General features: G+C 38.3%; 1 protein-coding gene across 2 annotated transcripts; it reads left to right on the forward strand.

Moving 5' to 3' along the window:
- Positions 1–10,443: 10,443 nt before the first annotated feature.
- GPR63 (G protein-coupled receptor 63) lies at positions 10,444–59,223 on the forward strand. 2 transcript variants are annotated; one of them, XM_082405273.1, is made up of 2 exons: positions 10,444–11,290; positions 53,643–59,223. In XM_082405273.1, exon 2 carries the CDS (start codon positions 53,793–53,795, stop codon positions 55,050–55,052), a length of 1,260 nt encoding a protein of 419 aa, XP_082261399.1. In that variant the 5' UTR covers positions 10,444–11,290; positions 53,643–53,792; the 3' UTR covers positions 55,053–59,223. The 2 variants fall into 2 exon arrangements, with proteins under 2 accessions (XP_082261399.1, XP_082261400.1); XM_082405274.1 differs by lacking the exon at positions 10,444–11,290 and adding an exon at positions 42,202–49,126.
- The last annotated feature ends 12,866 nt before the right edge of the window (positions 59,224–72,089 follow it).

The raw sequence follows: 72,089 nt of genomic DNA on the forward strand, positions 1-72,089 counted from the left end.
CTCAAATTCTTGTCAGGATATGCATTTAAAGGAACTGAGGCTCTTTATATGCCTCAAGTTCCTTAACTGTAAAAAGGGTGTTTTCATGAGGTGAACTCAAGAATTCTATAATTCTATTGTATAATAGTAAGTAATTCAAATATCAAATGGAGCCTTCCAAATTCATGGCCATGGAAGTCTAAAACCTTCTCAAGAGTTTTGAAAATTCCTGAAGGACTTAAGCTCTTATGCTCACATCTACATCCCAGGCTTCTGCTTTTTTATTTTATTTATTTATTCATTTATTTATTTATTTATTGGCTGCGTTGGGTCTTCATTGCTGAGTGCAGGCTTTCTCTAGTTGCGGCGAGCGGGGGCTACTCTATGTTGTGGTGCGCGGGCTTCTCATTACAGTGGTTTCTCTTGTTGCGGAGCATGGGCTCTAGGCATGTGGGCTTCAGTAGTTGCAGCACGCGGGCTCAGTAGTTGCAGCATGCGGGCTTCAGTAGTTGCGGCGTGTGGGCTCAGTAGCTGTGGTGCATGGGCTTAACTGTTCCGCGGCATGTGGGATCTTCCTGGACCAGGGATCGAACCCGTGTTCCCTGCATTGGCAGGTGGATTCTTAACCACTGCACCACCAGGGAAGTCCTGCTTCTGCTTTTTTAGATACTCCAGTCTGTACCATGTAAACCTAAGTAGGGATTTCAGCTATGAATTATCTTTAAGTGAACAAACACCAACCAAAAACAATTGTCCTCAAAGCATTTTCAACTTAGTCAGACTGTAATGCATTTCTGGAGAGAAGGTGAAGGAGTGGTCTGGGTTCTAAAAGCACAAATAGCTACAAGCAGAATAGCTCTTATCACGAATCTTACAAGGTCCTTTGAGAACCCCACCGCTGGGGAATTTCATGGATCATTCCCTCATCTAGTTTCAGGCCTTCTCCCTCTCTTTCTTCCTCCTCTCTTTGGCTCTTCACTCTCTCTCTCCTTGTTCCTCTCAGGAGCAGTAACACCTCACCTCCTGTCCATGCAATCCAGCTTCTCCCTTCTGGAATATTCTGGCACGTTTGTCATCTAAGACTTAACAGCCTTGCTTATATCAACTGACCTCATCGATTTATTCTCCTGAACAGTGACACATTCCTACTTAGGGAGACTTCTGATTCAGTGATCCCTTCGCTTTCTCCCAACCCCTTCCCATAGGAGTTGGAAATAGTTCTTTTCTTTCTCTTCCTCTAGTTGGCACTGCTATTATTGCTTTGACTTACCAAAACAGTAATCCTACACTAGTTTTCACTTTTTCTGTTTCATATTCTTTTTTTTAATTGAAGTTATATTTGATTTACAATATTGTATTAGTTTCAGATGTACAGCATAGTGATTCAGTATTTTTACAGATTATGCACCATTAAAAGTTATTACAAGATAATGGCTATAATTCCCTGCGCTGTACAATATATCCTTGTTGCTTATCTATTTTATGAATAGTAGTTTGTGTCTGCTAATCCCATACTCCTAATTCATCCCTCCCCCCTCCATTTGCAACCACTAGTTTGTTTTCTGTGTCTGTGAGTCTGTTTCTGTTTAGCATGTACATTCATTTGTATTATTTTTTAGATTCCACCTATAAGAGATATCATCCAGTATTTGCCTTTCTCTGTCTGACTTATTTCACTAAACATAATATTTTCTAGGTCCATCCATGTTGCTGCAAATGGCAGAATTTCATTCTTTTTTATGGCTAAAACATATTCCATATATAGATATATGGAATCCACTAGTGTCTGTTGAATGACACTTGGGTTGCTTCTATATCTTGGCTATTATAAATAGTCCTGCTATGACTATTGGGGTGAATGTATCTTTTTGAATTAGTGTTTTCATTTTTTTCCAGATGTACACCCAGGAGTGGAATTGATGGATCATATGATAATTCTATTTTTAGCTTTTTCAGGAACCTCCTTGCTGTTTTCCATAGTGGCTGCACCTATTTACATTCCCATCAACAGTGTACAAGGGTCCCCTTTTCTCCACATCCTCTCTAACATTTGTTATTTGTAGACTTTTTGATGATAGCCATTCGGACAGGTGTTAGGTGATAGCTCACTGTGGTTTTGATTTGCACTTCTCTAATAATTCACGATGTTGAGCATCTTTTCGTATGCCTGTTAGCCATCTATAGGTCTTCTTTGGAAAAATGTCTGTTTAGATCTTCTGCCCATTCTTTGATTGGGTTCTTTTTGATATTGAGTTGTATGAGCTATTTATATATTTGGTATATTAATCTCTTGTCAGTCATATAATTTGCAAATGTTTTCTCCCATTCCGTAAGTTTTCTTTTCATTTTGTCGATGGTTTCCTTTACTGTGAAAAAGCTTTTAAGTTTAATTAGGTCCCATTGGTTTGTTTCTGCTTTTCTTTCTTTTGCTTTAGGAAATGGATCCAAAAAAAAAAATATTGCTCCAATTTATGTCAAAGAGTGCTCTATATATATTCTTTTCTAGGAGCTTTATGGTTTCAGGTCTTACATTTAGGTCTATAATCCATTTTGAGTTTATTTTTGTATAAGGTGTGGGAAAATATTCTACTTTTATTCTTTTACATGTAGCTGTCCAGTTTTCCCAGCACCACTTATTGAAGAGACTATCTTTTCTCCATTGTATATTCTTGCCTCCTTCATCTTAGATTAATTGGTCACAAGTGTGAAGGTTTATTTCTGGGCTCTCTATTCTGTTCCACTCATCTATGTGTCTATTTTGGTGCCAGTACCATGCTGTTTTGATTACTGTATCTTTGTAGTATAGTCTGAAGTCTGGGAGGGTTATGCCTCTAGCTTTGTTCTTTTTTCTCAAGGTTGATTTGGCAGCTTGGGGTCTTTTGTGGCTCCATATAAATTTTAGGATTATTTATTCTAGTTCTGCGAAAAATGTCATGGGTATTTTGATAAGGATCACATTAAATCTATAGATTGCTTTGGGTAGTATGGCCATTTTCACAGTATTAATTCTTCCAATCCAAGGCATGGGATGTCTTTCCATTTATTTGTATTCTGTTTCATATTCTTATCTTTCTCTCTCCTATGGCTAACATCTTTAGTTCTCTTTTCCAGGCAGTCCTTAATGCTGGTCTCTGCTTCATTGTAACTATGTCACACCTTTCTCAAAGTTGCAGATGGCTTCTCACTGTTTCACAGGTAATGTACATGATGGTCCTTCAAGGAAGTCTTCCTGTATTGAGAAAAAGAAGTATACACTATTTCCTCATGTCCCTAGGCTGGCTATGCTACAACTTCCCTACCCTTTCTAATTAAATCTCAATTATGCTCTTATTTTTGTTTCTTAACTGTCAAATTCATGTTACCTGAGTTTGTTTGTCTTTGCCCACCAAGAAGCAGGCACCAAGATGGGATAAGTTTTGCCACATATATTGGTGGAAATGTCAGTGAAAGGTAAAGAAGAGGAAAGAAGAAGGAGGGGGAGACTTCTGAGCATGATGCAGGTCTTACACCTGTGCCTGGAGAGAGGGAAGGAAGGAGGACTGGCTATAAAGAATCTCAGACTGCAGCACAATTCTGAGAAAGTTTGGCCAGGCTGATGATGAGTCCTGGAGCCAAAGTTACATGTTAGAGGAGTCCCAGGTGTGCAGGACTGGGCCCACACTATTTCCCCTGCCATTCTCTGTCATTGGCTGAGTGTAGGCCTAGGGAATTGTGTCCTCAATGAATGCAGTGGTGGATCTTTAGGCCAGCAGTGATGTGGATTCCAGCAGTAGGACAGTTGAGTGCATTTTAATAGCCACCACAGTGGCTATTCAACATTATTATTTCAACATTTTTATTTCTATTCATATATTAATTTATTACTTGCCCATTATCTATATAAGTTACATATTATTTATTCAACATTTTTATTTCTATTCGTATATTAATTTATTGCTTGCCCATTATCTATAAAAGTTACATATCTAACATCAGCAGAAAACCTTCAGAAGGTGAATATTATATGTCAAATAATTATGTAAAATAAGGAAACAATGATTTTATATACTAATTTTGAGAATAATTGTTTTCTTTTAGTGATTTTTGTTCTAAAATGGAGGATTTTTGCTTACTTCAAGAAAAGCAAAAAAGTTGAACAACATTCCTTTTAACTCAACCAAATGTTTATTATATTTTTTTAAAAACTAAAATACTGAGATTTTATAACTTCTAAATATTCTTTAAAAGTTCTTTGCAAGGGCCAAGTATAATTGTTTTTAAAAATATCAGTTGTATGAAAAACGAGTGATTGATTACAAAAGAGATAAAATGGGAATTCCCTGGCGGTTCAGTGGTTAGGACTCCATGTTTTCATTGCCAAGGGCCCAGGTTCAGTCCCTGGTTGGGGAACTTAGATTCCGCAAGCCTTGCAGCACAACCAAAAAAACCCACAAAAAACAAAAAAGAGAGAGAGAGAGATAAAAGGTGGTAAACTTAACTATCAGCAGGGTAAGAACCACTTCACTTGTTAAAAAATTCATGCTGAAAAAAACTCCTCACAGTCAGTGACACTGACATTGAATATTGTTAGTTATATTTCTGAATTGAAAATTTTCAAATCAGCTGCATATTATTCCACAACTTTCTAAAAGGGAATGAGATAAAAGAATACCTAGAAAACACAAACTCTGTGCCTTTAGTGATGGCTCTAACATGCATTGACATTAACTTTGTGTTGGAGACTGTTAAGTGTTTTAGATGAATGTCTTAATACTCGTAACACTTCATTCTTATTTTCAATTTACAGATGAAGAAAGTGAGGGTTGAAGAGGTTAAATAATTGCCTTGTGTCCCTTCATCATGGTGGCACTAGAAGTAGAACTTGTGATTATTAAATGCCAAAGGATTTACTTACCTACTACACTACCTTGCACTTTTAGTGAAGCTCCTGCTCAATTGGGCTAGCATTGTGTGAGCTGTGAAGCCTCTTTCTGCTTCTGTAGATAAAGATAGAATTTCAAAACTCTTAGTTGTTTATGAAACACCTTTGCAAATTTGGTCATATCCTCAAAGTAGCCATACTTTTGTTCATTTAGGTTTTTTTTTAACTGATATTTTTTAAAACTTAGCTTCATCTAGATAAGTAATACCCAGGAGACTGATGTGCTCATTATATTTTCTAATTCATAACAAATTAAATACACATAGTAAAGGTTACCCTCTTCTAAAGTGAAATCATATGCCAACAGAGATCCAGACACCAGTGTTGGAGAAACACTGGCCTAAGACATAGACTGAAAGCAGGCTGAATGGCTGCTCTCTGTCTCCTCTCACTGGTCTTGGCCAGCTGCATCTTACCACTGCAATGTTTACTTGGTATGTGTGTGTCCGTATGTTCATGTGTGAGTGTGCACCTGCTCTAGGCGGTGGGAAATAGTGTGATGGGGTAAAGTGGGGGCAGGGAAAAGGCTAAGAGATCATGTCTCCACTACAGCTTACAGAAAAATAGGAACATTCAGGCAGTTAGTCTCTATGGACTTACCTGTAGACTTTACCATGGACATTCCAAGGTGGAGGCAGCCAAAGCTAGTCATTGGAGATAGTTATTGGGGCACAGAGACACTTGTAGAGCAGGCACCTGTAATACAGAGGGCAAGCTGTGTTGGGTAGTTGAGTACTCTTCCCACAGAGGCCCTCTTTTTGTCCAACCCTATGCCCCTGAGGGATCCCTTAGCAAAAGGATTGGCTTTGGAGCTTTGTCTCCAGTGTGCACTGACTTGAACAATGCTTTGAATGTGACCAGTAAATACTGGCCAAAAATATTATAATAAAAGACTTCTGAGCCTAAATCCTTGTGTCTAAAGTTACTCAAGATGCACCAAGGCCCACATTGACATATATTTATCACTGCCCTATTGGCAAAACCAAGAGAAGGATTTTAATAAAAGGTCAACATCAAATACATCAAAGACAAGGTTTGTTTTTTTTAAAAATAACTTTATTAGGGGACTTTCCAAATATACACAATAATGAGAAGTATAAGATAATAAACCTCCATGTATCTGTCCCCCAGCTTCAAAAATTATCAATCATTTTTCATCTATTCCTCCTTCCATTTTTTTTTGCAGGATTACAAAATTCTTCAGTATGTACCTCTGATGACATTTCTGTTTTATACATAATTGTTATGCCATTATCACATCTAACAAAATTAAGAATAATTCATTTATAGTACCTAATACTGGGCTTAGTCTATAATCTGATTTTCCTGACTGTCCCAATGGTTCTTTTCATAGGTGCTTTGGTCAAAAGAGAACACAAAGTCCACACGTTGCATTTCATGATTATGATTCTTAAATCTCTTTCACTCTTTTGTAATTAGTCCCCTGCTTTTCCATGCAATTGATTTGATAGAGAAGCAAGGTCATTTTTCTTATTGACTGTTCAACATTCTAGATTTGACTGATTGCTTCCTTGAGGTGGTTTTTAAACTTGATCCTTTGTCCCTCTTATTTCTTATTAGGTCTAGAGGCTTGATTAGATTCAGATTCAGGCAAGAAGACCTTATAGTGGTTCTGGGTAGTGATTTTGTCATATCATGACACACATAATGTCTGGGTGTTGGATTTTGGGGTTTAGTTTTTTTTCTTTTTCTTTCTTACTTAGTTGCTCTCTCTCACTGGCAAGGTTCAAAATTATGCTACATTTATTTCCTTTGTCCAACCAGAAAAAAAAGTCAAGATCTACATAGACAAAATGACTAGGCAGAATACCAGTGGTTCTGAATCTCTTGGACAATCTGTATTTGAAGAAAGCTTCTCCTGCTTCGTACCCAAAGGAATTGACTGTACAAGGGAAAATGTATGAGATATGAACACTTAGGGATTACTGAATGTAAAATTACAAAAAGCACATCACTAATTACTATATTTAGAAGCTAAACTATTAAAAATCAGGTTGAAAATAGCTGAAATGTAATGAGTCATTTGCTAATTATTTAGCTTATGGATTTCCAATGCCATTTGCTTCTAGCCCTTTTCTTCTTCCTTAGGGAATTTTTGGTGGCACTGCTTTTTAACACCTCCAGAAACTATTGTATGCTGATAACTGACCATAAATTGTACATGTGGAGAGACACATAAGAGATTATGACTCAGGATCCATGCTGTGTTATTGACTGAGATAAGCCATGTGGATTGCACCACAGTTGAGGACTTTCAGAGCAGAAAGAATTAGAATTCTGCTGACTAAGTAGTACGCTATCTATTGCTTGGTAAAGAATTAGAAACATAAATCAAGAAGGTGAATATGCCCCTTGAAGAGAGACAGCATATCACCATGCTTCTCAGGTGCTAGATGTGTTCAGTTATGGGTCCAGCCCATGGATTTGCAGCCATGACTGTACCTGGGCAGCTTTTAAACTTACTGATGCCTGGACTCTACCCCAGAACTGAGTCTGGGTCTCTGAGGGTGGGTTCCAGGCATTGGTATTTTGAAAAATCTCTTTAGGTGATTCTAATATGCAGCCAGGGCTGAAAATCTTCAATCTAGCCAGCAAATAAGAGGTACAATTTATAGGTCTTGCTCTGTGCAAAAGACTGTGCTGGAAATCTCTTGCACATAAGGAAAATGATGCTTGGAGAGATGTTATTCACTCACTGTTTTGCTACAAAGAGTTTCACACTCATTCTATCTGGATTCAGAACTATGTGTTTTGAAATATTGTTGAAAGTGGCCATAAGTATGAAATGAAATTTACATCATAACTTAGAACACAGAAGATAATGAAACACAAGTTCAACAAATAATCTTATTAAGTGTGATACACTTTAATATTTTTTATTTTAATTAAAAAAATACTAGTCAAAACCTACTAAAATGATTTCATGACCTGCAGTTTGAAACACTCTTATAAACCATGACAGTGCAGATTTCCTTTCAGTTCCAAACACATGGCAAGATCTTTTCCCCCTCAATCCTGCTCATATTTTCTCTTCTTACCTAGAAAACCATTATTTTTTTTCTCTGCATTTTTAAAAGGCCATCAGGTTGGTTCCTGGCTGAAAAGCATTTCCCAGACTACTTCAGCTCATTGTGTCTCTTATATCAGTGCCTATAGCTAACACGCAGAGCTCATCACACTTTTTTTTTTTTTACCCTAAATCATGTGATATACTGTGATGCTCTGTAATTGTCCTATATCTTAGATGGTTATGTCTCCTTGACTAAATTTAACCTCTTTGAGGGCAGTGATCATGTTGCATGCTTTTGCTTCTATACTTTTCGAGGTGCCTAGCACAGAGCAGGGCAGATCACAAACGCTAAAAGCTGTCCTGTGACCCTAGGCAAGTCAATCTCTTACGTTTTATTTCTTCCTCCTTAAAACGAAGGGGGCTGTTTTAGGTTAATCCTAAAGTTTCCTCCAGGTTTTTAAGTCTATTTGTGTATAATATCTATGAACTTCTTCTATAAATACAGAAGTGAAGAATACATTAAACATTTTTATGAGCAACCAAAGAAAAGTTCTTGTGTGGGAAGAAAAAAGGCTGAAATTATTCGGCAGTTTTTGTAGGCAAAATATAAACTCCTCTGTGCTATCTCTGAAAAGATAAAGAAGAACTTACTGGAGTTTGGAAATGGAATTGGGCCCTGGGTCATTTGGATTCTGATATGTGATTATTCATAGGCCACATTTCTTTTTCAAGTTGAATGAATATATGGGTAGCAAGAAATATCCATGGACTCTTTATCTTATTATGAATTGATCACATCATAACACAAGCCTTAACAATGAATGTGGGGTTGGGGGGGGCGTGTGGAGGCAGAGGTAGCATGATTTAGGGAAAAAATTATTGAATACGATTACAGTTTGGGTATTGTTTGTTTGCAAGTGGTTTGTTAACATCACTGAGGCCCTTCCGAGTGGCTTCTGAGGTGAAAGGATGTGGCTGGCTGGGTCAGTTACTTGCATTCTTCTGAACCAGAGGCTATAGGCAGAGTAGCCAGAGAGGTAGGTGCTGCGTGCATGTGTGCGTGTTAGGGAATGGGAGGTGTGGGGAATAGGCTATCTATGGACTTTACCTGTTTATTATCATACCAATTATACCAATCCATGGTTATAATGGTTAGTTCAGAGATGGGCATAGGATCTAAGCAAGTCCAATGAGACTCATTGCTTGGCCTGCTTTCTTATTAATGGGACCAATTGCTAAGGAGGTGGGAGGAGGGGGAAAACCTGGGGCTGTAGGTCTAGGCCCTGATTAGAGAAAATAAAGCCAGTGCAGTGAAAGCACAACCACGATATGAAGAGAAACAGAGTCCTAACACTCTTTGAGCACCTGGAGAAAAGCAAGGATTTTTTTTTTAAACCTTTTTTTTTTTTTAAAGCAACATTTTATTTATTTATTTTAATATCTTTATTGGAATATAATTGCTTTACAATGTTGTGTTAGTTTCTGTTGTACAACAAAGTGAATCAGCTATAAGTATACATATATCCCCATATCCCCTCCCTCTTGAGCCTCCCTTCCATCCTCCCTATCCCACCCCTCTAGAAAATCAAGGATTTTAAAAAGCATTTTTTTTTTTTGCCAGTTCTACTCTTGGGATTTATAAGCATATGAGCCAATACATTTCAACCTCCTTTGCTGTAGGCTTTCAAAAGTCAGTTTGAGTTGGGTACCTATTACATCCAACTATCCTGACTATACAGGAGTTTATCATAAAACCAGCATAGCTTCACTCTTGCTCGCTGCTAACCTCCTCTCTCATCTTATCCTTTGCTTAGACAGGGCCATGTCTCCTGTTTTTACAGAGCCCAACGTTCGTTTCCTCTCCATCTGGTAAGAAAGGTTTCTCCAACCTTCTGTGCATGGTCTTCCAGGTGTCTTCCTCCAAAAGTTAACATGTGCTTGTTTCACAACAGCAAGCGGCAGGAGAGGAAAAAAATGAGGTCCAGTCTTAGGGAAGTGATGTGACTGCCTTTGTGTGTATTACAAAATACCTCTCCCTCAGAGTCCCCACCTGCCCAGCACTCCCATTCTTTGAGGCCCAGGCTGGATTTTAATCTTCAATTGCCTGTCCACCTCCACCTCAGCCAGAGGACACGGGGCAGGGTACAAATGACACAAAGACTGTGCTGAGGTCCCACAGTACTAAGAAGAAGCAAGAGCTGGAGTCAAGAGGTAGAAAAACAAGCCCACACCCACACCCACTGTTACTGTGGTCTCTTCCTAGGGTGTTGACAGCTGCTGATGCTGTGTCTCTGGGCATCGCCACACTGGGCATATCCCGCTGTGCAGTGATCACAAATGTTGATGATAGCTGGAAAAACAGTATCACTTGTCACTTGAAAGCAGTATTTCCCAGTATCATTTTGATCTTAAGGTTGGTATCTTTTCTGAAGGGCCTTCCTGAATTCAGTTTGGTGATCTTCACAGCCAGTCTTTGCTGATGAAAGTCAATAGTTCAAAACGTCCAGTTGGAGGCCACCTGGCCATTGGAAGAGAACAGAGCACATGGTAAAGCAGGGCATTTGGCAAGTCTCCCCTGACACACCAGTGACACCATCAGGGGTCAGTCTAGGGGCCCCAGCTGGTCTTTAGTTTTTTCGGTCTCCTGCACTCCTGGGGGTGGGGGGGGACTCTCAACACTGTGTTGGAGACAGGAAGAAAAAGCAGGAAACACGGGAGAAAACGCAATTCCACTGGGCAGTCTCCAGCGGCGCACACGGGCTTCGGGGGCGTAGGTGTGGGCGGTGCCTCTGTGGAGGCGGGAAGACAAGCCCCTAAGGGGGATGGGGGCGGTTAGGAGAAGGGGCGAAGTTCCAACACCGTCGTGGGCGCAAGCCAACGGCGAGGGCGGCCCGCCGGTGCCGGGTCCCAGCACTTGCCCTGTTTTGGCCCAGGCCGAGGGGCGACCTGACCCGGCGGAGAGCTGGGGCAGCCCGGGTTCTGGCCCCTGGAATCTCTCCTTGTCTGCAGGCTCCCTCCTTATTTTCTTGCTTCCTCCCCCCTCGCCGCCCGTCCTAAAACGCGGCGCCTTTAAGAGGGAGCTCGGTTACCCTGGGGGCGGGAACCCCTCGGCAGATCGCGAGGCGGCGGTGCTCGGCCGCGATGCTCCTCACTTTCTGCTCCAGCTCCCGTCGCCGCCGCCGCCGCCGCCTGGATCGCCACAGCCATCCCCGCCTCCTCTTCCTCCTCCTCTGCCTCGAAGCGTCGTTTTCTGCAGCAGAGGAGAGAAGTGCTATGTCAGGAAAGTTCCGGGAGGGACTGGCTGGGGCCATGATCCCCGGGCTCTCCAGCAGGCGCCCGCGCGCAGCCCTTTGTATGAGGTGAGACTTGGGGTCCCCGGCCCCAGGGACAGGTAGCCGCCCGCGGGGAGCGCTTTGATTCGTCGCGGTGGGAAGGGTGTGCGGTTGGGCGGAGTGTGTGGCGGGGGACGAGGCTGGTGAGACCGAAGTTGTGCCGGAGAAGCTCGGGGTTTTCGGGAAGGTTTTTGCAGCTGGACTAGAGGGATTTCGGCAGCCAGCGCCACACGGTGGGGCCCGGCCGGGACTCGGTGTCCCCGGGTCCCGCCTCGCCTCGCCTCCCGACGCCCCCTGCCCCGTCCCCTGCCCGCCCGAGCGGTGAGGCCTTCGAGGAAACCGCTCCGCTGCTGGCCGGCCCCCGGTGCCGGGTTTCTCTCTGCCGGGCTCTCCCCTCGAGATGCTAAGCGCTGGGAGTGAGAGGCAGGGGATGGAATCTTCCTGAACTTTTACACTGTGGGCTCCTCACTCTTCAGAGGTGAAATTCACCTCGTTTGCCCAAGTCCGAGGGCTCCTTCGAGCTCCACCGGTCCTGAGATGTTGCCTTTTACTTGTGGGTGAGCTTTCCGCGCTGTGGCTCTTTCAGCCTTGGTCGGTTTTCAGCGTTGCACTGATTTTCGTCCGCCCTCCTCCTCCCCTTTTGGGAAACATTTTTTTTTTTTTAAAGAAAAAAAATATCTTGGAGGATTCGGATGCTAAAGCAAACCAACCAACCACCACTACAACAAAACCCAACAATGCATTTTTGTGAAATTTACCCCCCGGGGCTGACCTAAGTATTCCAAGTGATTGTTTAGTCCCCATGAAATATTTAGTCTTGGTCTTAACACTTATGAAAGGCAGAGATCCCTGTAGTAGGCTGCAGGGTTTTTTTTTTTTTTTTTTCAGTGAAGTAAGATGAGGTTTCAGTCATGTTTTTAAAAAATTTCAATCATGTTTTTTAAAGATTTTTCTCTTTGTTTATTGGTTTTCATTATATCTTAGATTAAGAAGGCTCCCGTTAATTTTAGGAGTAGTATTTCTAAGAATCATAAATAAAACCTGATGTTTCTTGCATAATGCGACATTGCTTCACACAGTTTTACTCTTGGATGTGGTATGTAGTAGGTGTAATTATTTGATGAAACCTAATATATAAGTACATTTATTGCCCAAGTGGCTAAGTTTTCTTTTTTCATGTATCCTGTGGGTGAAGGAAGCCCATTTTCTCACACCCCCAGGTCTCTACCACAACTGACTGTTCTTGTTTCTGTCTTCTTCACTCACATTGTATACATCTGATGTCAGGGACAAATTAGAGGCGCTGATGGCAAGTCCCTATATTCTGTGAAGTGTTGCATAGCCAGAATTGTAGTGATGTAATTGATTATATCATCCAGATTATTTTGAAAAATAAAAATAGAATGTGGGGGCTTGTTTAAAGAAAAGAGTGTCATGAAGTATTTAAATTCTCAAGTATATGCTTTACATATAGTTTGTGTGTGGAAAGATATATTACCAAAATAGACGGGGAATATGGTAGGAGACAACTTATGTGCAGTGGGGAAGTTTTGAAAGAAAATCATTCCAGAATAAACATGAATATGATAACATTTTGTTTGGGATATAGGTTTTCATCTCTGAGCATGGTTTTGTCACTCTGTTGTCAAATATACCAGAATTGAAACTTTAAAAAAAGAACTCTCCATCTCAAACATTTTCTGAAAATTTGTAGCAAACTGAGCATTTTTGGAAAAAAATTTGCTTCGAAAAAGTCGCATACTTAAAACCCTGACTGCAGTTACTATTTTATCTTAAGTTTGCTGGACTCTAGGCCAGAAAGTACTGCATTCAGTAAGAATTTGGGGTTCTAAAGTGGATGTGACTTATTTCCTAAAACTGTGTGGATTAATATGAGTACCTTGAGATTTGGTATGTGATTTATTTGATTGAGATGATTGTTTTGTGAGTAATCCTTTTTGAAACTAAAGATATATATTCATATGTATATCACATATACATGTCACAAATATATATGTCACAAAATCCATATCTATTCATAGATACGGATATACGTATATTTATGCATCTCTATATATCTATAAAAGGGAAAACTGTTCAGGGACTCAGTAATACTCCTGCACTAAGAAGAGCACGTCTGAAAGATCAAAAGCTAAAAACATTTCTTGCTACAGCTTGTCATTTCTTCAGCAATTTCATCACTATCAGTTAAGTTAAAAAAAAACTGTGTTTTCCAGCATGTTCTTGTTCTCACACAAGGCTTGGACCAGGGAGCCATATGCCAATGATCCTAACTGCATATTTTTTAAATGGACTGAATTATCACACCAATGGATGATTGAATCAGGCATTTCTTAAGCTTCAGTAATTTACCTCCAGTAGAAGAATCCCTGGTAAAATTTAGCTTGTTAATATAGTGTTTTATTCTTTTAACACTTCAGTAATTACCTTCAGGGCATTCCCCGTAGGTCTGGGTCTTAGAAAGTAGACATCAAAGGCATGGGAGGCAAGCCTTGGGTAAGTTTTGGTACTCCAATTTGTGAAATGATGTCTTGAGTATTTGATTTGAGAGAGATACTCATTTATACTTGGGAAAATAATACCTATGATACAGTGCTCCAGTCACTATAGGCAAAGCTTTGGAATATTTCTTATCATGTTCCACAGCTGAAGCTGCTGCATTTTAGCATATGTATGAAAGTTAGAAATGAAATGATTTTTTAGACTTTTTTTCATTTGCTAGACATTTACCAGAAATGTGTTTATATTTGCTACAAATGCCCTTTACTTTATTGCATATGGCAATTTTTTCCTTTTCCTTTTTTTTTTTTTGCTACTATGATGTGTATATTTAGGGTGAGTTCTTAGTGTTTACTTGAAACAGACAGTACCATGTTTCACAGAGTTTATGTTGTGTCTCTTCAGCTTAAAAAAAATAACATTTGAAATGTTTGACTATGAACATGAGATCACAGACTTTCAGAACTGATGGGATCTTGGTCAATTGTAGTTTCAGTTTCCTGGGAATTTTCTGTTTAAGGTCAGATGTGGCCCTGATTTGAACTGGATGATCCACAAATAGGTACTTTTGCAACCACAAAACATGGAGAACATTCCAAATAATTTGCAGTGTGGGCATGCTTTAGTGTTTAGTTGGCTTGAGGCAGTGTGCCATGCTTGTAAAAAATGGTTTTTGAAGCTGACAGCAAGCTGTTTCACTCTTTGAGTTTGACACATAGGATGTAGTGCCTTTTAGCCTCTGTGCCAGTAAATGTGGACAGGATTGGAAAAAGTAATTTGTTCACATTTCTGTATGTCAGAAGATTCAGAAAACTCAAGCATGAAACTAGCTTAATATACTGGAAAGCTCATTCATATTCATTAAAAATGTAATGAAGAGTTGAGAATGTTGGATTTTAACACAGCTTTCAGGTCATGGGCAAAAGAGTGTATATTTGCAGTTAGTAGGGTAATCTAGTGGTCATCTCTTGAAATTAATAATAACACTATTATTAATAGTATTTCCTTTGAGTGATAATCCTCCCAGGCCCAACTTTGATTAAAAAACATCCCCAGCCAGACACTGTACCAATCACCTAGCAAATATGTTAACTGATTCTTAAATAATTTTAAGTTGAAACCCTTATGTGTCATTGTAGTCATAAGCTTTATGTACCTTTGGGGTTTTTGACCAAAGTTTCTTGGTTAACTTCTTTTCTATCAATTGACGAAGCCCAATCTATATCATTAAAGCATTTAAAAATATTTTAGGCAAATTTTTTTATGTGAAAATTTCTAAGGATTTGCCTTGGGAAGGGAGTGCAGAAGGGACATGATTCTTTATTGTAGCTCTTACCTTCCAAAGGAAGGTGCCTTCATCTCTTCCTGTCTTTTTTTAAACAAAAACAAATGCATAGGTAATTTTAGAGAAAGAACATTTGCAGGCATTTAAAGATGCTTGAAGTTTCAATCAAAATAAGGGTTTCAGCTCAAAGTTACCTAAGAATCAGTGAACGTTTGTGCCAGGTGTTGGTTATGGTTTCTGGCTGAGGGTGTCTGCTGCTGATGTAAGTTGGTCCTGGGAAGATACAGATTCAAAGGGAGTTGGAATGGAAAGGGGCTAATTCCAAGCATAGCATCTATTGCCTTCCAGAGGGAAAAATGTTTGCCTAAGTGTGTACTTCTATAAAATCCACTTTTCATCATTGTAGCTTATTTTTTCCGTTTCCTCCATGCTATATATGAAGTGTATAGTGTCTTCCTGCTCCATTTTTGATTAACCTTGCACTTCTAAAGTTTCACACTGTTCAGCACTAGCAGAAAGTCTGTTCTTTAAGCCTTTGAGCTTGTTCCCAGCAGTACTTTTCAAATGTGTTCCCCTTATTTTGAATTATTGAGTTATTTAATGATACATTATGAGTTTTGAATTTAAGATTCCTCCATCTTCCTTAATAGGCCTTGGTTGAATTTGCTTCTACTTAAAGGTGCAGTGATGTTGGTCACTTCTCATTTTTGTGCCTCTATTTCATGTACAGTTGCTATTGTGAGGTTTCAAATCTTTATTCTTTATTCATACGCATGGAAAATTTAGAAAATCCAGACAAGCTAAAAAACAAAAAAAAAAAAAAAAGGAAAAGGAGAGTTATGCCTATTAACATTTTGATATATATTTTTATATACATATAGAAAAATACTATATTTCATTTTCTAAAAGTGATACTTTACTTACTATATGTTTTTCTTTTAAATTTTCATACAAAGATGAACCACATTCCATATCATAGAGTGATCTTCTGTAACATATTTTGAATACTAAATAGTATTTTGTTCTGTGGATGTATCATATTTCATTGGGGAGATGCCATAATATCAGACAGGTTTTCTTTCTTTTTTTGTTTTTTTAATTAATTAATTATTTATTTATTTATGACTGTGCTGGGTCTTCGTTTCTGTGCGAGGGCTTTCTCCAGTTGCGGCGAGCGGGAGCCACCCTTCATCGCGGTGCGCGGGCCTCTCACTATCGAGTCCTCTCTTGTTGCGGAGCACAGGCTCCAGACGCGCAGGCTCAGTAATTGTGGCTCACGGGCCTAGTTGCTCCGCGGCATGTGGGATCTTCCCAGACCAGGGCTCGAACCCGTGTCCCCTGCATTGGCAGGCAGACTCCCAACCACTGCGCCACCAGGGTAGCCCGGTTTTCTTTTTTTAAAATTGCTACTATATAGCGTAAATATCTTAAAGCTCAGCTTTTGTACATATCTGTGGTTATTTCCTTTGAGTAAAACCCTGGAAGTAGAATTTTGGGGTAGGGATAAAAGGCAATGATGTTTTTTATTGACCTCAAGGCATTTTATTAGTCCCAATATAAATCTGCAGAGTTAATCATAGCTTTCCTTGGTTACCTTCTGCAGTTTTTTTTGTTCAGTGTAATATGAAAGACTCAAGTCAGATAGCATTTGAACCCTGACCTGAGTGACTAGGGCTTTATCCAAATGAAATAACCCTAGATATTTACAAAGACTTATCTATAAGGTCCAGCCTCAACACCAGAACATCCGTTAGGGCCCAGTTATAGCTGTAAATGCTGTTACCACCTAAACAGGAATAGCAGTTGATAGTGTGCCCTGAGAGTTCTCTCTTTTTCACTTCGGTCTCCTTACTATATTACCATCTGACCTCCTGGCCACATTTACTGATACATACATAATTGCTGTGTGGTAGAGTAAATAAATATTGTTTCCTTATGTATAGTCATCTCTAAGATTTAAAGATTCTATTTTCTGCCCTTTGCTGCCAACACCTGGACTCTTAATGTCCTCTGTGTGTTTATCTCTGTATCTCTATGTCTATATTTTATATATTTATCTCTATCTTTGTTACTCTCTGTCGATAATACAAAACTTCATCATAGCCAGAAGTTAGGTTTTAAAATCAGATAAGTATCCCTCTGGCTACCACACAAACATAGTCACTCCCGGGAACAAATCTAGGGGTATAAAATGGGCAAACACCAGGAAAAGGACATGTATGAAAACTTATGGATTGATAGTTTAATGTAGAGAGAAATTTTCTCCTTCATTTTTATGACTGACATTGTCTTTAGCTGTCAGACATGACCCTAATGACTGCAGAATGGCATTTGTATTTTCATGTACATTTTTCATTTTTAGAATTTGGTGCTGGCTGTAAAAAGGAAACAGAAAGTAAGCGCGCGCGCACACACACACACACACACACACACACACACACAAACATATTTTCTGGGCCAGCTATTCTTTTTTCAGACAGTGTCTTCTCCACTGTGTGGAGACCATGTCCTTTCCTCCTTTTTCTAGTCAGGCTGAGCTTCTCTGTTCCCTTTGTACCTGGTACTTTCCTGTTCTAGCACTTCAGAATGAATTTTTTGTTTAGATGAGTATAATGTCCTTCTTTAATATCTCAAACAACAGGAATCATATCTTTGTATTTTGGCATGGAATTTAACAGGCATGTAAAGATTGAACGGGTACATTTTTTCATGAGATTGTGTGGATGTTCATTGTTTACATGGAGAGGTTTAGAAAATGCTTTTGAAACTGATTTTACTACATATTTTTAAAAGAATATTTGTTGTGAAGTACCTTGTACATATAAAGGTGCATAAAACATATTTGTAAGTTAAAAAAATAGAATACCTTTGCACCTACTGCCAAAGTTAAAAAGTATGATATACCTAGAATCCCTCAGTTTACCCATTCCCCACCTAAAGGCAACCCTTGCTTTATCTCTAAAGCAACATATTCTTTAGTTTTGGTTATTTTAGGACTTTACATAAAGGGAATTATGATATATGTATTATATACTTTTATGTTTGCTTCATTTGTTCACTGTTATGTTTTTGAAATTAATCAATGTTCATAGCTGTAATTTGTTTTTGTTTCTGTTTAGTGTTTTATTGTATGAATTCTATAATTTATTCATTTCACTCTTAAGGGGCATTTGTCATTGTAACTAGGTTTTCAAAAGCATAAAGTATAAGTATAAAGTTTTCCGTGATATCCTTTTATCTGTTTAATCACTGCCACATCTGTGATATGTCCCATTTCTTTTTTACTCCTGATGCTGCTGATTTCTGTCTGTCTGTCTCTGTCTATTGCTCTTTCACTCTCTGTCTCTCCTTCAATCTTTTTTTTTTAATTTTTTTTATTTTTTGGCCACGCCACCGGGCATGTGGGATCTTAGTTCCCCGACCAGGGATCAAACCCTTGCCCCCTGAAGTGGAAGCGTGGAGTCTTAACCACTGGACCACTACGGAAGTCCCTCTCCTTCTTCAATCTTGAGATATATCTTTTCAAAGAACCTGCTGATCATCACTATTACATGTTTTTTTCCCTAAATCCTTCATTTTTTGCTCTTTTATTTTCTTTCTCCCATGTTTTTAGGTTTATTCTGCCATTATTCTAATTTCTTAAGTTGGGTGCTTAGCTCATTAATTGTGAACTTGCCTCATCAGAGGACAAGGAGTTGCCCTTGAATCATCACATTAGTTGCTTATCAGAATTTTTATGTAGTGCTTTTGTTATCATACAGTTCTAAATATTTGCTATGGCTTCTTTGATTCATAGATGCAAGATCCATCTTGAGAATGTTGTTTTCTAATTGCTAACATAGTTTGTTGTTGCTGTTGCTGATTTCCAACCTACTTGTAATATGGTCCCAGTATGTGGTCTCTATCATACCAGTCTTCTGATGCTCTTTGAGGTTATCTTCATGGGCTAGGGCAAATGTTCCCTTTTTAATAAATGTCCCATGTGTAGCTTGAAAATCATGTATATTCTCCAGTTTCTGGGTGCAGTGTTCAATGTGTATCCATAAGATGAAAATTTTAATTGTGCTGTTTAAATCTTCTTACTCCTTATTAATGATTTTGTCTGCTTGATTATTCAGTTACTGAGAAATTGTAACAATGGCGTTATCAATTTCATCTCCATAATTCACCTTCTGCTTTGAATACTTTGAGATTTGTTATTAAGTGCCTTTACAATTAGATTTTAAAATATTCTTATGGTAAATTAAACCTTTTTTCATATGTAATGACCTTCTAAGTCTCTAATCGTGCTGTTTGACTTAAGTTTTTCATTGATATTAATAAAACAATTTAGGGTTCCCTATAGATTTTGATTGGCTTGATATATCTTTCTCTACTCTTTGACTTTCAGGTTGGATTTATGTTCTTATGTTTTTAGATGTCTTTTGTAAATAGCATATAGCTAGATCTTTGCTTTCAACTGGAGAGTTTAGTCTTTTTATGTGTAGAATGAAGACTGATATATTTGGGTTTATTATCACATTATGATGGATTTTCTGTTCTGCTCTATCTCTTTCTGCTCTCCTTTGTTGCCTTGTTTTGAATAGGTTGGTTCTCTCCCACCCCCTTTTACTATTCTTTTTATTTTGAGGGTTAGGGCACTGGCTATAAGCTCCATATCTATTCTTTTAGTGGATACCCAGACAGTTTTACTATGCATACTCATCTTAATCTAGTTTAATCAGTATCTTTGCCTTCTGCCATAGACTGAATTGTGTTCCTCCAGATTCATATGTTGAAGCCCTACCCCCTAATGTGATTGTATTTGGAGATGAAGTTTATAAGGATGTAATTAAGGTTAAATGATGTCATATGTGTGAGGCCCTAATCTAATAAGACTGGTGTCCATATAAGAAGAGGAAGAGACACCAGAGATGTCTTTGTTCCTTTTACCTATGCACAGAGGAAAGGCCAAGTGAGGACACAGTGAGAAGGTGGCTGCTCTTGATTGCTCCTGTTGCCTTTATCATTTTAAGGTTTTGTTATTTTTGACTATGAGCTGCTCACTTTCCCTAGAACTTTATTGGTGGTAATTTTTTCAGGCCTAGGTTGAAGGTAAGTTCCTCCAGAGGGGAAATATATTTTGATTCTACTATTAGCTTGGACACTATTGGCTCAGGTACATTTAAATGAGATTTCTGCTTGAGGATTTGTTTGTTTGTTTTTTTAATCTCAGGGCTAGTTTGTGGATACGAATTCCTTGGGGAGATTATTTTCCCTCATCTGTCTAGCACTAGATTCAAGACTCGCAGTTTTCTTTGCTGTCTCTTTTGGCATGGAGGAGTTTATTTCTTGTTCACTTTTCACGTAGCAAATTAGCCCTTTGAAGTCCTGGTTGCTGTCGGGGTCTTCTAAAAAAGCAGACAGTAATGTGTCAAGCTAAGATTGAAAAATGCTTACTTTTCTTTTTTTCTTTTAACTCCAATTTTATAATTTATCATTTTCCTCTACCGATACATTTTGAATTTCTGTATAGTATATTGGTATCAGTACTTTCCTAAGGCCTAAACTTCATCTTGTTTACAGTCATTTAATATTTCGTTTTATATTTTGTTCTTTAGGAAGTTAGTGTAGGCATCTTATTTTAAATTATTCAATTACATCTGGTTATATTTGCAAGCTTGAAAGACACTGCCAGTTACATTTATTTTTCTATTGCTTCAGATTTCTGGGTTTTGCCTTTAAACGGTAGTAGGGAAAGTTAAAAAGCCACCTTTGGTCTGCATTGCCCTTATTTATAATTTCCAAAGCAAGTTAAAGATGGCAGACTGCAGGATTCTTCTGGGTAGTTCACTTTTGAAAAGGAGTAATTATTCCATGTTTATTTCAAATGGTTACATCTTGGTAAACATTTAAGAAGTGTTTAGTTTTTCTCTTTGTTATGCTCAATTTTTTTCCTTTAACCCTATGTAGTATAGATATGTGGATGCAGCCTTGGTTGTAATGATCAGTTAAAATGCAAAGAGTTTGAGAACCTCAGCATTTGTATTTCTTAGTACTCAGTTACTATGGATTAGCTATAAAAACTTAGATACAGTGGTAAAGTGAAGTCAAATACAAAAACAGACTGAAGTAATGAACTTGATTACCTTTGGGTAATTATTTCATTCATCAAGTCGTAAAGCTAAGCTTTTAATATTTTCTGTGCTCTTTTTATGAAATAATTTTTCTTTTGCATTCTGAGTTTTAAAATCTTTTTGTCCTACTAATTTTTCTCATCTTGTGTAAGGAATCACCAGAATAGAAATGATCTCCGAGGCTCGCATAATAGAATTTTATTCTGGTAAGGTCTTTGCTCATATCTAGATTCTAGGTTGGAATAAAGTTTCAGGAAAAGATCCTTCAGATAATTTTTTTTTTAGTGGATAGGCAGGGAAGACTCCTATGAAAAGCCTCATTACATAACATAGCATCCATTTAGTTTGCGGCCCTTGTACAAAGGGAATTTTCTATTTGCCTAATATTAACTTGAGACTTGGAGTGATCATTTTACTGAATGCTGTCCCTCCCAGAATCTACTTTAAATGCTTATTCTATTCAATTCCAGCATAATAAATATTCCACATATAAGAAGAATTTTCATGTTTGTTTCATCAGCCATTAGACAAACTCTATATTTGGGCCATTCCAGTGCAATGGTTCTTGCCATTATAGAATCTATATTGAGTCCTCCCACATGTACGCACACTCATGCACCTCTTTCTGGTATCACTTTCATAGGCCGCATCTGCTAGGAGAAATCAAATGAGAACCAAGCATGAATGAAGTATTACAAAACTGGAAGAACTCCACATAAGTATAAACAGTGATGAGTATACAGCAGTATATAGTGTTCTTTCCGCCTTTTTTGTGTAAGAGGAAAGCTAAGAATTGAAATTCCGACTATTATGTGTACAAATGACATTGGGTGAGTGAATTCCCTATAGTTCCTTGGTCTTACCACCCATATGTCAGTTGAATCAGCACTTCGTGAACTTGCAAAGTCTTACTGACACTTTGATTTTTGAGCAGAGAACCAGAGACTAGCAGCAGGCATCTTACTGAATGGCAGCATCATTGGGGCACTACCAGTGGGGAACCCAGCAACAAACAAACATCACAGCCTCACCCCAAATTCCTTCTCCTTTGTGGTTTTGTGGTGCGTGATGAAGAATTGTTCTTTGGTGTTCAGAATACAGCCATTTTATCAACTTTATTTATTTATTTTTCATTTCTAAAGGTTCAAAATGAATATTCCAGATTTTCTTTAAAATTTTTCTTTGCTAAGGCATGATTTTTTGGTGCGGAGGGAGCATGGTAGGTGTTGGGAGGTGATATGCAGTACTTTGAATTTAGAATGACAATTATGTAACCCTTTTTACTTAGAGCAATCCTTCCCCATTGTTGGCTACACAGCAAACTTAATTGAATATTAAAATTTGGAAATAATAGAAATGGAAATAAGTTTATGTTAAAGGAAATAATTATTTTTATTCATGAACTTTGTTTTATGGCAGGTTTTAGTAGAGAGTCCTTCAGCTAGTGAGGTTTCAAGAAACAGTTTTTTGAATTTAAAATTATTTGTCAACAATTTGGTTTTAGAAGACTTTTTTAGGGCCACATGCATTTAGTAAAACTTTATTTATTCTTGCAGTGAAAACTTCCTGCTTTTAGTCTTCATTTATTTATTTTATTTTACCTCTTATTCCCTATGACCTACTTTCTCTCACCCTTATCCCATCAAAAAAAAAATAAAAGAGAATACAAAATAAACTATAACTTCAAAATCAAAATGTATAGGCATGCCTCAGAGATATTGCAGGTTTGGTTCTAGACCGCTGCAATTAAGTGAATATTACAATAAATTGAGTCATGGAATTTTTGGTTTCCCAGTGCATATAAAAGTTTACACTATACTGTAGTCTATTAAGTGTGCAATAACAGTCTAAAAAAACAATGTACATAACTTAATTAAAAAATACTTTTTGCTAAAATATGCTAACCATCATCTGAGCCTTCAGCGAGTCATAGTAGTATCATTAAAGATCACTGATCATAGATCACCACAACAAATATAACATATATAAAAATATATAATATAATTATATAAAATACAATAATAAAAAAGTTTGAAATATTGTGAAAATTACCAAAATGTGACACAGAGACATGAAGTGAGCAAATACTGTTGGAAAAATGGTGCCAATAGACTTGCTAGATGCAGAGTTGCCACAAATCTTCAATTTGTAAAAAGTGCAAGATCTGAGAAGCACAATGAAGCCCCCTCCAGTAAGATCACTTATGCCCATTTATAGTTAATTCTTCATCTCATCCCTAGTCCCAGGCAGTCATTGATCTACTTTCTGTCTCTTTGATTGCCTTTTCTGAACATTTCATTCAAGTGGAATTACATAATACGTGGTTTCTTATGACTGATTTCTTTTGTCTACCATAATAGTTTGAGGTTCATCCATGATGTAGCATGGATCAGTACATTATTACTTTTTATTGCTGAACAGTATTTCATTGTAAGGATATACAGGCACGCCTTGTTTTATTGCACTTCACTCTATTGAGCTTCGCAAATATTTCTTTTTTACCGTTTTTTACAAATTGAAGTTTTGTGGCAACCCTGAATTGTCAGATGATGGTTAGTATTTTTTAGCAATAAAGTATTTTTTAGTTAATGTATGCACATTGTTCTTTAGACATAATGCTCTTGCTCACTTAATAGACTACAGTGTAGTGTAAACATAAGTTTTGTATGCACTGGGAAACAAAAATGTTTGTGTGACTCTCTTTACTGTGATACTCGCTAAAATTTATTGTAGTGGTCTGAAACCAAACCCATGATATCTCCGAGGTATGCCTGTAATAATTTTTTTCTATCCATTCACCAGTTGAGGGACATTTAGGTTGTTTCCAGCTTTGTCCTATAAAGAATAATGATGCTATGAACATTCATGTGCAAGTCTTTGTGTGGACATACATTTTTGTTTCTCTTGGGTCAGTACCTAAAAGTGGAATTGCCAAGCTCTGTAGGAGACTTATTTTTCACTATTTGAGAAACTGCCAAACTGTTTTCCAGGGTGGTTCTACCATTTTATATTCCCACCAGCAATATATGAGGGTTCCTATTTCTCTATATCCTCACCAACATTTGTTATTATCTGTCTTATTTATTATAGCCATTCCAGTGGGTGTGAAATATCTTATTGTGATTTTAATATGCATTTTCCTAATGGCAATGATGTTGAACAACTTTTCATGTGCTTATTAAGCATTTGTATATCTTCTTTGCGGTAATGTCTATTCATATCTTTTGTCCATTTTTCGATTTGATTTGAATGTTATTAAGTTATAAGTGTTCTATGCAAATTCTGGGTACAGGTCTTATATTTGATATCTGTTTTGCAAGTACTTTGAGTCTGTTGCCTGGCTTTTAATTTTCTTAAATATGTCATCTAAAGTGCAAAAATTTGAATTTTGATGAAGTCCAGGTTGTTAATTTTTTCTTTTATGGACTGTGTCATGTGTATGAATTCTTTGCCTAACCCAAGGTCTGGAAGATACATATTTTAAAGGACATTTAAAAATATTTCTAAAGGATGGATCCGAGAAGTAAAAGTTCTAGAAACCTGTAGTACAGTCAGCCTTTCGTATCCGTGGGTTCTTCATCCACGGAGTCAACCATCTGCAGATTGAAAATATTTGAAAAAAAATTACAGAAAGTTCCAAAAAGCAAAAATTGAATTTGCCATGCACTAGCAACTATTTATATATAGCATTTATGTAGTGTTAGGTATTATAAGTAATCTAGAGGTGATTTAAAGCATATGGGAGGATATGTATCTCTTATATGCAAATACTATGCCATTTTATATAAAGGACTTGAGCATTCTCAGATTTTGGTATCCATGTGGGTGGTATGGGAACCAATCCCCCACAGATACCAAGGGATGACTCTATATTTTCAGTAAAGTTTTTTTTGAAGTATTACATACAACAGGAAGTTGTACAAATCCTAAGGGCAAAGCTCAGTTAAATTTGAAAAAATGAATATGGGTGTTATAACTACCACACAGATCAAGAATGTTACCAGCATACCAGGAACCCCCCAGAACCTCCAGAAGCCCCTTCCCAGTCTTTACTCCTACTCTTCCCCAAAGTTAATCAGTAATTACTAACACCATAAATTAATTTTGCCTGTTTTTGAATTTTATATAAATGGAATAATATTGTATATACATTTTTATGTCTGTGTCTTTTGCTCAGTATTGTATTTATGCGATTCATCCACGTGGTGTGTTACAGTGGTTTGTTCCGTTTCATGTCTGTGTAGTATTTCATTTTATGAATATATCACATTTATTTATCAATTCTACTATTATAGATATTTTTACTGTTCTATTTTTGGCTATTTTTAATAGTGCAAAATAGTGGCTAGTTTTGGCTGTTTTTAATAGTGCTAGCAAAATACTTGTACTTGGTTTTTGGTGCACAAGTGTGAGCATTTCTATTCAGTGTATACTCAAGGGTGGGTTTCCTGGGTTATAGAGCTGGCATAACTACAAATTTACCGTAACTGGCAAACTGTTTTCCGTAGCCAGTTACAATTTCCACTCCCAGCAGCAGTGTATGAAAGTGTCATTTGTACCACATCCTGACCAACACTTGCTGATTTTCCCTTTTTAATTTTAGCCATTCTTTTGGATTTGTGTCTTACTGTGGTTTTTATTTGCATTTTCCTGGTGAGTAATGAGGGACAGCACCTTTATTTTTATTAAAAAAATTTTCTTTTTTCGGTGTGTGTGGCTATTTGGTTATCTTCCTTTGTGAGGTTTTTGTTCAATTCTTTTGCTCATCTTTGGCAAGTGTCTTCTTTTGTTTGGGTTGCCTTTTCTTATGATGATGCCTTTTGGTCAGCTTTTCAGTCTTTCCTTTATAGCTAGCGCTTTTGGTGTCTTAAAAGTAAACTTGGTTTGGAGACTTCATTAAGATAAAGAAACTTAAACTTGAGCTAATTAGAAGCTGGTGTTTGCTGTTAGGAGGGCTTTCCAATTTCCTGTCCATGCCTGTTCCAGGGGGTTCTTCAGAAGTCGTTTTTCCCACCTTCCATGGCTCTGAACACAGCTTCCGGCCCTTTGAGACTGATACAGACTCTGCTCTGCACAGCTTCTCAGGCTCCCAGCTGCCTCTCTTACTCAACTTTAAGCTTCTCAGCTGCTTTTAAGCCTTTCAGCTGCCAGTTTTCAGGCTCTCAACTTCTCAACTGCTTTGAGAAAACCTCTGAGCTGGCATTTTAGAATTGGCCCATGCCTCCAGGGGAAAAGTATCTTTGAATGCTGAGCTACCTCACTTTTACATACTTCCTTCTTTCTGAGACCTTGGCCTCTCAAGTTCTCCCTGCTTTGGTAGCTCTTAGGTGCCTTCAAAGAGGTTTAAAAAAATTATTTAGGCTATTTTGGTTGTTTTTGGTTGGCACATTGGTCTGCCACAAGCTTGTCTTTCTTTGCCAGGAACGGAAATCCCTAGGGATGTTTTTTAAGGCTGTTGATAAAGCTTGTTGAATTATTATAAGATTGCATTTCCGTTGATAGAGTATTAGTTTGCCAGAATTATTTTCATCTTTTATAAACCTTTGAAAATTGACCAAGCAAAAAATAATCTTTTGTTTTTCTTTTTCTTTTTATTCTAATGAGACTGAACATTGTTTCAAACACGGGTTGGTCTTTCGCATCTTCCATTTATGATTTACCTATTAATCTCCATGATTTTTCATTGATATTTAAGAACTGTGTAATATTGCTTGTATTGATAAGAATTTGTACATCTGAAGATAAAGGATTGTTACCTTAATGAACTTAAAAATAATTGGCATTTCCATTGATCTTTATAATGTTTCAAGACTTTGGAAGGCAAGGGTTGTATCTCCTCTTCTTTTGTGTTCTTTCTTGGTACCTGGTAAGTGGTATAGTCCAGGTTACCATGAAGCAGATTGCATTAAAAAATAATGCAGAGATAGGGGCCAGAAGCTCTTGAAGATTGTTCCCTTTGTTCACTGTGAAAAATTTCTTTAGTTATTGATACTTCATTTAGGAGCATGGCCTCAAGTCTAATCCCATTTTTGAGTCATTATCTTCTTTCTCATATCCATCTAAATCACTAATGTAGGATCAAACTCTCCTTTGTGCTGTACCACATTTATTGGGGATAAGTATCTGCTTCATAAATCTCCACAAATGTAAAAGGGGAATTACATGTCTTACCTTCCTCACATGAAGTTGAATTAATGTCATTCCTAGAAGTATCATATAAATGCTGAATGGCAACCTTGCCAGTTGCATTTTGAAGGGGTGTAAGGGTAAGACAGTTTCAGACTGACTTCAGAGTTCTAAAGCATGCATATAAAATTTTTTAAAATCTAAAGCATTCTTCATTCACACTCTAACCAAGTGTTTGGATTTCAAGAAATCATCTAGACAGTTTAATTTTTAGTCCCATTATGAAAATAATGTCTGAGGATGAGGGATAGTAGAATTTTCCTTATCGTGTTAGGCATACTTTGCCTCTCTAAACTGTGGAAATATAATTTTACTCCTTGAAATGTCCTTGTTTTAGTCACTGCCCAACCTTTTTGTTTTTTGGTTATTTCATCAACTCTGCATAAACCGTAATATTTGCTCTCGTGCTGCTGCCTCTGGCCCTTGGGGAATGATGTTCTGAAGAAAAATTGAAGTCTTTGGAGAAGGCTGGTGTAAAAATAAAATCCTCAAGGTGTCAGACCAAGGATGTGGGCCAGATCTAGGGACGGCATTTTTAACATCGCAGATTGCTGTATTAAATGGACTAAAAGAGCCTTTCTCTTTTTTGGGTGTTGAGGAAGGCAGCAAAGCATTTTGGAAGGAGTAGGGACTTTGGATCCAGGCTGCCCTGGGTTCCAATTCCGACTCTCCCACCAGCTGTGTGTTTAGAGACACGTCACGTTCTGAGCCTTGGTTTACTTGTATTCAAAATGGGGAAAATAACTCCTATCTTTGCGATGACTTGTCAGGAATAGCAATAATATATGTGAACGTCTGGTACATGGTTGGTGTTTAAGAAATGGTAGCTATAATTGCACGTCTTAAATTTTCTCTTATTCTGACATAAGACTTTTTTCCCTCCCTAATGTCATAGTGATTCATGGACTAGAGCCAGGTTACCTAGGTGCTAATAAATAGCTCTGCTATTTATTCACTGTGTGACCTTGGGCAAGTTACCTACTTTGTAGCTCCTCATCTATACAAGAGGATAGTTTTGATGCCCACCTCCTAAAGTTGTTACAGATATTAATATTTATAAAGTACCAGAATAGTGTCTGGCTAATATGTAAGCACTAGGTAAGTATTTGATATATAAAAGTAGACACTCAAAGCCAACATTAATTGGTTATTGTTATTAATAGGGGTAATAGGATTAGGGATGGGTCTGGGGCACCATTGCTGTGTGCTAAGCAATGGCCCGCAGGTAAGAGAAATAGACTCGAAGAAGTTTAGTGAGATAAAAATTGGCAACTCAAAAGCTGTCACAGATTCAGACGGCTGCTTTTGATCAGTAGGCACATCAGAGTGGTGGAGGTGTTTACTTTTAGCTCATTCTTATAAGAACCTGTAGAGAAAAGTCTTCACAAGAATGGTTTCTGCTGTGTTCTCCACTGTCAGGAAAGAGACCTAAAGGAACAGGAACATGACTCGGGCAGAAAGTACTTCCGTGCAACACTCAGCTGACACTGGCACTCCATAATGTCAGACATTGTCTCCTTTGGTTGGCAAATATATATATTTATATGTATATAAATAGTATGTTTCACATATGAAGTTGGAGGTTGAACAAATCTATGGATTATTTTTTGAGTACCATTGAATATCACAGTACATATAATGTTTTATTTTTATTTTTTTCAGTTGCTTTGAATTAGCATAAATAATACCAGTGTTGTCTTCTTTTTTGTTGAATTTTTATAATAATTTTCTTTTATATTCCTGCATTTCAGGTAGTATGAATCTTCACCTAAGGCTTTGTTTTAATACAATTTGAGTATCTGGTAGACTCACGCAGATGTTTATATGTTGCCATCCTTCACAGCTCACCCTTATGTTAAAAAACCATAGGTACTGCTCAGAGAGAAGTCAAAGAATACAACATAGTTTAAAGGTAAAACAGACTCGTAGGGGAGACCCAAGAATGTGTCCATGTCTATGAAATGAAAAATGAAATGCTTTTTATTGCAGAGTGATTTTCTCTCCATCTCAAATATTACAGAGATTTTTTTTAAAAAGAGAAAGAATAAAAACAGATGGGTTCAGTAATTTCTTAGCGTGAACATTGAGAATACTTTTACGACTGGGGAGTTTTGGAAAGTTCACCACTTCTTATTTTCTGCAGACTTCCATTGCTCATAGTAGGTATTTTAAGTTCAGAATAAAGATTCACAAAGCTGTCTAATTGCAGTAAATGGAAGAGGGAGAATGAACAGCTAAGCTGCACCCCACATGTGCACTGTTCTTCCTTTACCTGCAAACCTACCCTGTAGGACAGAGCAGCCCAGCATTTTACCCCTGAGTTGAAAACCGGAGACTTCTTTTCTCAAGAAATCAAAGGAACTGCCTGGGGGGAGAATTGGAGCTGATAAGGGGAGTGCACAAGTGCCAGTAAAGCCCTTATCTTCTTTCTGTTTGAAGGCCCACCCCCTGCTCACCCTGAAATGAAGCCTTTTGTTAAGTCCAACATTTCCCCACACGGAGCTACCTGACTGCTGCCTTATACAATACATAGGAGAGACTCTGCAGAAAAGCAGAGGAAACCCACACTGGCCACAGGGGGAAAAGCTACCCGGAAATATCCACCAGATATATGACAAGAAACAAAAGAGTGATAAAACCAACAGAACAAATGTCCCTGGAAGAAACAGACTAATTAAGGAATAGAAGAGAGTATAAGTGAAAACTTTAGGGGAGTTTCAAGAAGATGACATCTGGAAAACAACAGAATGCATTAAAATAGCAACATCAAAGAATAAGGAAGAACTCTTGAAAATTAGGCATTGTTTGCTGAAATTAAAATGATCAGTGGAAAATTTGGAAGGTGAATATTAGAAATTTCCTAGAACGCAGTGCAGAAAGAGAGGCAGAAAACTTAAAGGCAGACACAGGCTCAGTCAAGTTGGTCTAATATCTAAATACTTGGAATTCCAGAAGATACAACAGAGTCAATGAAGAGTTGAAAATATCAAATAAATAATAGAACCTTCTCTTGTGCTCTGGGAAATAATCCAAATCTTCAGATTGACAAGTTCTGAGGGCCCAGCAAAATGGATGAAGGCAATTTTAAATTCAAACTGATTCTTGTGAAATTTAAAAACACTAAGTATAAAGAAAAGATCCTAAAAACTTCTAGAGAGAAAAGTGAGCTTGTCAAGTCCCCATTAGTCTTTTTTTTTTTTTTTAACATCTTTATTGGAGTATCATTACTTTACAATGGTGTGTTAGTTTCTGCTTTATAACAAAGTGAATCAGTTATACATATACATATGTTCCCATATCTCTTCCCTCTTACATCCCCCTCCCTCCCACCCTCCCTATCTCACCCCTCTAGGTGGTCACAAAGCACCAAGCTGATCTCCCTGTGGTATGCGGCTGCTTCCCACTAGCTATCTATTTTAGTTTGGTAGTGTATATATGTCCATGCCACTCTCTCACTTAGTCACAGCTTACCCTTTGAACACTTCTTTGCTTTCTGGTACGGTAAGGTACTTCAGCCTCTACCCATACGTTTCCTACCCCAGACCTGGAGTCAGCCCTTTTTCTAAGGAGCTTTGGTTTCTTTTAATGATGAATGTGTTTAGAAACAAAGGTACCCTAGGCATTCACTGTATCTGCAGTATTGTGGCTTCTAGACTTTTTCAGTAGATAGAGCCGGGTGGGGAGGGGATAAATGTATATATGCTTTATCCCATGATACATACAAAATGGTTTTACCAAATAGCAGTATCACGACTAATAGCAAATAAGCTAAGTAAAGTTGAGAGTTTTTTTGCCTTTTTTTTTTTTTTTGTCTTTAGAATATAGGGTGTTCTAAGGGCATACAATCAGAGTGCTGTGTTCAGAGATAAATTCTTTCTTCAGTGTGATTATCAATTTGACAATAGGTTTAGGTTCATTTTTTTTTTTACTGATTAAATCTTGAGGGCTTACATTTTTATCCCTTTAATTTTTGAATATGTGAAATATTTAAGTGGTTCAAATGTCAAAACTATTAAAAATATACTCAGAGAAACCTCACTAATATCTCTGTCTTTTCTATTTAAATACTCCCCCACGCCCTATTTTTGGTTTATCCTTTTTTCAAAAATAAATGAATATATGCATATATTTGTTTGCCCTTCTTTATTTCACAAAAATAGCACATTATATATACTCTTTTGTACTTTGCTTTATTTAGTTTACAATATGCTTGGAAATCACTGTTAGTTTATTGCAATCTTCAATCTTTTTGACAACTTCATAGTATTCTGTTATGTGGATGAGTAAAATTTTTTCACCCAATCTCCTAGCTAAGCAGTTAGGTTGTTTTCAGTATTTTGCTTTTACAATCACTATTGCAGTGAGTAGTTCTGTGCATATGTTGTTTTGTATTTGTGGAGATACTTCTTTAGAGTAAATTCTTAGAATTGAGCTTGCTGGGGCAAAGGGTAAACGCATATATGGTTTTGTTTGCTAAATTCCCCTTCAAATAGGTTGTATCATTTTGCACTCCCATCAGCAATATGTGGAGTTAGCTAACAGATTTACCAATATCGAGTATTTAAAAATTTTCGGGACTCTCATATGTGAGTAATAGTATCTCTGAGAGTGTATTATTTGCCTTTCTTTTAGTGAGAGTGAAGTTGAGCATCTTTTCACGTGTTTTTTCCCCCCCCCCAGGTTCTTTTTTTTTTTTTTTTTAATGCTTTCCTTTTTTTTTAAAATTTTTATTTATTTATTTATTTATTTATTTTTAATTTATGGCTATGTTGGGTCTTCGTTTCTGTGTGAGGGCTTTCTCTAGTTGTGGCAAGTGGGAGCCACTCTTCATCGCTGTGCGCGGGCCTCTCACTATCGCGGCCTCTCTTGTTGCGGAGCACAGGCTCCAGACACGCAGGCTCAGTAGTTGTGGCTCACGGGCCCAGCTGCTCCGCGGCATGTGGGATCTTCCCAGACCAGGGCTCGAACTCGTGTCCCCTGCATTGGCAGGCAGATTCTCAACCACTGCGCCACCAGGGAAGCCCTTTTCATGTGTTTGAAGGCCGTTTGTGTCCTTTCTTGTGAACTGTCGATGTCTTTTACCTGTTTTTTCTTCTTTTTTTTTCACTTATGTAGGTACTCCATTTGTAAACTTTCTTATTGATGTGTAATGTGCTCATAGAATAAAGTACACAAATGTTAAGTGTCTACCTCAGTACATTTTTAAGTTGTAACCACTAGCAGATCAATAGAGAGAACATTACCAGTTCCCAGAAGCTCCCCCTAAACCTCCTGTCATCCTCACCTCTTCTCGCAGCAAAGGTATCCACTGATCTGACCTTTATTATCATGGGTTAGTTTTTCCTGCTTTGGAACTTCCTACAAAGTGGAACCAAACAGTATGTCTGGTTACTTCAACTGTTAAACATAGTATTTTGTGTTGTCGTATGTAGTAGTAGTTTTTTAAAACTATTATTGGTGTATATATTTTGTTGTATGAATATACCAAACTTAATTTAACATTCTACTGTTAATGGACATTTGGGTCATTTCTGGTCTTTGGCTCAGGGAACATCCTTGTACGTATATGTTTTGGTGTATCTTTGTACTCAAGAGTTATGTGTATGTTCAGTGTTAGTAGTACAATCTAAGAGAAGTGGTTGTACCAAGCTACACCCCACCAGCACTCTGTGAGGGTTCCAGCTGCTCCAGATCCTCAGCAACACTTAGACTGTCATTTTCTCCTTAATGATAGCCATTCAAGTGGGTGTGTATTATTATTTTATTGTAATTTTAACTTGCTTTCCCTAATGAATAATAATATTGGTCACTTTTTCATATGCTTAACTGTACATTTGTATAACCCATTTTATGAAAAGCCTACAAAGTATTTTGCTCATTTAAAAAAAGAAACCTGGTGTGTCTGGTTTTTCTTTACTGATTCTAGAAGTTCTCTATGAATTCCAGATATGAGTTCTTTATAATTATCTTCTCCCTGTTTGTGGCTTGCCTTTTCACTCTCTGTGATGATTTTTTTGATGACCAGAGGTTGTTAATTTTAATGAAATATTATTTAACCATATTTTCCTTGAGGGTGATATCTTTTGTGTCTATTCAAAACGTTTTGCTTATCTAAGGTCCTGATATTCTCCAACATTATCTTCTAGACCTTTCGTATTTAGGCCTAAGATTCCATCTGAAATTGATTTGTGCCTGTGGTGCAAGGTAGGAGTCAACGCTTCTTTCTTTCTTTATGGATTTCTAATTGATTCAGCACCATATACTGAAACACTCTTCCTTCCCCCAGTGACACCTTTGTTGTAAGTCAGGTGACAGTATATAGATGGGTCTGTTTCTGGACTGTATATTCTCCTCAGTTACTCTTTTTAATGGCAGACACAATGGAAAGTTTCAGGGGCCTGTTACACTTATGCAATAAACTGTGATGTTGACAAATAGTAAATAATCGAATCAAAGCCACATTCTTCTTTGAGCAAAACTCTTGTGTCATTATTCTGTTTCTCCCATGTGTTCTAGGAATATGGAGTTAATTTCCAAAGAGAGCCTAGGACATTTCAAAAATTTCTTATATGAGGAGAATCAGTAAATAAATTAGCAAATATTCACTGAGCACTCACTGTGTTGTGTGCCTGTCCCTGCACTGGGGCCTGGGGGAACAGGGTTGAATGACACAGTCCTTGTTTTGTTGCGTTTTTTTCGCTTCTAACTGTTCCTCTGTGGTCAAAAAATGACCACAAGGTAGCATTTTATAAATAGTGGACAGTGTCTGGAAGTTCATTTCCGCATATTTTCATGATTAGTTTCCTTCTGTCTTCTCTTTGCACCAGAAATAACATTAAAAACACACATTGGAATTTCTGCTTCCATCAATAGGTAATAGCTCCATTCTTTCCAGGTCCGCTTGGACATAGCACAACAAACAAGAAAGGACATCTTGGAAAAGTGGGAAGAAGGCAGGCTGCCTAGGGCCCTTGGGACTTGAGAAACAAACAGCAATGAGTTCCGTGGGTGTCCTTATTGCCTCTCATATATACTGGACAGGCTGCTGCAATCTGGGAACAGACAGAAAAAAAAAAGCCTGCTTCCCTTAGCCAAAGGATGGGGAAAAGAATGGTTGTACAACAGGAACCCCTTTGGTCAAAAACCTCCCTGCTCCTATCTTTTTGTAGACATAGCCAAACTTATTCTAAAATCTAGATGGAAAAGCACAGGCCCTAAAGTAGTTAAAAACAGTCTTGAAAAAGAAGTGGGAGGAATCACTGTACTCAGTACTTTATATTTACATTATCAAGATAGTTTGGTATTTGTGGAAGAATGAACATATAGAACAGTGGAACAGAATAGAACCCAGAAATATATCCATAAAATATGCTCAACTGATTTTTGACAAAGATGCAAAAGCAATTCAGTGGAGGAAAGATAGGCTTTTCAACAAATGGTGCTGGAGCCATTGGACATACATAGGCAAAAAATGAACCTCACCTTAAACCTCATGCCTTATATAAAAATGAATTCAAATGGACCATGGACTTGAATGTAAAATATAAAACAATAAACCTTCAGGATCTAGGGCTAGGGAAAGATTTCTTAAACTTGACACCAAAAGCACCATCCATAAAAAGAAAAACTGAAAAATTGGACCACATCAAAATTAAAGATTTCCGCTTTGGACAAGACTATTAAGAGGATGACAAGACAAGCTATAGATTAGAAGAAACGAGCTTCAAACTACATATCCCATAAGACAGTATGTAGATATATAAAGAACTCTCAAAACAGTAATAAAGAAATTCAATTAGAAAGTGGGCAAAAGATATGAAGAGACATTTCACTGGAGATGATTATGCAAATGGTAAATAAGCCCATGAAAAGATTATTAGTCATTAGGGAAATGCGAACTAAAACTACAGTGAGATATTACTACACATCTATTAGAATGGCTAAAATAAAAAACAGTGACAACACTAAATGCTAGTGAGGATGCAGAGAAATTGGATCACAAATACATTGTTGGTGGGAATATAAAATGGTACAGCCACTTTGGAAAACTCTTTGGCAGTTTCTTATAAAATTAAACATGCAACTACCATATGACCCAGTAATTATACTCTCGGGCATTTATGCCAGAGAAATGAAAACTTATGTCCGCATAAAAACCTGTATTACAAATATTCATAGAAACTTTATATGTTATATACAAAATCTGGAAATAACCCACATATCTCTCAGCAGATGAGTGGTTAAACAGACTTGGAGATTGATGGGATACCACTCAGCAAGAAATAGGAGCAAACTATTGATGTATGAAATGACTCGGATGAATCTACAGAGAATTATGCTGAGTGAAAAAAGCCAGTCCCCGAAGATGACATACTGTATGATCCTATTCATGTAACAGCCTTGAAATTGTGTCATTATAGACATGGAGGATAGACTAGTGGTTGCCAGGGGCAGGGACAGCAGTGGGAGTGTGGGAGGGAGGGGGCGTGACTATAAAAGTCAACATGAGGGATCCTTCTGATGGAACTGTTCTGTGTCTTGACTGTGTCACTTTCAATATCTTGTTTGTGATACTGTAAGAAACTCAGGGCAACTGGATAAATGGGATCACTGCATTATTTCTTACAATTGCATATGAATCTACAATTATTTCAAAATAAAAAAGTTTAATTAAAAAGATAAATGTTACTTGGTTTAGAGTCGGGTTAAGATTCTAGTATAAAATCGATGTGATTCGAAATGCTGGAGAGGATTTTTTTAATTGGAGCAAAAAATTCCATAATTGATTTAAAGATTTATATGTTCACTGTAAATTTTTGATATTTGTAAACAATCAGTTCATATAAAAACATGAATTAGAGGCTGTTTGCATTTCCGCAGTGTTTACCTCACGTAGAAACTAGTGAGGACATGAACAAATCGGTGAGAAAGTATTTTTTTCTCTCATTCTTTCCTTTAAATTTCTCCAGTTTAAATTTTTCTTTTAAATATTTAGTTTATATATTTAAGCACTTCAGAAATACAGTATGGAGCATAGTACAGAACTTAGTTTTTATAGATTTTGGAAAACATGTTGAAGCACCTAACATTTTAGGAACTGGTAACTATTGTTATATGTTTCCACAGAAGTCCAGGCCAGTGCAGAGTTGAGCTTGTTTAACCTCACTTGAAAGCTCAGCAGCCCCTAGACAAAGCCCTGTTCCCAGAGCACAGATATGGACAGTTTCACATCCTCACGGCTCCATCCTTACTGCCAGACTATCAGTAATGAGAGTGCTTCCTGATTCACTGGTAAGTTGAAGGCCAGGCATACTCTCTCCACTTTTCCTTAGGTTAGAACAGTATTAAATGTGTAAGTAGAGCTACAGAGGTTAGGCAACTGAAAGCAACCTAGCCAGCAACTCCTAAAGCAGCACTTCTGTTTAATGCATCTGGGAATCACCTCAGGATCTTTTCAAAATGCAGATTCTGATTCCATAGCTCTGGAGCCTGATATTACACATTTCTAATGAGCTCCCAAGGGATGTGATGATACTGCAGGTTTGCTACTTTTTCGCTGGACATTCCAAAGGCAACAAAATAGCAACTGGCTTATATTAAAGGCTTACCTTTTCATTCAAATCAAGGAGTACGAGTGGCATGATAGGAGATAGAAGATGACACAGGAGAAGAAGGAGGGAAGAGGAGCAGATAGGCAGGGCCATGGAGAAGTCTTTCCGAGAGCATCAGCAGCCGCCTGCACTGCAGGAGGTCAAAGCGCTGGTGAGGATGGAGGCTGGAGGCACTTACAGCAAGAAGAGCCATCCAAAGCAGATGTGGGAATAACTCTGCTGGGGTGGTGGTGGAGTGGGGGGCAGAACAGCTATTGCTCTTCTCTGCTTTGGCTGAAAGCACCGGCATTGGGAACCTCCTTGAAATGTGTGCCCTGGTGTGGGCTTCACATACAGTTGGTTCCGTCACCCCCAGGGATAGCCATGTGTCATGCTAAGGAAAGCCACCACTCAGAACCTGTCCTTCTGCAGTCTTTTGCGAACTCTCAAGATGTACGGTAGCATACCAGCCATGAAACTGAGCCCTGTGTCCTGCACATCTGTATCTTTAATGACATCCCAACATAACTAGAGAGGCTGGGGAAGTGAATAGTGTTCATCAAAATATGTCTGTCATCAAGGTGGAGAAGCTCATTCACTCACCTTAGTGGTAGCTGGGCCACTCAGCTATAATGAATAATTCTTATAGACTGCGGTTTTACTATATTAGAATTTCAATGAGGCATGGCTTTATGCTTTCTTTCAAATATATTGAAAATATTCTTCAGGATTCAAGTTAATTATTTTTATTTTCTCATAAAAATAATAAGACATTAAAAAGTAGAAGGAAAAGGAAAAGCCCACAATCCTACCACCATTAACATATTACTTTCAGCATTTGAATGATTATTTCTTTTGAGGCTGTGTGTGTGTGTGTGTGTGTGTGTATGTGTGTGTGTGTGTGTGTGTGTGTGTGTGTGTAAAACAGTTTTAAGTATATAAAAATGCAATACTCCATCCTGTGTTTTATGACTTTACATTATAAGCATTTCTCCTTGTTTTTACAGTCTTAAGTAACACTTAAAGTGTCTGAATCATGTCTTATTGAGTTAACTAGGCCTCTAAATATTGGTCATTTAGGTTGAAAGAGTCTTAAAGAGCTGTCAGCATTTGGAGTATATGTGTGGGAATGGGAACTAGAAGCAGATGATTAGGAAAAGGAAATGTTCTTTCTTTTGGGTAGCTTTTTTTTCTCTAAGTTCAAAATTATCTCTAAATCCTAACGTGTGAGACAGTTCTGTTACTTTATTACAGGGATTCACAGAGGTGGGTATTTTACTTGGTGGGTAGTTATATGTAACAGAATGTATTTAATCCAAGAGAATCCCAGATTACTTTTTTCCTTTAATTTTTGAAAATTTTAAAAATTTTTTATTTTTTATTTTTTATACATCTTTATTGGAGTATAATGGCTTCACAGTGCTGTGTTAGTTTCTGTTGTACAACAAAGTGAATCAGCCATATGCATACATATATCCCCATTACTTCTTAAAAATCAGTCTTCCCTCACCGTCTGGCCTTAGTGAAAGACCTAATAAAAACTTCCTACCAGATGCCTTGCTCCTGGGGAGAGAATGTCACTGTAACACAGCGCTAACTTGGGGGGGTGGTGTGCAGAGAGTGCACTTGGAGCACAGAGACAAGGTGCTTAGTCCAATTTTCAGCCTTAGAAAAGGTACCTGGAGGGAATTCCCTAGTGGTCCAGCGGTTGGGACTCCGCGCTTTCACTGCCAGGGCCCCGGGTTCAGTCCCTGGTTGGGGAACTAAGATCCTGTAACTCTCTGGCTCTTTACTTAGAGAACAGAAAACTGCCCTGAGGGTCAGATCCCACTGGGTACTTGACTTCGTCTATTCCCTGTATTACTATACTAATCTCTGTAGCTTGCTTCCCAAAGAGACAAGATAGACCAAATGTTTTAGTAAAGAAGTATAAAGACAATGCTGTAGAATAAACTCTTTTTTTAAGAGTTTCACAAACAGAGAGTAAAAGGAGACACCGGGTTATAAATATGATGAAAGAATTTTAAAAATTAATGACTCACTAGCTTTTTATGGAGTATATACTATATGCCAGGTTCTTAACTGGGTTTAAGGACACAGTGCTGAGCAAAAAGTGTGTCACATCTCTGCCTTCCTAGAGTCTGTTCTCCATTTGGGGCAGGGGCGGGCAGGCCTGCGCACAGGTACGGATCTAGGGATGCCATGGATAACTGTAAAGTGACTGCCAATGGAGTCTTATCACGGAGAAATACATGTAGAAATGAGACAACAGGACAGGAGTGGGGGGTTGGCTAGGTTTTGGCCAGAGAAGATTCCCACAGTAACAAAAGAGAAAAAGTTCACAAAGCAAATGGGTTATGGGGATGGATGAATAGTTAGCAGGAGGCTGTTATCCATTTAGCAAATACTTACTGAACGTGGACCATGTGGCAGGCACAGTCGTAGGTGTTGGGAATCAGTTGCGAATAACCCAGGAAAAAATTACTGCCTCATGAGACTTGTTGGTAGTTTGGACCAGGGTGATGGCAGAGAGGTTCGAGAGAAGTGGCCTGAAAGGCACAACATTTAGGAGTTAAAATGGACAGTTCTTGGGGGAAGGAATGAATTATAGCTGAGGGACGAAGCTGTCAAGGTGACTCTTAGGTTTCTGGCTTGTATAACCAGATGGGTGGCAGTCCAGTCACTGAACATGGGAACTCTGGTGTGGGGTCACTTAGAGGGGGGAGAGACCACCCCACTAAGTTTAATTTGGACATTTAAGGTTTGAGGTGCCTTTGAGATATCCAAGTGCAGATGTTAAGTGAACAGTTGGGTATGTGAGCCTGGAACTCAGAAGTCAGGTTTGGGCCGTTGGAACATATTTGTCAGGTGTCTGCATTCAGGCAGTAATTGAAGGAGTGGGTAGGGAGGAGATTGCATATGGCTTGAGAAGAAAAGAACCAAGCTTAAATCTTCTTTTTTTCTTTTTTATGTGTGTTTCTCAAAATCAGACTAAATTATATTGCTTTTAATTAGCGTGTGGATTTCAATCTGAGTACCCATATAGTCCCTTAGGTATAAAAAACAAAACAGAACAAAACTTGTTTTCACCCTTTGCTCTATGCAAGTAGTTTATAGGCAAAAAAAGGAGATATTCAAGTTTTAACACAGCAGTTATAGTTCTAGGCAGAGCTGTGATAAAGGATTCCAGGTTCATTACCTAATAAGACTTGGTATTTCCTTGAATTTATAATCGAACACCACTGTGAGAAACATCAATGGCAGGTTAAATAATGTGTCTGAATTATTCAAAAAGGCTGATGAAATTAAATTGGCCTGCATTTTCCCCAATAATAGTTTCAAGGCAGGTAAAGATTTCTCAGCAGAACAACGACCTAATGAATGTGAGCCAAAGACTAAGAATTAGAAATAGGAGACAAAAGGAGATGAGCAAAACCCATCACCCATGGGGCTCATCATTTCTGTTGGTTTTTGTATTCCTAGAAAGGTTCCAGAAGGTTAATCTTCTATTAGCCACTTAAAAAATACATTTTCCCAGTTTTTAATTATAATTAATTTACTTTTCTATTAAATGCTGAGCTTTCTTGCCCCTTGAGTTTCAGTTTTGTCATCAGCAGTTGCTTAGACTATTTTCCTCTGAAACAAAGCCCTTGCTGATATTTAGTTTAATTTCTCTTTGGTGATTGTGGGGAAAAGTAACATGAATGCAAATAAATCCTCATGCTTAATAATCTAATTTTTAAAATGTCCATGGAAGAACTAAATGTTCCTTTGAACATTCATGAGAAAAATTCTTCCTTTTTTTGTGGTGAGTATTCTGGTTGGAATTAGAAATATATTACGGATGGAACAGTGTTAATAAATATAGAACATTGCTATGGTTCATACTTAAAATGTGCGCATAGCATTTTTTTCCCTTTAGCTTTATTGCATGTAGGTTTTAAGTTAGATATACCTTGAAAATAAGTGAGATTTTGATGCAATGATGATTTTCTCTTTGTAAAAATGACTTCAAATAAGCCTTCCCCTACCCCATCCACTCTACTTGGTTGTTAAATATTTTCCTCTGGTTAGTTTGTTCAAAGCTTCCTTTTACTCTATGTACAGATAAAACAAAAAATAATAATTCAACCCAAAAAAATAGACATTGCTAAAGTGATATAAATTTATTTGTAGACTGTTTTTCTAAATTTTAAAGCAGAATGCCCAATAAAGATGATTGCTTTTGTAAAAATGAAATCAAGTTAAAATTTGGGCTACTTCTGAGCTGAAATGCCTGCTTCTTTATTTCTGGCTCCCCCTAGAGAACTCAAGAGTAGACTGAGTATATTTGCGTCCTGGTGTGTTCTTTGTCTACCGTTCCCCGTTTCTAGTTAGAATCTCTAGACAAGTATTAAGGGCCACTATAGGTAAAGAAGATGGATTTATGTGTGGTGCATGGTCTCTTTCCTCTCTTAGCATTAATTTCATTTCTTTCCTGAATGAGAGGAAAGATACGGGTGAAGGGAGGAATCCTTTGAGACCAAGTGAAATTTTTGGCTGAGAGTGTGGTGAGTATCAGAGAAGGGCAGTGGTGTGATGCCTTTCCTCCTCCAGCATTGTCTGTGGCCCAGAGTGGGAGAGAGATGCTCAGTAACCCAGGATATGAGTGCTTCTTCTCTTAGGCATTTTCCTTTCCTTTAGATTTTCACTTTGCTCAAGACAAAAGCAGACAGTCTGAGTAAGGCCAGTATTTCAAATTCTCACCTGTTTTTATTCTACTGTGCCAGTTATGAATTTGCTAGAACACTTTGGTTATCTTATTAGTCCTCTGCTGGTTTTTTTTTTTTTTTTTTAAACATCTTTATTGAAGTATAATTGCCTTACAATGGTGTGTTAGCTTCTGCTTTATAACAAAGTTAATCAGTTATACATATACAATATGTTCCCTATAGCTATATACAATAGCTCTTCCCTCTTGCATCTCCCTCCCTCCCACCCTCCCCATCCCACCCCTCTAGGTGGTCACAAAGCACCGAGCTGATCTCCCTGTGCTATGCGGCTGCTTCCCACTAGCTATCTATTTTACATTTGGTAGTGTATATATGTCCATGACACTCTCTCACCCTGTCACATCTCACCCCACCCCCTCCCCATATCCTCAAGTCCATTCTCTAGTAGGTCTGTGTCTTTATTCCCGACCTCTGCTGGTTTTTACTAGAGACGAAATATGTGTATACTTCACTCCTTAAGGGACAGAAGAGTTCTAGAACAGCAGCAGTTGTTTTAATTTCTCGACCTTCCCAGCAGCCTGGGCTCAGTGGACTCAAGGTCACCCTTTAGAGTGTGTACAGTGAGCTAGGACCCGGGGAGGTGGGAGGTGTCTGCTGGGAGTCCTGAGAAGCCTGAACCCAGGGCCTTCACTGGGCCCAGTTTGTCAAGAAGATCCACAAACTAGATGGCTTGCTTCTCTTCTCCATGGTTAAAGGGTGCTCTAAATGGTTATTGCATTTTTAGCATCACTAGAGTACACAGCTTTGTGTTAGGGCTGATAGGTTACAAAGAAGATAGGCTGCGTCCTGCGTCCTGTTTTATATAGGAAACAGTGAGGAAAGTTCCACAGAATAATAAAGATCAGTATTGGTTTGATGTGAAAAAAACGTTTAAAAAGCCAGAAGTAAAGAAGGAAAATATATTTTGCACCCTTATTTTCACACTAGAGAGGAAATCCTTTTTGTTAGTTTGATGTATGTTCTTCTATTTGTCTGCTTAAACATATACATTTACATGTACATACACACATATATACACACATCTACATACATACACAACTGGGAGTATGTTGTATGTCATTCTGCAAGTTGATTTTTTCACTCAGTGTTTGTGAATATTCTCTGGTGTCAGTATTATGGATTAGCTTATTGTTTGTGATAGCTTGTGTGTACTATAATTCATTTAACTACTATTTTATTGATGATCATTTAGAAAGGGTCTAGTTTTTCACTCTTAAATAATCCTGCAATAAATATCCTTATCTTCATGTTTCTGCTTTTATTTCTATAATGTGGAATTCCAGACAGTGTTTAAATTGTTTATTTTTGATATTGAAAAATACTTCCTGTTTACCCTCCAAAAAGCTGAACAAGTTTTTACTCCCACAAAGGTGTACAATAAAGATATGAATTGCATAAAATAGTTGGAAGTGCTGTAGAAAGATCATGGTTATAATATGTTGTATTTTGATGGCACTTTGTATTTTATAATCCTCTTGCAACCTATCTTATTTAATTCTCATAACCACTGTGTGGTATGGTTTTATGTCTGCATTTATAGGGATTGCATTGAATCTGTGGATAACTTTGGGTAGTATGGATATTTTAATAGCACTCTTCCATCCATGAACTCAGGATATCTTTCCATTTATCTGTGTCTTCTTACAGTTTCTTTCATCAAAATCTTATGGTTTTTATTGTACAATCTTTCACCTCCTTGGTTAAACTTGTTGCTATTGTAAATGAGATTGCTTTCTTAATTTCTCTTGCAGGTAGTTTGTTGTTAGTGTATGGAAACACAACTGATTTTGTGCGTTGATTTTATATCCTGAAACTTTACTGAGTTTATTTATTAGTTCTAATAGGATTTTCTCTAAGATCATGTCATCTGCAAAAAGCAATGATTTTACTTCTTTCTTTCCAATTTGGATGCCTTTTATTTTTTTTCTTGTCTATATTTTTAATGTGGCTAGGACTTTCTAGTACTATGTTGAATAAGGTAGTAAGAGTGGGCATCCTTGTCTTGTTCCTGATCTTAGAAGGAAGGCTTTTCACTTTTGAGTATGATATTAGCTGTGGGTTTGTCATATATGCCCTTTATTATGTTGAGGTACATTCCTTATATACCTAATTTATTTTGAGTTTTTATCATGAAAATGTCTTTAATTTTGTCAAATGCTTTTTCTGCATCTATTGAAATGGTCATGTGATTTTTATCCTTCATTCTGTTAATGTTTGCATATGTTGAATCATTTTTGCATCCTAGCAATCAATCCCACTTGATCATAGTGTATGATCCTTTTAATGTGCTCTTGAATTCTGTTTGCTAGTATTTTGTTGAGGATTTTTGCATCTATGTTTATAAGGGATATTGGCTTATAAATTTTATTTTCTTGTAGTATCCTTGTCTGGCTTTGGTATCAGGGTAATGCTGGCCTTATAAAATGAGTTTGGAAGTATCCTTTCCTCTTCAGTATTTTGGAAGAGTTTGAGAAGGATTGATATTAATTCTTTAAATGTCTGGTAGAATTCAACAGTGAAGCCGTCTGGTCCTGGCTTTTATTTGTTGGGAGATTTTAAATTACTGATTCAATCTCCCTGCTCATTATTGGTCTGTTCAGATTTTCTATTACTTTATGATTTAGTCTTGGTAAGTTGTATGTTTCTAGGAATTTGTCCATTTCTTCTGAATTATCTAGTTTGTTGGTATTTAATTCCTCACACTTAAAACGGGGATTATAATAGTAATAATCTCAGAGTTGCTATGAAATTTTTAAAAAGCTAATTTATATATATTAAAAAAGCTTAAGACATTCTTTCACACTCTACTTTCTAGACAAACTCAGGAGAAAAGAAGTTATCCTCTTTTAAGAATACAAATTCCTGCTTTGAGTATGGACTAAATATCTTGATATGCTTCTACGTACTTAAAAACAAAATTCTAAATGTTTTGTTTTTGAATTGCCACTGTTTTATTCCAAATGTGTAACTGAAAAGGTAGAGATTTTTAGCTTTCTGATTATTTTTCTCTGTATACATATGGGATATTCTGTGAAAGAAAGGAAGTACAGATATTAAACATACTGATCTTATGATTGACAGTTTAATTTGACAAAATTATCCAGGATATGAGTGTATTCCAGTGAGAACCAAGTGTTCCATGATGGAAGTAGTCCATGTAATCAACCTGCCACCAGATGGCTGGCGGGTGCCCCAGACAATGATGCCATATTCACTAAGTCAAGTTTTGGCCTCAGTGTTGTCAGATTAAGTACTAAGTGGCTGTAGCCAGATTCATTTTGGTGAGTGGAAATCCCATGTTGCTGAGCCGTGTACAACCTCCATCTGTACTTCCATGGCCACTTTGTTCATAATCCCTTTTGAGAAGAACAAGAGTAGAGAAAAAGGTTGGTTGACCTCTGTAGAATGCATCATCTTCTCTACCAGATTATTTAGCTCCTTATCTATGAAGTTGCTATTTGGTGAGCATGTATATGGCCAGCCAAACCATCAGCTACTGTCCACGAATGAGTGTAGATCAGTACTTCTGACATGTCTCTTTCTAAATGAACAACCAGGTACAGTAGGCCCTCTGTATTTGCTGGTTCTGCATCTGCAGATTCAACCAACGGCCAGTCGAAAACACTTGGAAAAACATTCAGAATGTTTCAAAAAGCAAAACTTGAGTTTGATGCACACCAACTATTTACATAGCTTTTACATTGTATTTACAACTATTTACATAGCATTTACATTGTATTAGGTGTTAAAAGTAATCTAGAGATGATTTAAAGTACACAGGAAAATATGTGGGGGTTATATGCAAATACTATGCCATTTTATGTAAAGGACTTGAGCATCCTTGGATTTTGATATCCGTGGGGGGTCCTGAAACCAATCCCCTGGGATACCGAGTAATGACTATATACCATTCAAAGCTTTGCCCTCTGGGAAGTTTTCCCTTTGCCGTGACCTTAAGGGCTCCTGAGTGGGGCTGTAGTGTTACAACTCTTCACTCTTGGGTGGCACCAATATATTGTATAGAACCATTTCTAAATCACGCCTGAATTTTTCTTCTTTAGTTAACTGGTTGGTCATAAGGAACTCGTCTTAGTGAGGCCACAGGTGACATTTGAAGAGAGGATCAGTGTAGCAAGAATAAGAGCTATGAGAATATGAGCCACTTGCTTATGTTAACCTAACTGTGCTCATAGGACTTGCCAGGCCTGATTTCATATTCACCTCTCCTGTTTAAGGTTGAAGAGCTCTGTGCATACCCAATTTTATGGCTTTGGAAGGTCAGATAACCCTGTTCACATGAAATGCTCATGCTCTGTAGCTTTGTTCAAAATCCTAAAGGTCTCTGTTCACCTATAAAGGTTGTGATTCACCTATAGAAGGACTGCCAAATGCCATACTATGTAGCAGCCCCTATCTGCCACAGACACTTAAAACACCAGTGAAGCTGTTGGGTCATGTAGCCCAAGTGGTAAAGCAGCTGTCATGGCACTCTGGACCTGTTGCTGAGCCTTCTCTTATTAAATGTCCCACTCAAACTTGGCAGCTTTGCAAGCCACTTAACAAGTGGGTTAGAATAACATACCCAAATAAGTATATGATGCCATCAAAATCCAAAAAGCCTACTAAGTACTGTGCCTATTTTTTAGTGGTAGAAAGAGATATCTTGACCTACTACAAGATCCCTAGAAAGTTTACAAAGATGGTAGGCCAAATTTTTGAAGTAATCTTTCCCCACCTTTGGCACATCTGTGTTTTACCAAGTATAGAGTAGTTACTACTTACTTCTCAGTCAGCACGTAATGGAAAGCATGACATTCTACAGAACGGAGAGGCAGTCAAGGTCCCTGTGGACTAGATTATGAGAGTGTGCTGGAGAGCTGATAGAACCCTGAGGTAGCGTAGTAGGGTGCCAGCTGGAGCCAAACTGCTCAGGCATTCTTTGCTAGCACATATAAAGAAAAAAATAGTAATTTGCCCAATCAATAGCTGTGTACCAGATGCCAGGGAGTGTGTTTATTTATTCTAGCAAAGAAATCACATCTGGTACAGCATCTGCACTCTGCAAGATCCATCTGTTTTCTCTAATGCCAGATAGGCAAGTCGAATGTGGATGTGTTAGGAATGATCACCTTCATCCTTTAAGTCCTTGATGATGACCCTAATCTCTGCAGTCTCTACAGGAACAAAGTGTTGCTTTTGGTCTCCGGCTTTCATAGGTAGAGGTAGTTCTAGGAGTTTCACCTGGGCTTTCTTACATTATAGCCCTAACTCCACACGTCTGGGAACCAGTGAGGGAGTCTGCCAGCTGCTGAGTGTGTCGGTACCAACTCCACATTTCAGAACTGGGAAAATAATGATGGCATGAGTTCTGGGGTGAGTGGTGGCTGGAAGTGAGCACAGACTCCATTAATCATGTGACTTCTATAAGCCCCTACTCCGAATGGTGGAACACGGTACCATTTTGGGTCTCCAGGAATGAGAGTCATTTCAGAGCCATATCTAACAATCCCACAAAGTTCTGATTATTTCCCCTTCCTCAATGTATACCCTGGTAATTGGTTGCAGGTTTTTGGGGGAAGACTGGAAGATTTATAGTATAAATTTATAGCTGTGTAGCAAGGTCCTTCCTCAAAGGGGCCTGGCTTCCTTGAATACAAGAGGTTCTAGGTCTGTGTCCTGGCTCAAGTTTGGGAATTGATTGAGGAGTTGCATTTTTCTATTTTATAGCTTTGCTGCTTATACAGATCAAGTAGCACTTGGTAGCTTTCTAACTATTTCTCTCTTAGAAACACCATGATCAAACACCAGTGATCTCTGCAGGTCAGACTAGTCTGATTTCAGCTTTTGCTTGCTGCCCATTTTGATAATCATGCTCACCTCATCTTTTGTTAAGTACTGTCACTGAGCCCCTGCCACTCTGAGATACTATCATCCCCATTCAATTTAGGAACCCATTTCTTGGATGGCAACATTGCCCATTGTCATTCCTGGTCTTCAGAGAGTAGCTAGTATAGAGATCTTCAAGGATGCTGGTGGTCCTTTCAACCAATGTATCTCTCAAAGACTTGGTGAAGGCAGTGCCCTCTGGATCCTACCAAGTGATATAGTTATAAGTGGGTGAGCAGGTCTTACATGATAAATCCAGTTCAACTTTCCTATATGCTGAAGTCTTTGGATAGTTCCCTCTCTAACAAGGAGTTATGGCATCTCAGTTTCATGTAGTGTAGGTTACCTTTGGGACCAGGCTTCCATCAACCAACTGAACATACTATTAGAGCCATTTTCAGCCATCTGAGCTAGCACAGAGAATCCAGAATCTTGGTTTAGTGTGCCCATATCAATAAATTTGATCTGATCTAACATTATATTCCTTCTAAGCTGACTCAATACCCTCAGCATCCATTTCCATACATACTCCCTGGTTTCTGTCTATGTAAATTGGAATTATCTTGCATATCTTTTGATATAAATGGTACTTCTTTCTAGGTCACAATTTATACCTCACACTGGATTCTGCTGGGACTTGATTCTGGTCGTACGTCTAGAAGCAAGAGAGGTAGATGGGGCAGGGTCATTAGGAAGGGCAAAAGTCCCTTGCAAGATGCTATCTTAGGTGAGGCCCTTACTGATTTTTCAGGCAAAGAGAGAGCTAACCTCATTAGGCAAGGGAGGAAAAGCTATTACTATTGGCAAAGAAGACTGCAGCACAAGGTCCTAAGCCTCAGCTTCATCAAAATCCCCATATACCCTCATCCCAATTTTCAGGCCCCTACTCCTTCCCCACCAGGCCCTAACTTTAACAGAAGAGTCTCTGTAAGGTTGGGAATTCAATTTGCATTGTAACATTGCCACCCATAGGATTAGACTTTGATTTAGTTTTCAGAAATTCCATTTCTGGGGCAATACGAGATAAAAGTTTTCTTTCACTGTTGTTGAAGAAGCTTTCTGGATCTTCATCTAATCCTTGAGCTTGGAATTTGAAGTTCTCAGTTTAATTTTTCTCTCCTCCTGAAATTCAAATTCCAGGCGCCACCCCCGACCACAGACTTAGAGACTCAGGGGGTGGTGTTCAGGAGTCTGTATTTTAACAGGTGCTCCAGGTGATCCTTATATACCCTCAACTTTGAGAACCACTGATGTAGAACAACACCTTCAAAATTCTCAGAGAAAATTATTTTCAGCTGAGAATTCTAAACTGAGACAATTAGTATGAACAAATAAAGACTTATTCAAACATACAGGACTCAAAATTTACCTCCCTTGTGTTCTTCTTCAAAAGCAATTGGTTCCTGGAAAAGAAGGAAGTGAACAAAGGAAGCAGTGAAGTGAAAGACAAAGGACCTAGGAAATATGGAAGCCAAGAGCCCAAGGCAGAAAGGAGGATTTCCAAGATGGTAGTAAAGAGATGTTTCTGGCTGGCATCTTTGTAACAGAGAGAAGTGTATCACTTCAGGGAGGGACATGAGGCCAAAAGAATGACTCCAAGATAAAAATGTAGTTGATAAATCTGACCTTCCAAAGTATAATACTTCTAGATATAAAATCTCTCAGGTGGAGCAGGTAAAAAATATTGATAGTTATTTTTAAAAATTGAAAATAAAAAGTAAATTATTAATTCTAGGAAATCCAAAATTTATACAAGAAAGAAAACATTCTTTTAGCTTATCAGTAAATATACTATTAGCCTAAATACATTAATAGAAACACTAACTTCTATAATTCAAAATTTTCAAATAAAGATTTTGGTAGTATGAAGGGATGAAAAGTAAGTTAGGAGGTGCTATGGCAGCTAAACCCTTATCCTAATTAGGAAATCAGGATGTAATATACAATACTGATAAATCAAAATGTAGCAATTCTTCATATTATTTAGATATATAAAGAATAAGTACGTTTGATAAAAACCTTTAAAATAATTAAAAATGACTACCTCTAAAAACAGAAGTGGAATGGTGAAGGGTAGTACAGGATTTGACTGCCATTGAAAAACTCTTTTGATAATTTTTTAAGCAAAATTATGTGCATATAATGTATAAATAACTATTAAAATGAGTAAAGAAATTCTCTGATCTGACAAAGCATAATGCAAATAAATATAATTTACCATATATGCATTGTCTGTGTGCAAAGCATAGTAGTCATAGGGGACAGTGAGATTTATAAAATCAGTCTCTGCCTTTTAGGAGCATATACTTTTTTCAGAGAATTGAAACAAATATCTAAAGCACTGGAATTGCAGATAAGACTAAAGGACGAAGACCAGGGGAATTCTACAACCTCCACTGCCCATTCCAGCCTGTGAAGCCCCAGTAATTGTGACATTCTGGCATACCCCAAACATAAAACACTTACTTGTATCATTAATCTGATTGCCCCAATGTTGTTTCTGTAGCTGCTATAAGACAAGAGAAAGAATCATAAATTCAATCACTTCTGCCATACATGAGTTTTACATGTGTACATACATGTGTGTGTATATATGTATGTGTGTATGAATATATACACATATATGTACCTTCACATACAATTTTAATTTTTTCTTACTTAGAATATGTAATAAGAGTTTCTGACAAATGGCAAATAAAGACTAGCCTAGATTAAACATTAGGACTGTTAAGCAAATATTACTGACCTGAGCTAATTTTCTACTGTTCTTATGTTGCTACTGTCCCATTTCCTCTGGAAATACAAATTTTAAGTATAAAACTTTTATTTAGTCTTCTGTGAAATTCAAAGAAACTGCAAGTCACAGTGGTATTTGATGAGAATGCCTAAGAGGAAAGAATCTTTCAACATAGTTACAATGAGTATTCAAAAGCTCTGCTTTGGTTATTACACTTTACAGTGAGAAAAGAAAGGCCAGAGAATATTTCTGTTCTGGTAGCCAGGAGTACAATGAATGAAGAGCATGTACAGATACCAGGGCAAAGGCATTATTAAGTTCATGTATGTTACGTTCCCTGTTATTAGAGATTCCAGTTCTTTTCCTTAATGTTTAACTATAACATTGCTTTTGTTTAGTCCTTTTATAGATTCTTTATATATTTGGAAAATTTACCATTTCTATTTAATGAGCACTGAAAAACTGATTGGAAGCTCTGTGTGTGTGGGTTGGCCTTGATAGTGGGTGGGCTTCAGTATCCAGGATAACTGGGCACCAAGCTGGCATTTTTCTTGGGACACCATCAAATGTTAGTATCTAGAATTTTTTCCTCTAGGGCTTTTTAAGTTACTGGAAAAGACGAGTCCTTCAGTCCTGCATGGTAGCATATGCCTGGCTGCTGGCCATCTGGGAACAGGGTGGAGATGGGGGCTAGGTTCTCATGCTGAATGTGCAGACATTCATCCAGTCCTGCTGTGTTCAGCCCTGCACTAATATGCTAAAGTTTAGTGCTTATCAGGTTCAGTTGTGCCAGGGACTTGGGCTACTGGCACAGGAGTACGTGCTTTCATGTGGTTGCTGGAGGAGAAGACCCCCGAGCCTGGAGTGGGGTTCCGATGGCTCTGTGTATAGATTTTTCAATTTCCCAGTTTTCAGCCACACCTACACTTAACTGTGGTAACTGGTACCTCCTAATCCAGAGCTTCTCTGGGGATCTACAGGGTGTTTCAGCTTCTTCTAAGCATATTTCTGTGGAAGTATTGAAGATAAAAAGTTCTCTGTTCTACTTTGTTCAGTTACCACACCACCATCTGCCTTTTGCTTTGAAACATTTAAAAAAATCTCTTATCTATTGATGTATCTTTTATCCATACTTCTTGTCCTTTTGAGTTGTACATTTTATTTTTAAAAATCCCTTTACTGTCATTTCAGTGTAATCTTGAGGTGGTGGTTCGGTCCTGTTTAACCAGAAATCCAGGCACCGTTTGTTCATCACTGTCTCTCCAGTGCCTGGCTCATAGTAGGCTCTGAAATAAATATTTGATGGACGAATAATTGAGTGACTTGAGTTAGAAGTTTTTACAATGGCAGTAAAATGTTGTGACTATATACACACATGTAACAACCTTAAAAAGCATCTTTTAAATTATGGTTTTGTTTTGGCTCCGTTCCATTTTTTGTTTTAGTTCCTCAACATGGTCGAGAAAACTAAGTGTTTTAAAGTGTGTGCTACCTTCAGGGTGGATATGTTTGTTTACTTGGTCAAGCACAGTTGTCACTGTTACCTTAGGCTTAATATACACATTTGCCTAAGGTACACATTTATACTTTTTCTCTAGAGATAGAATCGTATTGAGGCTGATTTATGTAGTAAGCACAGTCTTTATTCTCATTTGTATGTATATTTAGGTAGTTATAAAGAGACTTGTGGTGATTATGGTGTAAAGCTACCACTGCCCCTTTTCCCATTGGCCCTTTGTGGTTAATAAAGTTTGGGAGTCACTGGATTAGTGGGGCATCTTATCCAGGTATGTTTTGCATTTCAAAGTGAACATGTGAGGATGGATAACATCTAGTAGAGACAAAGAAATTAAGCTATAACAGTGAAAGTGTATAGTACAGTTAATATTTTGAACAAACAGACGGATATTCTCCTTCTTCATAAGGTTAGCCCTGGACCACAAATTGGGGATTGTAGAGAGATACGAGTATGGTAGAGAGCCCACGATTTGGCTACAGTGCTGGATCTTGGGTCTCGTAAATGGGATGCTTCTACCCTCAATACTATAGGAAATGAATAAATGAACTTTTAGCATTTACCCCTAAGATCAATGAGTAATTGTAAATTCATATAATGAGAAAATTACAGCATTGTCTTAAACTACTATGCACCACCCCCCTCAATCTTAGGGATTTATTAAAGGAATCTACCCAGAAATCCAAAGAGAGTTCTTTCTAATTAAAGAGATTAAAGTTAGCTCTCCAGTAAAGAATAAGAACCTGCATAACAAAAGTGGGTTAGGAAGATAGTAGATTAGGGAAGTCCTTTACAGAAAACTCCAGGGTCACAGAAATTAAGAAGTTGGGGGTTAGGATAAGAGAAAGGTGATCAACTTTTTGGAGCGAGAAAGCGAAATGTTTTCTAGAATGCATTCTTCACGCCTGAATATTTTCCTAGTCATCTTCTTTAGAATCCCCATCTTTATTTCTTGGTTGACATCTATCAAGTTGCTGACATACAAGTCTTAGGGAGAAGAAATTGAGAAGATAGAAGTATTTGTATCAGAAAATAAAGGGTGGAAATGGGTGCATGGGAAAGAAGAGAGAATAGGAGAAGCAAAGAGAGCTTTAGAAAAGAAAGGAAGTCTTAAAAATATGACCAAGACGTTTTACAGATAATTTTTCTTCTCTTCTTGAATAACTTCTCCAGTAGTTATGTGGTGGGATTTCTGGGAAGAAACACTTACAAATAAAATAGAAAGCCAGGAAACTGTTTCAGACCCTTCATTAGAAATAACCTAGTTCCTACTTGTGAAAGTGTTAAAGCAAAAGTGTCTGATTATCATGTGTTAAATAGGATACTGATTTCAAGGTTCTTTGCCAACTAGTTTTGTGCTAATGTAAAAATGGAATATGAACCTGTACCAAAGAGCTATCAAGAATACTCTCAGGAGAACCATTATTAATAAAATCTGTATTAATAGTGACTGTGGAGAGGCTATGCTGCTCCTGGAAATTTAAAAGAAAAATTAACTGTAAAGTTATAATTTTTGCCTTTAAGGCAGTAATACATTTTCATTCTTTTCCCTTTCACTTTATACATGAATGTCATGAAATTTCCATTGTAGTTGACTAAAAATGAAACAACAGAACAACAGTACTTTAGTGATGACTAGGATAGAGACTTAAATATTTTTAAAGTGTTAAAAAAAGCGCAAAACTGGTCCTTCATGATGAACAGTAAGAAGTCAAATGTTATTTACAAAACTCATTCCCATTCATTTTTTGTGTTTTGGGCTTGTTTTCAGGCAAAAGGACTCCTATGGAAGATGGAAGTCTTTGTTCGTTTTCCAGAGTGTGTTTCCAAGCCCATCAATGAAACATGATCCTGCTGCTCTGTGTTGAAATGCTTGAAGAACACCTACATCTCTGCCGGCGCCTTCCATCCTGCTGAAACCATGGTCTTCTCTGCGGTGTTGACTGCGTCCCATACTGGGGCATCCAACACAACATTCATAGTTTATGAAAGCGCCAACATGAATATTACGGTCCCTCCACCGTTCCAGCATCCCGACATTGGTCCGCTGCTTAGATACAGTTCTGAAACCATGGCTCCCACCGGGATGAGTTCCTTGACACTGAATAGTACAGCTGTGCCCCCAACACCAGCAGTTTTAAAGAGCCTAAACTTGCCTCTCCAGATCATCCTTTCTGCTATAATGATATTTATTCTGTTTGTGTCTTTTCTTGGGAACTTGGTTGTTTGCCTCATGGTTTACCAAAAAGCTGCCATGCGCTCCGCCATTAACATCCTCCTGGCCAGCCTGGCTTTTGCAGACATGTTGCTTGCAGTTCTGAACATGCCCTTTGCCTTGGTCACCATTCTTACCACCAGATGGATTTTTGGGAGATTCTTCTGCAGGGTATCTGCTATGTTTTTCTGGTTGTTTGTGATAGAAGGAGTAGCCATCTTGCTCATCATTAGCATCGATAGGTTTCTTATTATAGTCCAGAGGCAGGATAAGCTAAATCCATATAGGGCTAAGGTTCTCATTGCAGTTTCTTGGGCAACTTCTTTTTGTGTAGCTTTTCCTTTGGCAGTAGGAAACCCTGACCTGCAGATACCTTCCCGAGCCCCGCAGTGTGTGTTTGGGTACACAACCAATCCGGGTTACCAGGCTTATGTGATTTTGATTTCTCTCATTTCTTTCTTCCTACCCTTCCTGGTGATACTGTATTCGTTTATGGGCATACTCAGTACCCTTCGGCACAACGCCTTGAGGATCCACAGCTACCCTGAAGGTATATGCCTCAGCCAGGCCAGCAAACTGGGTCTCATGAGTCTACAGAGACCCTTCCAGATGAGCATTGACATGGGCTTTAAAACACGTGCCTTCACAACCATTTTGATTCTCTTTGCTGTCTTCATTTGCTGCTGGGCCCCATTCACCACTTACAGCCTTGTGGCAACATTCAGCAAGCACTTTTACTATCAACACAACTTTTTTGAGATTAGCACCTGTCTACTCTGGCTCTGCTACCTCAAGTCTGCATTGAACCCACTGATTTACTACTGGAGGATTAAGAAATTCCATGACGCCTGCCTGGACATGATGCCTAAGTCCCTCAAGTTTTTGCCACGGCTCCCTGGCCACACAAGGCGACGGATACGCCCCAGTGCTGTCTACGTGTGTGGGGAACATCGGACTGTGGTGTGAATATTGGAACTGCCTGACGTTTTGGGTGATGGTTGTTCTTTATCTGACTTTGAATTTTTTTCTCGTGGCTTCTCCACTTAAACTATATTGTTTTTCATAGGGTGTGTGTGTGTGTGTGTGTGTGTGCAGTGTAAAGAAAGAATGGTGATTAGTTATATAAGTCTGTTACCAAGGATACACAATAGGGAAGTGATCACACGTGTTACCTCCAGGGTTCAAGAGAAATCCCTGATTTAGGGTGGGGAGATGGTTTTCTGTTCCTTTGATTGATTTTGTTTTTCTAGTAGGAATCAGGATTGTGCTTTATTGAGCCTGCAGTTACAGTGCATTGTAGGTATTCTGTATGCTGCTAAGATATGCTTTGTCGAGTTTATCAATTATTTTTTTCTGGAAGACACTGCTGCTTTTTGCCATCACATTGGAGCCAAAAACTACATACATCTCCATAGATAAATATTTAGTTTTATTTAAAAAAATAACCCAAGGGGGTTAGTGACATTTTAAAGGTCATGAATATTTACTTTGGTGCACTTTAAGAAACAATGTACAAACTAATTCAGTCATGTTTTTCAGAATTGTTTTTATATATGACATGTTGTGCTTTAGGAAACATTGCATTATTTCTAGGAAGATAGTTTTTTAAAAATGTTTTGTCTGTATGTACAGTTTTAAAGGAGGGAACATAAAAATGAAGAACTTTTTCTAAGCACAATAGTGATTCTTTAGAGCAGTAGGGCAGAGTTGAGGAGATGGAGCAGCCTTGCAAATTTAAATGGGATGCAGTGAGGCTGTGGCTGGTGTGGGCTGTGGTGATTCCTTTTACCCAAGGATTCTCTGAGTCCAGTGGGGAGAAGGGGCACCATTTACTAGACGTCTGCCATGTGCCAGGCCCTGTGCATCATTTTATCCTCACAGCACCCCGTGAGGGAAGTATTATTTCTTCCTTTTTGCAGATGAAGAAGGCAAGTCTCAGAGAGACTAAAACCCTGCCCAAGGTTAGCGGTAGAGCTGGGATCCAAAAATCTGTCCGAGTCCTGAGACAGCATTTCTACTGTACCACACGGACACCTCGTTCAAGTTCAGGTCTGGACATTTCATAGTCAAGAGGGAACTATGTGTATCCTTTCATTTTCTTTTAGACTAAAACCTTCTTTTTAAAAATAGCTTCATTTTTTGTATTGCCAAAAGAAATGTGAAACCATTACAGAAAGTCTGGAAAATAGAAAAGAAAAAATAAAATCATTTATAACTACCTTTCTAGAGCGGAACTAAAAATCTTAGGTAAGTAAGGGTATAAAGAAATAAAGCAATTTTTTGGTTTGCAAAACAAGTGACAGTTACTGAGCAGTTAAATACAGCTGTATATAGGTCTTTGCCCTGTGGGTTTAGATGTTTCCAGTTGTCCAGCTGTATTTCTCAATGTTCTGGGCAGAACAGCATTGTTGCCCCAGTGCTTGCCCAGAGCAGAGCTGGCTATTGAAGAATGTGAATGTGCTCACAGGTGTGTCTCCTGTAAAGAGGTGAAGATAAGCCCTGGTCTGAGCCTAGAGCAAGTTTTCATTAAGGCAGGTCTGGGGTTTCAAATTATTTTTCTCTTGATGATGTTCTGCCTCTCCCCTACCCCAGGTGCAACCAGGGCCTTTGGTGCCCTTCTCTCTCTAATCATGGGAACACATTAAAAAACATCCCCCAGGGATGGGGCTTCAGACTATGGCCATAAGTGCTGAAAGTGTAGCCTGTTGGCTACATCATGGGCTTTATAAATAGGCAAGTTAACCTTGAACACTTTTTGGATTTATAGCATGTTTTCAGAATTATAGTGCTTTGTGACCAGTGAGGAATGAGCCTCTTTTCTTCAGTTGTACAACCAGAGAGTTGGACTAGATGAATCTTCAAGGTCTTGTCCAACTCTAATGTGAGAGTAGAGATTTTTAAAGAGCCCAGCTGTTGTCAACTTCACTCTTTGGTCTCCAGTATTATTTTTTTACATTTTACTTCATTAGATGTTTCTTAAAATTGAATATCTGAAGAGCATATGGCACCATATCAGGAGTCAGGACTTTGGAAGGTGGATGTCATCATGAAAGACCTGGGAAACCCTGCTCTTGAGGCAGTTGTCATGGTATTGGAACTCATTTTCCAGTTAACCTCTCTTTTGGGATTCAAGCATGTTATTCAACATGTTATTTTGAGATCATCTTCTGATGATACTTGCCTACCTCTTTGGTTTCTAATTTATATTATTCACAGGTAAAATTGCTTTTATCCATAGGGATCTTATAGAACATAAACACTGTAGTAGATATTAGTAGCACATTGAAGTGTATCATGCTTTCCACTTTCAATATAAAGTAGATTTCAGGCAGATATTAGTAAGTATATTTGAAATTAGACTTTCTCTGAGGAAAGTCAGCATGATCTGTATTCATCTTACATATCGGCAGTAGGTCTTGAGACTCCTTTTGTGGTTGGAGTTGAAACTGAGCTTTTGTTTTCTTTGTTCTATTTTTATGAGCAATCCTTAGGTACTTTAATGCTGCCTGGTAGGCAAGTGCATCGTTTGGTGAGAGCTCTGGGGTGCCTGCTAAGAGGCTCAGTGTTTGTGAAAGACAACCGTGAGGGGCCTTTGTGAGAATTCAGCAACCACACTGAATAGCAGTTCTCTTTACACTGGATCGTCTTGATCAGATGACAGTTTACAAACCATTTTGAACGTTTTTATTATGTATACATTTTGAAAGCTTTAAAAAAAAAGTACTGTGGTGTACCTTTGAAAAATTTAGGTGCAGTATCATATGTTGCCTATTCTTCTATATTTGTTTGAGGGAAAAAAAAATACCACTACTAGTTATCACCACTTGCTGACAAAATCAGAAATGTTTTTGGTTTTGTTTTTCCTTCTGGCGAATAAGTAAGAAGCAGGAAAGAGATAATGAAATATTTGTGGTCAAAGAAAGAGTCAAAAGAAATCCCCAGTAGTCTGCAAGAGTGATATTCAGACTTTCATATGAATTTGTGTCTAAGTATTCCCAGGGGACTTGTTAACAGTACAGATCCCCAGGGCCCCCAGAGGGTCTGAGATTGGGCCCACAAATGCACACTTTTATTTTGTTGAGTATTTGGCCTGATGCTGATTCAAGTGGTCTCTGGGGCATACTTCAAAGAAACACTCCTGTGGAAAATATATCCACTTAAATATTGTCTGTTTTATCCAAAAAATGTTTGTTTTGTGTTGGAAGCCATTATCTCCTAGTGCATGGATAATCCGCATTGAGAGGAAAATCTGTGTATCGTTGTGCCTAATTTGCTGCCACTCGTGTTAGTGCTGGATCACGCCAGTGTCAGCTTTACGGTCTTTCAACTGGCAAAATTCTGATAAACGATGTAGTTTCACAGAAGGGCAAAAAAGGTGACTTAATATTTGAAAGTCATGATTTTCAGGAGTCTGATTCCTCTAATATTTTCTTTTCTCATAGAGAGGTGTCTTTATTGTATGTATCCTCCTAAAGCGTATGAGGGGAATGCAAAGATTCATCCAATTCCTATTGCTGTGCTTATGCCAGCTGTGTTCAGTGGAAGCATGAAGAAAATAAAATAACCATTTTAATCTATGTATTTCAGTTGCTGACAAGGATATTTAACTTAATCTTGATCTTTGCTTTTGTTTACATGACAATATTTATGTATATATCACAGGAAAAATGTTCACTTGCTTGACATTTTATTCTTCCATGATTTTTAGTTTATGTTTAAAGGACTGTTTAATTCAAATTTATTTTCACAACCATAGTCTTCATTGAAAACTCGATTTTTATAATAATAAATGAAAACATCAAAGCACATGTTTGTTATTACAAGTAAATGGTAATACAGTTCTTAGATATATATTGGTACTAGTCCTTTGTAATTAAAATTAATTTATTTTACAATAGTACCTAACCTATATGAAAAAACCACTTTGAATTTTGGGTTGCAATATTCAAAATCAAAATGCATGATTATTTGTGCATATTCTTATTACAACCAGGAAAAGAGCTCCCAATAAGAAAATGAATAAATGTTTAACATTTCTAAAAGTGAAGTTTTTTTAAAAGGACTACTTCATTTATCTTAGAAAAAATTGTCATGAATAATACTTTCTGTTAAATTAAAATCTGAGTTTAGTTTCAAATCCTGCTTCCTTTGGGTTTTTATTTTCAAATTAGCTCTTAAAGCCTGTATGTGTATTCTAGTTTTAGAAATTCTCAGAGTAATTAAGGATGAAATGAAACTTGGCAAAAGACTATCAGTATTAAGAGACAGTTTTAAGACATTCTGTCTAGGAGAGTTATAAAAATTTTCCTGCTAAGTCATTTGAAATTGGATTGTCACTGGCAAAGCAGTGACAATGTTTGCTTCTATTTTGATGAAATGATTTCTTATTGCACTTCCTTTTCTAAAATCCAAGGCCTTTCTAAAACCTACTTTTAAATCTTTAGGAAATATCATTTATTTTTATATGAGTTTCAACTTTTTTGCCAATTAGACATGAGGGTTTTATTTTCTCTTTTTCACTTATATGCGATAGCTAAATATATTTATTTTTAAATTATAAAAGGTTGATTTACAAAGGAAGGTTGTTATTGAATCTATTATACATCTGATAGTTCTTTCTGAAATGGAAAGGTAAGAAAGATATAGCAAAATAGAGGAACCTGTTGAATTAAAAGCATTTGCACATCTATCATGAAAATAATTCGCCCCACTCAACTCATTCATAATAAAGAGAACCTTTAGGAGAAGTTTCTGCCTTCTATGTCAAGGTGCAGTCAATTAGATTTAATGCAAAAAGAAACAAAAATTTCATGGCTATCTCAGCATTTAACCCAGGGAAGCAGAACTAGTAGAAGATATTTATTAAGAGATTTATTGCAAGAATTGGCTTACATGATTGTGGGGCTGGCTGGGCAGATCTGAAAGCCAGAGGGCAGGCTGTCATGTAGGACAGGCTGGGAATCACAGGCACAAACTGAAGCTTGCTGTCCACAGGTGGAATTTCTTTTTCCTCAGAAAAGCCTCAGTTCTGCTTTTGACCTTTCAACTGGTTGAATCAGACCCACTCAGATTATCTAGGATAATCTCTTAGTTGATGTGGACTGATTGTAGACTTTAATCACATCTATGAAATACCTTCACAGCAACACCTAGATTAGTGTTTGATGGAATAGCTAGGGACTGTAGCCTGGCCAAAGGGACACATCAAAAGACCGTCACAGTGATGACATCCAAATGTAAAATATATAAAATCGGGACTTCCCTGGCAGTCCAGTAGTTAAGACTCTGAGCTTCCACTGCTGGGGGGCGCGCGTTCAATCCCTGGTTGGGGAACTAAGATCCTACATGTTGCATGATGTGGCCAAAAAGTTTTAAAAAGTGATAATAAATAAAATATAAATTAAAATATAATAAAATCCTTCTATGATGCTGTAGTGGTAGTATAAAAAACTAAGTCGCATAAATCTCAGTGTTGAGATTAATATAATGACCAAGATAAGTTTGTTGAAGAGGATGGGAAACATATTCTGACTGCATTATATTCAAATTCACATAATCACGGAGCACAATATTTATCTCTGGATTTCACTGCAGCTATTGTGAAAGTTCTCAAAAGGGAGTAATAATCAATTGATTAGATGATTATGTAAATCAACTTTCTTCCTACGTACATTTTATTTGTGATACTTGCCAAGGATGATGCCTTTCTTCTAAGAAATTTGAAAGCAAATTAAAACAGTATTAACTCTCAGCATAAAAATATGCTACTAGTAATAATAATAATAATGATGACGGATGCCATTTTTTGTCCACTTATTGTAGTGGACAAATCTATTTTAATCCACAGTATTTTCTCCTTTTTCCAACTGAGGAAACTATGTTCCCAAGAGATTAAGTAACTTTTTCAGGTAATAGCTTAGATTCAAATCTAGACCTAATGCCACAGTTCATAGTTTTCTAGACCACCTTCCCCTTTTATTCCCCGATAACAGAACTGAGTCTCTAGTGAGACCAACTTACTAAGCATCATACTAGATGATGATTCCTCTCCATGCATTAGGTAAATAATCATAACAGAAAAACCTATACGTAAAGTTGTGAATATTAACACAAAACCTAGGTTAGTTTGTTCTTGATTTTAAGTCATTAACTAGATTTGGCTAAATCAGAATTGAGACTGTCAAGCTGTCTGGGCCCCAGGGAGCCTTGGGTATACCAAAGCCCAGTTGGGTTCTAATGTCACAGAACCTTCAAGAACTTGCTGACTGTGGCAGAAATTTTGGGAATGCTTAGATACCCAGACAGTTTCCTAGATTGCGTAGATCTCACAACCCCTTTTGGAAAGTTTCACCCTGATGCACATTTGGGGTTCGATTATGTACCGATTTGTCTGAAGTACTACGGGTTTTATCTATAGTAGCCAAGACTTTGGAAGAGAAGGTGGAGGTGATGAAGTCAGGAGCCCTGGGGTCCTCCTGCCAACTTTGACACTCCTGCTGTGCTGACAACCAGGACTCCTTCAGCCTGACATAAAATGGCAGGGTTTTAACATGCCTATTAACTCATGATTGGTATAGTAATTAGAATTCCTTAGTTGATTGCATCATTTGTACAAAAAAAAAACCCAAAAACCTTTGTTACCGTAGTTTGTCATATATTTTTGCAAATGATGAAAAAAATTTAATTGTGTAATTTATCTTATTGACCATCTGTTCAGGTACACTTACATGTGAAATTTTGTAATAGTAAATACTGTGAAACTACAGGATCCGTGGTTGGTTGGATTCTTGCCAGAAGAGCCGAGGAGCCGGAGGGCCGACTATAAGTTCTGCATGGATTTCCCGCCTCCTGGAGGGTGGAGATCCCTAACCCCTTGTTCAAGGGTCAGCTGTATTCCCTAACAAGCAGATGAAGAAACAGGTTTAAATAATAAAACGACTTTCCCAAATTCTTGCAGCAGTTAGGAGGCAGAACCAGGATGCAAACCCAGCTGGACATCTCCCAGCTTTAGAGCTCTTAACCACTTCACTTCGAGTCAGTGGGATTTTACTGTCAGAGAGAGAAGGGCTGGAAAGTGAGCTTGCGAGCTTTGGAAAAAACCGGTAAGTAACCCAGTAAACAAAGGTCAGATAAATGATCCTGGAAAGTCTCTTAATCAAATAGATACATTTTTATTAGTAGAAAGAAGAAAAATAGAATGTTTACATTTTTAAGAAAACAGTTTTTTTTAGTTCATCACCCAAGATTTACCACTGAAAACAGCTGAGCTTGTGGACAAAGGCACACAGGCAGGTCAATGTGAGGAGGCCAGGCGCAACTGCTTCCCAGCGCACGGGCAAGCAGTTTATTCTCACTTCGGACATAATACTCTGAGGGGGCCTAAGCTGGGTCTACACACCCCAAACTTCCCTGGTAACGATTGCTATCGCTATCACTTTTGCTTTTCTGGACTTAACACTGGAAGAACTTTTTCTTCAGGGGTGCTGGGGACTCCTTGGGAAACTGTTAGTACCTAGGGAATTTGACTGTGCTCTCACTCCCTCTTCCAGGATTTATCTAATGAGCAAAGTAACTGCAAATGGCACGGAAGACATTTCCCTCTGACAGGAAGAAAGATGGAGTCTTCTTGTATGACTTCCCCAAAGGTATTTGTAGTCTCAAATGCCGTGATTAACTTGGATTGCAAGATATCACAGTATTTTACGTTCATCTGTGTGAAGGCTACTATTGCCAGGTAACAGGTTCTGTTAGATCTCTCTCCAGGGCAAAAGGCTTCTCATGAAAACATGTACAGTAAAACAAGATGCACACTGAAGGAAAAATAGAGAGGTAGAGAAATGTAATCTGACAGAGATGCGATGACAACCAAAAAAAAAAAAAAGAAAAATCAGCTCAGTCTTGATTTCTAGCCCTACCTTTCCCCCTGGAGTTCTCACCTTTCTTTCCCACTAGGCACTAAACTCCCTGAGGGCAGGGCACTGTGCTTGTTTATTATTTCTCCAGCACCTAGCATGGTGGCTCACAGAGAAGGGCGATTCTCAAAAGTCTGGAAATGGACCTTTTGATAATAGAATCTTGATGGTTAAAATCATAATGGACTTACCCAAACCAAGTAGCAAGTGCTAAGATCAGCACACAGGGCTTCAGTCTCCAAGTCCAGTAACCTGCCCACTATATAAACCTGCTTCCTTGACTTAGAGGAGAAAGTAATCAGAAGGTTTTCTGACACTGAGTTTAGGCCAGTTTAGGAGACAAGTGTGTGGAGTGGACAGACCTACTAAATTTTTTTTTTCAACATCTTTATTGGAGTATAATTGCTTTACAATGTTGTGTTAGTTTCTACTGTATAACAAAGTGAGTCAGCTATATGTACACATATATGCCCTTACCCCCGCCTCTTGCATCTCCCTCCCACCCTCCCTATCCCACCCCTCTAGGTGGTCACAAAGCACCGAGCTGATCTCCCTGTGCTATGCAGCTGCTTCCCACTAGCAATCTATTTTACATTTGGTAGTGTATATATGTCCATGCCACTCTCTCACTTCATCCCAGCTTACCCTTCCCCCTCCCCATGTCCTCAAGTCTATTCTCTACGTCTGCATCTTTATTCCTGTCCTGCCCCTAGGTTCATCAGAACCATTTTTTTTAGATGCCATATATATGTGTTAGCATACGGTATATGTTTTTCTCTTTTTGACTTACTTCACTGTGTATGACAGACTCTAGGTCCATCCACCTCACTACAAATAACTCAGTTTCGTTTCTTTTTTGGCTGAGTAATATTCCATTGTATATACATGCCACATCTTCTTTATCCATTCATCTGTCGATGGACACTTAGGTTGCTTCCATGTCCTGGCTATTGTAAATAGTGCTGCAATGAACACTGGGGTGCATGTCTCTTTTTGAATTGTGTTTTTCTCAGGATATATGCCCAGTAGTGGGATGAGCTGCTAAATTTGTATTTGTTAAACCTGGCAACCCTAAGAGTAGTGCACATATGTATATAGTTTTCTGACCCTATAATGTGCAAGTCATGGCATGGAGGAGGTCCTCTGTTCCTCTTGTTTATGAGCCTGGTCTGTGACTACATCTTGTGGTCATGACTAAATATGCTGGGGGTAGAGGAGGACGTGACTCCTGGTGCAGCTGAGGAGCAGATACAGATGGACGGATAACAGAAGTAAAAGGTGTGTTTTGTAACTGTTTTGTGTAATCTCAGTTTGTTGGTAAACGACTGGTGACGGTGATACGGACAAGATGTATTCAGTAACCACCTCCATCAGGGAAATTTTGGTCGGGAAAAGTTTTCAATTGCTAGAATTAGACATCCATGTGTTGAATGCCATTTCAACACTTGCAACAGAAATTCGGAGTTTAAATCACTTTCACCATAGTTTTGGCAGGACTGGGAACACATTTTTTTTTCAGCTGTTCTTCCTGATGGGTGCTATAAATAGCTTTGGGGAAGTATATAATTATCTCAAAGTAGAAGCTAAAGATAAAAAGCTGCTTGAGACTTTAAAGGAACATTTAATAGTTATTATTATGTAACATTTATTAAGTATGCTCACTGTGCTCATTGTCTTTGCCAGGAAGAAACTTGGAATAAAAAGTCAGTCCAAGATGTGACATGTATAAATAGACCAAAAGGTATATTAACACGGTGCCAGAACAAAGGGTTGATTCAATAAAAAAGAAAATTTGGGAAACAAAAAAGGCAGCCAGATCAGTACAGTGTTGTGTAGAAATGAAGAAAACTTATATTTAGTAACATATCTTTAAATTACTGGCAGTTTAAAACAAAGATGCAAAGCCACATAAAAACAGGTAACATTATGGTATGTGCATGGGTAGTACTGTGTTTTGGGCAGCTAGCTCAGCCTTTTATATATAAAAGGAGTTTACTTTGTTCAATGAATAAATACTAAAAGATTTAAGTATTAAATAAAGATTCATTGTTGGCCGAAGCTAGGTCAGCGTTATAAAGAATGATTTCAGTCATTGGCTCCTGGCTAAGACTGTGATGGCTGTTTAAAGCCTACAGAAAGTCCACAACCAAGTAATCATATTAGAGACGTCCATCGTTTATTTGATGCCTGCTGAATGATGCAAGTACTATATCTACATAAATACATAATCTCTAATTCTTATAATAATTCTAGCAGGTAGATATTATCATTCTGTTTTACAAATCCTTCAAGCTTTTAAGTAGTTAGATGAATTTTAAGAGGCGACAGGACTTACAAAGTGGAGATACAAGAATTCAACCCCACGTCTGTGTGAACACCAAAACGTAGGGTTTTTTTTCATGTTGTCGTACTATCTGTCCAACCTTTTGCCTATGCATTCTTGTTTCCTTCACCTTATTTCTCCTTCACTTATGAAGACTTTTCCTTTAGAACCTGATTGTCCCACTCAACCTAACTTGGACTTCATGATTCATCCTGTTGCCTCTGGTCCTGCCCTCAGCTTTTCCTCAACTCTTCTACGATCTCCTAGCCCTAAGCTTTGGTGATCTGTCTACATTCCTCACATCCTCGTTTTGGTATATACTAGGTTCAGCATTGCTAAGGCTAAGATCTCCTGTGTGCTGATAATTTGCATAGATGCCACCCCACAAGATGAATATCCTTATTATGGCCTGAAGTCATGTGCTTCTTATCTGCAGACAAGAAGCACAGAAAACCAAAGATCCTTATGAAGCATTATTGGCCCTTATATCCTCAGAGAACTTCCTAATATAGGGCAGAAATCCAGTCAGGCCAGGCAGGCACACAGCTCCTGGAGGCCAGCACCAGCAGAACTCTTTTGAGATCTAAGTAATCCAAACAGTAAACAAAGAATGATTCTTTGTGTTGCGGTTCTTCCTGGGAAGAGATTCAGACATGGTGACCACTAGAAAGGCAGGCAAGATTTTGGTAGCAAAGTTCCCAAAGTAGGGAACTTTGGTGAAGTTCCTACTCAGACTTTTACCTCCTTCCTCGGGAATGTTAGGTTGGCCAAGAGATCGTGGAATGCCTAGAGTCATGTGGCTGTTGTCATGAGGTCCTGATTGTCTCAGAAGCAGGGTTTCATGAATGTTTACCCTCTTCTGCAGCCTGGGTGCTCGTCTGGGTGCTTTCAACTTAATCCCAGGCTGACACAAAGTAGTATTTATGCCATTAAAGGGTTAGGAATAACATGAGAGTGAAAACAGCAGTTCCTTTCTCTTCCAGAAAGGGGTCAGTTACCCCCAGTAATATACTCGGCAATTAATTACTAGCTTATGAGAAAACTGCAATCTAAGGCATGGATACGGTGAGGAAGTAGAACATGAAAACACTGTCAATGCGTGGCAGGTGCAGACCAAAGTTAAATAAAGGGATTTGGGAAATGACTGAACCTTGAGAAATGGGGTTTGCAGGAATTAGGCCAGTGAGTAGAGGCTTCAGGAAGCTAATGGATAAAGAGCTGGCTATTAAAGAGGAGGGCTGGGGTTGTCTGGATTTGCACAGAAAATGGACCTTTGCTGCCCTCATATCTCTGCCCAAATCCTGTACCATGTGCTCTATTTGTCTTCATGCCCAGCAACCCAACGGGCTCACAGGCCTCCTGACTCAATCCCCATTACTTACTGTGTTGTGATTGGCTTCCTTCCTTGACGCTGACTTTTGGGAAAGCTTTCCTAGCATTTGGTTTTGCTTCCTTCTTATACTACAATTGAAATTCTTTATCTATGCTTCCTCAGGCCACCCTGGGCAGTCGTCTCCCGTGGTCCAACCGTAACTCTGGGTGTTATTATCCTGGCCCAACAAATGTGACATGAACATCAATGTGTATATTCATTAAAGTAGTGCTAGCTTTTTTGACAGCAAACTCCTCAAATCAGTATCTTAACAACAATAGTTTATTTCTTTTTCATATAACAATTCAATTTACATGTTCCTGGTTTGGCTCCAAGTAATCATTCAGGAATCCAGGATGATAGAAACTCTACATCTTCAGCATGTGGATTCCAATGTGCCAATATCCAGTCAGTAGACTGGATAAAGGTACCATGCCTGGATATCTGGGAGATTTTTATGGGCCAAGCCTGGAGGTGGCATTCATCACTTCTCCCCCATATTTCATTGGATAAAATTTGGTCACATTGGATACACCTTCTTGCAATGGAGACTGAGAAATGTGGTCTAGTTGTGCAACCCCTGATGAAGAAGAAATGAGTTTTGGTGAAAACAGTGTTTTCTGCCACAGTAGAGCCAGCAGTGACCTCTTTGTTTCTGACCAGAGTATCCCAAAGTATCCCCTGAGACCGTGGGCTTCCCTCACTGTTTGGTAGTGACACAGGACAATTACCCCATATGCAGGCCCAGCTTCCTTTTGATACTCTCAGCAGAAAGACTTCCCCTGATATAGTCTAGCACCTAGATTTCCTTATGCTATTGATGAACTCTGTATCTGAGGCTGTGAAATTTATGGGTGAGCCAGAGTGAGTAAAAATCTTGATATCCTGGCTGAGAAGAGAGACAAATAGACGAACAATCCCACACTCATGACCAGCCAGACTCCTCCTGAAGCACCATGCCAGATTTCTGGAAGTGTTTCAGGCCACATCAGGTCATCCAACCTGACAGCAAGTGTCTCCATCATCTGCCATCTGTACGGGGACATCAGACAATGTGTTGCTGTGTATAGGCAGGAGTTCTGGTTGTTGGTACACATTTTATTTAACAACGAGGAGAACCTAAATGTCTCAGGAATGCTTTCTGGACACTTACATGATACTTACGTGATTTATTAGTCTAGGCCATAAAGTCAGTTGTCTATGCATAGAAAGTCAGCTGGTAAGCCAGCCATACAGTCTCATTGGCTGAGGACTGGAGATAACCCACGTGAGTGGAGGAAGCATGTTGTTGCCATATGAAAGTGCAGTCAATGGGTATGTCTACAGTTGTACCCTAGAGAAACCAGCTACTTCTGTAAATATTCCCCTCCCTCTATTCAAGGTGCCCTTTACTCAGTGATGGGAAATGTGCAGCCTGTTCTAGTAAGTGCAACTGCTGGTTTTTCTCTTCTCTTCCTCTAGCTTGTTCTCCTCTTCTCTCTTCCTCCCTGTTCTATTTATTTTAATAAACCAGTGGATTCTGGGTGCTCATGGGACTGAGATGAACTGGGCACAAACCCATAGAATGGTAGTTGTAGAAAATCCTGTTTTCTGGATCCTGGTGCCTAGGCTCAGCTGCTGAGCTGCCCCAAATTTGTGCAAATCTGAGTATATACCACTGATTCCCACTTGGGGATGGACACTGGGGGAGGGCGCATGACCCATGAATGTCTGGGTGGTAAATCACATAGAACCCCTGGTGCTGGAGGTCACCATATGACCACACAGGCATAACATGTAAAAGTGGATCTTAAACATCCTCATGTATCTATGACCCTAGCATTTGTGCAAACTCATGAATTAGATTCTCCTACCTTCTGACCATATTTCTTAATTCTTCCATTTATGAATTCACTGTACTTTTAGGATCTGATGCTTGGCCATAAATTCCTGTTGTAGCTCCTTGATTATGATTCATATTATGCTCCTGGAATTGCGGCTGCAAGCTTCCTTGGGAAAATATTTCGGCTGGTCGAAGATTTCCCCAAGATTCCTGTTGATCACCTAAGCCTTAATCTGCAGCTCTCCTGCTGGGGCTTCCTGAGCCTCAGGAGCTGAAGATGGGCATATGTGACCATTTGAATAGATAGGACAAATCCTCAATGAAGGTCAGTGCCCTAACTTACCTGTATCTCGATTCTTTTGCCTCTGAATTACTATATTCCAAATATTTGTGTGTATGTGGGATAAGCCCATTTAGCTTATTAAAAGTACAGAGCCCCAACCAAGACCTACTGGGTCAGAATGTTTAGTAAACAGTTTGGTCCCTATTCTGTTTTCTAGGAGGTGCTCTCTCATCCACTGCCTTCCATGGCTGCATCTTAGGTGGGTACTGGGGAGAATGAGCTATCTATTAATATCATCATGGGACATTCTACTTTGAGCTAGTAGAGTTTCAGAGTCCTAGAAGTTGATTTAGAGTTCAAGCAAAGCAACTTCCTTAACAACTTAGGAGACTTCCCCCCCACCACCTTCCTTTCATTCCCTGGATTTCATGGGCTAGCAACCCAAAGTCAGACATCATATCAAGGCATAGCTTTTCAAATATGAAACTGGGCATGGGAATTTCAGTCTCTCAGTAGCTGGTGTTGAGTTAATCTCAGACATTGGCTTATGCACTTGACTCTCCACTAAATGGCTTTCATTTTGGTCTCTGCCTAGGGAGAACATTAAACAATAGCTGTGGTATGAGTCACCAGTAATTTGCCTCTTGATCCTAGGCTCCATCCCAGCTTCTTCTTTGCAATTAAGTTAGTTGTTCCCATTGTCAGTCATTCCTAGAGTGCATGACAGCAGATAGTTGAGTGGGAACACGTCCCAATTTTGTCTCCTGGAATAACTCTTCCCTGCCTTTTCTGGCAAGAACCTTAACTGACAGCAAAGCATTTCATCTTTTCCAGCCCCTGGTTTCATTTCACTGGACGTTTAGCCAACTCAGATTGCAGACCACAGGCAGAAATCATTTCCATCAGCATATTCATAATTTTCATTCCTTTCTGCTTTGAGATGGGCCAATTTCAGCTGAGCCTAAGTGAATCTTTTCATTGTAGGACCTTACAGAAGGGCACAATAAATAACACTCTTATCTCTTTTCTTATCTTTTATTGGGAAACTTCAAGAGGCACATGGTCTCAATCCCAAGATACAAGAGTAAATATTTTTCTACTCCTCATCAGGGATTATCAACTTTCCTGCCCAAGATGGAAAGTCTACTTTCTACCCTATCTTTGCCTATTCCATTTTTTTCCCCGTTACTTGCACTATCCTACTTCCAGTTCCTTTTTTTTTTTTTTTTTTCTAAATTCTATGTGGACTCTTTTCACTTGTAAGTGACAGAAAGCCACACAGTCTGGTTTGGGTCTAAGGAACATGCTGTACTCTGGAGAAGTGCATGGGCTAAAAGTGAGGGAAGGAGTGAGTGGTTCTCCAAGAGAGAAATTGGGGTACAATGATTAAAAGGATGGTCTATCAATATTGAGTGGTTAAAAATGGACACATTTTCATTACATTTGGTTTCTCAGCTGAGCTGCTGAATGCTGCTGGAGACTGTTACACAACCCTAAAGATCGGTGACATTTCAAGTTCATGTTCTTCAACTTTATTTTGACTTCAGTCTTACTCAGTGAACTTTTCACATTGCTCTGGTCATGTCTTTTACAGGTTCCAGAAATAATTATTCCTAACCTCACCATTCTTCCTTAGGCCCAGCTCCCCATTCAGCAGATTGCCTTGTCTTTTACTTCCTACAGGAAATTGTAGGATAAAAGCTGAGACCTCTCTCAACTTCCTGTTTCTACATATACAAATTTGTCTATATTGAGACCACTTTTACCTCCTTTCCTGCTCCTGTGTCCTCTACTTCAGCCTTCTCTCCTATAAAGGAAACCTCCAGTTATCATTGCACCCTCTCTCCTATATTTGCAGTCTTCCTCTCTATGTGCATTTCTCTCACAGTCAGAGCTGGATCTACCTACCAGAAAGCCAATGAAGCTTAAATAATCTTCAGGGCTTCTAATTTGCCTGAGCCCCTTTCAAGGCTCTGGGTGGGACTTAGTGGTATAGTCACATGATCATATGTATTTGCAGAATGTGCAAAAATAAGATATATTAATGGTAATATTTCTGTATATACTTTCTCATTCACTCTAGGACCACTGTGTCCACTTTGACTCACCTTCTGTCACATTGCCTTTGTGTTTGGAGGGAAGTAGGCATTTTGGGATCCAAATTGAATTGGGGACACATTTTATTTTAGATTTAGTGGGATGAGTATACAGTTAAGTTATTGCTAGCAAGACTAGGGTAGGAATGGCTTCCAGGAATACTCCCACTCCTCACTATGCTGACTCACAACTGCAATGTGATGTGAAGGTGCTGTGCGAATGTATCTTTTGGTGCCTGGCACCGGAAGTATGAGGATAGTGGAGGAGAAACAACATTTGAAGTATTTGGAGCCAGAAATTAATCTGTGGAAAGTTCTTTCAATCTTCACATATGTAAAATTATACGTTGAGAATTCAGTTCTCATTGAAGCCTAGTAAAAGCAGAAGTTCTCTTTCTGTTGGGAACATATTAAATAATACAATAAAAAATTCAGCTTACATATAAGTTTCTTTTGGGATGGGAATAATGTGAAGGAGAATTTATCAGAATTCCTGTGTTTGCAAAACAGAAACGTTTAGCAGTATTACAAATGACAAGTGTCTATGTTGGAATCTCATGTTTTATACTTTCCAAACATTAATATTAAAAAATAAATTTTGAGCAATGACATCAGAATGACTGAATCATCTTGTTATCTCTATTAAGATGTGTCTCCAATTCAATTTGGGACCCCTCTATTTTTATTTTGCTAGGTGAAACATGGAATATTTACTTCAAAATGTATTTCTTTGATATTGGACCAAATAATATATCACATCTTCATTTGCCTTTTCTATTTATTTACATGTGATCTATGTTGTCCATTTTTCTCTCTGGGTGATTGCCTTGGCAATTTGTAAGAGTTTTTCTAATGTACGGAAGACATAGCCTTTGCAACAGTTTCTCTTGCCTCTGGCCATCTGCTTTCGGATATTTAAACCACTTGCTGACCTTCCTGTCTTCCCATGTTCTGTCTTCTCTCTGCTTTCTTCAGGTCATGAGCATTCCTCAGGGTAGTCTTCTGTCAACTTCTCCAACCCCATTTGTCAATGACAGATCCTTTGCTATCTGTTCCCAAAGCATAACTCTGTATACTTCCTTTTTCTAATGCTGTTCACAGTCATAATTGCTTGTTTATTGTTTGCCTTCTACAACAATGTAAAAATCCATTAGGGTAAGGACTGTGTCACTGTTGTTTGACCATAGTCATCATT

The sequence above is a fragment of the Balaenoptera borealis genome (assembly GCF_965194805.1).
Source record: "Balaenoptera borealis genome assembly, chromosome: 9".
NCBI lineage: Eukaryota > Metazoa > Chordata > Mammalia > Artiodactyla > Balaenopteridae > Balaenoptera > Balaenoptera borealis.

Excerpts from the sequence above, each read along its gene's own strand:
- GPR63 (XM_082405273.1), top strand. The coding sequence starts at position 53,793 with ATGGTCTTCTCTGCGGTGTTGACTGCGTCCCATACTGGGGCATCCAAC.